Source organism: Heptranchias perlo, chromosome 14 (genome assembly GCF_035084215.1).
Source record: "Heptranchias perlo isolate sHepPer1 chromosome 14, sHepPer1.hap1, whole genome shotgun sequence".
In the NCBI taxonomy this organism is placed as follows: Eukaryota; Metazoa; Chordata; class Chondrichthyes; order Hexanchiformes; family Hexanchidae; genus Heptranchias; species Heptranchias perlo.
This window is the reverse complement of record NC_090338.1, coordinates 369,158-441,246: the sequence shown is the minus strand read 5'-3', so window position 1 is coordinate 441,246 and position 72,089 is coordinate 369,158.

Genomic DNA, 72,089 nt, shown 5'->3' with positions numbered 1-72,089 from the left:
ATCTGCCTCCACCACCCCCTCGGGCAGTGCATTCCAGATCCTAACCACTCGCTGTGTAAAAAAGTTTTTCCTCATGTCACCTTTGGTTCTTTTGCCAATCACCTTAAATAAGAACATAATAAATAGGAGCAGGAGTAGGCTAGCCAGCCCCTCGAGCCTGCTCCGCCATTTAATGAGATCATGGCTGATCTTCTACCTCAACCCCATTTTCCTGCACTATCCCCATATCCCTTGATGCCTTTAATATCTAGAAATCTATCGATCTCTGTTTTGAATGTACTCAATGACTGAGCCTCCACAGCGCAGTGTGGTCGAGAATTCCAAAGGTTCACCAACCTCTGAGTGAAGAAATTTCTCCTCATCTCCGTCGTAAATGGCCGACCCCTTATTCTGAGACTATGACCTCTGGTTCTAGACTCCCCAGCCAGGGGAAACATCCTCCCTGCATCTGTCCTGTCGAGCCCTGTAAGAATTTTGTATGTTTCAATGAGATCACCTCTCATTCTTCTAAACTCTAGAGAATACAGGCCTAGTCTACTCAATCTCTCCTCATATGACAATCCCGCCATCCCAGGAATCAGTCTGGTGAACCTTCGTTGCACTCACTCAATGGCAAGTATATCCTTTCTTAGGTAAGTTTAAGGAGTTCTTTCTTAGGCAGATTTTAAGGAGTTAGGAAAGAGATTAACAAGCAGGGCCTCAAGGGTAGTAATCTCCAGATTACCCACAGTGCCACGCACTAGTGAGTATAGAAATAGGAGGATAGAGCAGATGAATGCGTGGCTGGAGAGATGGTGCAGGAGGGAGGGCTTCAGCTTCCTGGGGCATTGGGACCGGTTCCGGGGGAGGTGGGACCTGTACAAGCCAGACCATTTGAATCTCAACAGGGCCCGGGACCAATATCCTTGCAGGGAAGTTTGCTAGTGCTGTTGGGGAGGGTTTAAACTAACTTGGCAGGGGGATGGGAACCTGAGAGGAGATTCAGAAGGGAGAGTAACAAAGCTGGAAATGGAAGGCAGAAAAGTAGTAAGTGAAATTGGAAGGCAGCGGAAACAAAGGCCAGCAGCAAATAAGGTCAAAATAGGAAAAAATGTTAAAAGGCAAAATTAAAGGCACTTTATCTGAATGCACGCAGCATTCGCAACAAGGTCGATGAATTAACGGCACAAATAGCAGTAAATGGGTCTGATCTAATTGCCATTACAGAGACGTGGCTGCAGGGTGTCCAAGGCTGCGAACTGAATATTCAAGGATATTCGACATTTAGGAAGGACAGGCAAAAAGGAAAAGGAGGTGGGGTGGTGCTGTTAATAAAGGATGAGATCAGTACAATAGTGAGAAAGGATCTTGGCTCAAAAGATCAAGATGTAGAATCAGTTTGGGTGGAGCTAAGAAACAGCAAGGGGCGGAAAACATTGGTGGGAGTTGTTTATAGGCCACCAAACAGCAGTGGTAATGTAGGGCACGGTATAAAGCAGGAAATTAGAAGTACATGGAACAAGGGCAATACAGTAATCATGGGGGACTTTAATCTACATATAGATTGGGCAAACCAAATTAGCACTAATACTGTGGAGGACGAATTCCTGGAATGTAGACGAGATGGTTTTCTAGATCAGTATGTTGAGGAACCAACTAGGGAACAGGCTATTTTAGATCTAATATTGTGCAATGAGAAAGGGTTAATTAATAATCTTTTGTAAAGGAGCCCTTTGGGAAGAGTGACCATAATATGATAGAATTCTTCATTAAGTTTGAAAGTGATGTAGTTCAATACGAAACTAGAGTCTTAAATCTAAACAAATGAAACTACGAAGGTACGAGGCGCAAATTGGCTGTGGTTGATTGGGGAACTACATTAAAAGGTATGACGGTAGACAGGCAATGGCTGGCATTTAAAGAATTAATACATAATTTGCAACAAATATATATTCCTTTAAGGCACAAAAACCCAATATGAAAAGTGGTCCAACCGTGGCTAACAAGAGAAATTAAAGATAGTATTAAATCAAAGGAAGAGGCAGATAAAGTTGCCAGAAAAAGCAGTAAGCCTGAGGATTGGGAGCATTTTAGAATTCAGCAAAGGAGGACCAAGAAATTGTTAAAGAGGGAAAATAGAATGAGAGTAAACTAGCGGGAAACATAAAAACGGACTGTAAAAGCTTCTATAGGAAAAGGAAAAGACTGGTGAAGGCAAATGTGGGTCCCTTATAGACAGAGACAGGAGAATTTATAATGGAGAATAAGGAAATGGCAGAGAAATTAAACAAATACTTTGGGCCCGATTTTAGCAGGGCTGCGGGTTCTCGGCGGATGGGCTAGCGGGCGCGTGGGTAACGCGCCCGGTGAAATTAGTGGGTTTCGCGGGCGATCGTAGCAGGCAAACCGCTAATTGGATCCACTTACCTGCTCCTCCAGGTTCCCCGCTGCTGATCTGTGCACCGGGCGGGCTGCACATGCGCAGTAAGGTCTGTCAGCTGGAGGCGCTTTATTTAAAGGGGCAGTCCTCCACTGACAGATGCTGCAACCAATAGCAAAGATGGCTGCATGGAGCAGCCCAGGGGGAAGGCTGCTCCCAGTTTAATGATGCCTCACCCCAGGTATCAATACATGGGGTGAGGAGGAGGGGCGGGAGGAAGCGGCCTGCCTCTGCCACCAGGAAGGCCTGGCTCGAGGTGGCAGAGGGGGTCACCTGTGCCACCAACATATCGCCCACCTGCACACAGTGCAGGAGGCGCTCCAATGACCTCAGTCGGTCAGCCACAGTGAGTACACGTAGTCTTTCCCCTACACTCCGTCTGCCACATCACTGCCCCCACCCCACATCTCCTTCAGCACTGCCAACACTACTCTGTCACATCACCCCTCACACCCACTCAAACCACATCCTCATCTTACCTGCACCTACTCACCTCGCCAGTACTCATCCCACCACTACCACTCAACCCAATCCTCATACAATCTCATGGCTCTATCCCATACTCACCCTCTCGTGCATCTCTCTCACGGCCAGCCTCACTCAACCTGCCACCACCTGTGCTGCAGCCACAGGGCATGCATCACATATGTGCAGTAGGCAGCGTAAGGCAAACGTGTCGTGAGCATGAAGGGGATGCACAAGGGTGTTTGAGGGTTTGTCATGGTTGTTACTTATATTGAATTTCAGAACAACTCACATCACACATTATATTGGCACCACTACTGCCATGTCTTCGCGAATCCTGTCCGGTTTGTGCAATAATGCCCGCTCCTGGGTATCACTATGAGGACCCACCACTGATGCCACCCATTGTGTCACTGCAGAGTGGGTGTAGGTGTATTTGCAGGGCTCTTCTGCGCAGACGACTGAGAGACATCGGCGATGTCCCCGGTTGCACCCTGGAAGGCTGCGGAGGAGAGGTTCGGGAGGGCAGTGGTGACTTTGACAGCGACAGGTGGGAAGATGGTGCTCGGGCCAGCCAGGAGCAGCTCAGCATGAAAGAGGCTGCAGATGTCCACGGCTACATGTCGAGTGACTCTGAGCCTCCGTGTGCACTGCTGCTCAGAGAGGTCCAGGAGGCTGAGCCTCGGTCTGTGGACCCTGTGGCGAGGGTAGTGCCCTCTGCGACGCATCTCTCTCTGCGGTAGCCCTCCCTCCTGCTGTACAGGTAGATGTGTCACAGCACTCTGTTGTGGAGCTCCACGTGTCAGAGGTGGACGGCGTGGATGGCGAGGCTGGTGAGGCTGGTGATGCTGTTCGCCCTCCGAGGAGGTCATGACTGCAGCTACGGCGGCCCCCATCCGCAAGATGTACATCTGAGGGGGTCCGCAAGGTAGGTACATGTCTCCGGACCCCGGGGTAAGTGTGCAGGTTGGTGACTTTGACCGTCAGGAGGAGGGTGGTGGAGGCCAAACTTTGTCCCAAGTGACAGAGTGGCCTCCTGCAATGGGTGAGGGTCTCCCACCCACACCTGTCAAATGGACCTTTGCAGCTGCCACAAGCTGACAGCTGCAACACGTCCATTCGAGCTGGGAGTGTTTCCCCCAGTGTGGGAAACAGTCCCATGTTGTTCCAAAATCCCACACAGTCCCTTAATCAGGTCAGTTAATGACCTGAAATACCTAACTCAATATTGTCAAGTGGCATCCCGCTGGCTTTAATTGCCTGCGGGATTCCCACCAGCGGGGGCTGCGCGCGCACGCCGGCGCGTCAGCGGGGAACCTGGAAGTGGGCGGGATCGAGGCGAGATCCGGTCCCGCTCCTGGATTTCCCGATTTTCGGGGCCCCCCCGCCGAGAACGCACCCGATAGCGGGTAGTAAAATCGAGCCCTTTGTATCTGTCTTCACGGAAGAAGACACAAAAAAACCTTCCAGAAATACTAGAGAACCAAAGGTCTGGTGAGAATGAGAAACTGAAGGGTAAAAAATAGTATTAGAGAAATTAATGGGACTGAAAGTCGATAATTCCCAAGGACCTGATGATCTACATCCCAGGGTTTTGAAAGAGGTGGCTATAGAGATAGTGGATGCACTGGTTGTCATCTTCCAAAATACTATAGATTTGGGAATGGTTCCTGCAGATTGGAGGGTTACAAATGTAACCCCACTATTTAAGAAAGGAGGGAGAGAGAAAACAGGGAATTACAGACCTGTTAGCCTGACATCAGTAGTAGGGAAAATGCTAGAATCTATTATAAATGATGTGATAACAGAACACTTAGAAAATAATAATAGGATTTGGCAGAGTCAACATAGATTTATGAAAGGGAAATCATGTTTGACAAACCTATTGGAGTTCTTTGAAGATGTAACTGGTAGACTAGATAAGGGGGAACCAGTGATTGTGGTGTATTTGGATTTTCAGAAGGCTTTTGATAAGGTCCCACACAGGAGGTTGGTGAACAAAGTTGAGCACATGGGATTGGGGGTAATATACTGGCATGGATTGAGAATTGGTTAACAGACAGGAAACAGAGAGTAGGAATAAACGGGTCTTTTTCAGGTTGGCAGACTGTGACTGGTGGGGTACCGCAGGGATCAGTGCTTGGGCCCCAGCTATTCACAATATATATCAATGATTTGGATGAGGAGACCAAATGTAATATTTCCAAGTTTGCTGATGACACAAAACTAGGTGGGAATGTGAGTTGTGAGGAGGATGCAAAGAGGCTTCAAGGGGATATAGACAGGCTAAGTGAGTGGCCAAGAACATGGCAGATGGAATATAATGTGGAAAAATGTGAAGTTATCCACTCTGGTCGGAAAAACAGAAATGCAGATTATTTTTTAAATGGTGAGAGATTGGGAAATGTTAATGTTCAAAGGGACCTGGGTGTCCTTGTACATGACTCACTGAAAGCTAACATGCGGGTGCAGCAAGCAATTAGGAAGGCAAATGGTATGTTGGCCTTTATTTCAAGAAGATTTGAGTACAGGAGTAAAGTTGTCTTACTGAAATTATACATTCCAGGAATTCGTCCTCCACAGTATTAGTGCTAATTTGGTTTGCCCAATCTATATGTAGATTAAAGCCCCCCATGATTACTGTATTACCCTTGTTCCATGTACTTCCAATTTCCTGCTTTATACCGTGCCCTACATTACCATTACTGTTTGGTGGCCTATAAACAACTCCCACCAATGTTTTCCGCCCCTTGCTGTTTCTTAGCTCCACCCAAACTGATTCTACATCTTGATCTTTTGAGCCAAGATCCTTTCTCACTATTGTACTGATCTCATCCTTTATTAACAGCACCACCCCACCTCCTTTTCCTTTTTGCCTGTCCTTCCTAAATGTCGAATATCCTTGAATATTCAGTTCGCAGCCTTGGTCACCCTGCAGCCACGTCTCTGTAATGGCAATTAGATCAGACCCATTTACTGCTATTTGTGCCGTTAATTCATCTACCTTGTTGCGAATGCTGCGTGCATTCAGATAAAGTGAGATCCTAAATGAATATTTCACATCGGTATTTACGGTTGAGAAAGGCATGGATATTAGGGAACTTGGGGAAATAAATAGTGATGTCTTGAGGAGTGTACATATTACAGAGAGGGAGGTGCTGGAAGTCTTAACGCGCATCAAGGTAGATAAATCTCCGGGACCTGATGAAATGTATCCCAGGACATTATGGGAGGTTAGGGAGGAAATTGCAGGTCCCCTAGCAGAGATATTTGAATCATCCACCGCTACAGGTGAGGTGCCTGAAGATTGGAGGGTAGCAAATGTTGTGCCTTTGTTTCAGAAGGGCGGCAGGGAAAAGCCTGGGAACTACAGACCGGTGAGCCTGACATCTGTAGTGGGTAAGTTGTTAGAGGGTATTCTGAGGGACAGGATCTACAGGCATTTGGAGAGGCAGGGACTGATTAGGAACAGTCAGCATGGTTTTGTGAGAGGAAAATCATGTCTCACGAATTTGATTGAGTTTTTTGAAGGGTTAACCAAGAAGATAGATGAGGGCTGTGCAGTAGACGTGGTCTATATGGACTTTAGCAAAGCCTTTTACAAGGTACTGCATGGTAGGTTGTTACATAAGGTTAAATCTCACGGGATCCAAGGTGAGGTAGCCAATTGGATACAAAATTGGATTGACGACAGAAGACAGAGGGTGGTTGTAGAGGGTTGTTTTTCAAACTGGAGGCCTGTGTCCAGCGGTGTGCCTCAGGGATCGGTGCTGGGTCCGCTGTTATTTGTTATTTATATTAATGATTTGGATGAAAATTTAGGAGGCATGGTTAGTAAGTTTGCAGATGACACCAAGATTGGTGGCATTGTGGACAGTGAAGAAGGTTATCTAGGATTGCAACGGGATATTGATAAATTGGGCCAGTGGGCCGATGAATGGCAGATGGAGTTTAATTTAGATAAATGTGAGGTGATGCATTTTGGTAGATCGAATCGGGCCAGGACCTACTCCGTTAATGGTAGGGCGTTGGGGAGAGTTATAGAACAAAGAGATCTAGGAGTACATGTTCATAGCTCATTGAAAGTTGAGTCACAGGTGGATAGGGTGGTGAAGATGGCATTCAGCATGCTTGGTTTCATTGGTCAGAACATTGAATACAGGAGTTGGGATGTCTTGTTGAAGTTGTACAAGACATTAGTAAGGCCACACTTGGAATACTGTGTACAGTTCTGGTCACCCTATTATAGAAAGGATATTATTAAACTAGAAAGAGTGCAGAAAAGATTTAGAGTCATAGAGAGTTATACAGCACGGATAGAGGCCCTTCGGCCCATCGTGTCTGCGCCGGCCATCAAGCCCTGTCTAATCTAATCCCACAAATGGCAGGAGTGGGATTTACTAGGATGCTACCGGGACTTGATGGTTTGACTTATATGGAGAGGTTGGATAGACTGAGACTTTTTTCCCTGGAGAGTAGGAGGTTTAGGGGTGATCTTATAGAAGTCTATAAAATAATGAGGGGCATAGATAAGGTAGATGGTCAAAATCTTTTCCCAAATGTAGGGGAGTCTATAACGAGGGGGCATAGATTTAAGGTGAGAGGGGAGAGATACAAAAGGGTCCAGAGGGGCAATTTTTTCACTCAAAGGGTGGTGAGTGTCTGGAACGAGCTGCCAGAGGCAGTAGTAGAGGCGGGTACAATTTTGTCTTTTAAAAAGCATTTGGATAGTTACATGGGTAAGATGGGTATAGGCCAAGTGCAGGCAATTGGGACTAGCTTAGTGGTATAAACTGGGCGACATGGACATGTTGGGCCGAAGGGCCTGTTTCCATGTTGTAAACTTCTATGATTCTATAAAAAGCGGAGTGACATGTGCAATTTTCCAATCTAGTGTGACAGTTCCTGAATCTCGAGAACTTTGAAAGATTATAGTTAGGGCATCTGCAATGTGCTCACCTACTTCCTTTAAAACCCTGGGATGGAAATCATCTGGTCCTGGGGATTTGTCACTCTTTAGTGCTATTATTTTCTTCATTGCTGTTGCTTTACTTATGTTAATTTTATCGAGTCCCTGTCCCCGATTCAATATTAGTTTTCTTGGGATTTCCGGCATGCTATCCTCTTTTTCTACTGTAAATACTGACACGAAGTAATTATTCAACATGTCCGCCATTTCCCCATTGTCAATGATAGTATCCCCACTTTCAGTTTTTAAGGGGCCAACACTGCTCCTGACCACCCTCTTTTTCCTAATATAACTATAAAAGTTCTTCGTATTGGTTTTGATATCCCTTGCAAGTTTCTTTTCATACTCTCTTTTTGTGGCTCTTACTCTCTGTTTTGTGACCCTTTGTTGATCTTTGTATCTTTCCCATTTGCCAGGATCTGTGCCATTTTTTGCCTTTTTGTATGCCCTTTCCTTATGTCTTATACTGTCCCTTACCTCTTTAGTTGTCCATGGCTGTTTTTTTTGGCAAGTCGAGTTCTTGCCCCTCAGGGGTATAAACCGGTGCTGTATCACATTAAGTATTTCTTTAAACATTTCCCACTGATCATCAGTCGTTTTACCCATTAACAGATTTGCCCAGTTTACTGTGGACAGTCTCTGTCTCATCCCATTGAAGTCGGCCTTACCCAAGTCTAGAATCTTAGCAGCTGATTCACTTTTTTCTCTTTCAAACACTACATTGAACTCGATCATGTTATGATCACTATTTGATAGATGTTCACGCACAGTTAAGCTGTTAACTAAATCTGGTTCATTACTGAGAGGTGTAGAGGAACAGAGGGACCTTGGAGTGCATGTCCACAAATCCCTGAAGGTAGCAGGACAGGTACAGGACAGTGGTTAAAAAGGCATACGGGATAGTTTCCTTTATTAGCTGAGGCATAGAGTATAAGAGCAGAACTGTATAAAACATTAGTTCGGCCATAGCTTGAGTACTGTGTACAGTTCTGGTCACCAAATTATAGGAAAGATGTGATTGCACTGGAGAGGGTACAGAGGAGATTTACGAGGAGGTTGCCAGGGCCGGAGAATTTTAGCTATGAGAAAAAATTGGATAGGGTGGGGTAGTTTTCTTTGGAACAAAGGAGGCTGAGGGGAGATTTAATTGAGGTGTACAAAATTATGATAGGACTAGATAGAGTGGATAGGGAGGACCTATTTCCCTTAGCAGAGGGGTCAGTGACCAGGGGGCATAAAATCAAAAGTCAGTATCTGACTTTTGAAAGAGGTGGCTATAGAGATAGTGGATGCATTGGTCGTCATCTTCCAAAATTCTTTGATTTTGGAATGGTTCCTGCAGATTGGAGGGTAGCAAATGTAACCCCACTATTTAAGAAAGGAGGGAGAGAGAAAACAGGGAATTACAGACCGGTTCGCCTGACATCAGTAGTAGGGAAAATGCTAGAGTCTATTATAAAGGATGTGATAACAGGACACTTCGAAAATAATAATAGGATTTGGCAGAGTCAACATAGATTTATGAAAGAGAAATCATGTTTGACAAACCTATTGGAGTTCTTTGAGGATGTAACTAGTGGAATAGATAAGGGGGAACCAGTGGATGTGGTGTATTTGGATTTTCAGAAGGCTTTCGATAAGGTCCCACACATGAGGTTGGTGAACAAAGTTAGAGCACATGGAATTGGGGGTAATACACTGGCATGGATTGAGAATTGGTTAACAGACAGGAAACAGAGAGTAGGAGTAAACGGGTCTTTTTCAGGTTGACAGACTGTGACTAGTGGGGTACCACAGGGATCGGTGCTTGGGCCCCAGCTATTCACAATATATATCAATGATTTGGATGAGGAGACCAAATGTAATATTTCCAAGTTTGCTGATGACACAAAACTAGGTGGGAATGTGAGTTGTGAGGAGGATGCAAAGAGGCTTCAAGGGGATATGGACAGGCTAAGTGAGTGGGCAAGAACATGGCAGATGGAATATAATGTGGAAAAATGTGAAGTTATCCACTTTGGTAGGAAAAACAGAAATGCAGAGTATTTTTTAAATGGTGAGAGATTGGGAAATGTTAATGTTCAAAGGGACCTGGGTGTCCTTGTACATGAGTCACTGAAAGCTAACATGCAGGTGCAGCAAGCAATTAGGAAGGCAAATGGTATGTTGGCCTTTATTTCAAGAGGATTTGAGTACAGGAGTAAAGATGTCTTACTGCAATTATATAGGGCCTTGGTGAGACCGCACCTGGAGTATTGTGTACAGTTTTGGTCTCCTTACCTAAGAAAGGATATACTTGCCATGGAGGGAGTGCAACAAAGGTTCACCAGACTGATTCCTGGGATGGCGGGATTGTTGTATGAGGAGAGTTTGAGTAGACTAGGCCTGTATTCTCTAGAGTTTAGAAGAATGAGACGTGATCTTGTTGAAACATACAAAATTCTTACAGGGCTCGACAGGGTAGATGCAGGGAGGATGTTTCCCCTGGCTGGGGAGTCTAGAACCAGGGGTCACAGTCTCAGAATAAGGGGTCGGCCATTTAGGACTGAGATGAGGAGAAATTTCTTCACTCAGAGGATGGTGAATCTTTGGAATTCTGTACCCCAGGGCTGTGGAGGCTCAGTCATTGAGTACACTCAAAACAGAGATCGATAGACTTCTAGATATTAAAGGCATCAAGGGATATGGGGATAGTGCAGGAAAATGGGGTTGAGGTAGAAGATCAGCCATGATCTTGTTGAATGGCGGAGCAGGCTCGAGGGGTTTTGATGGCCTACTCCTGCTCCTATATCTTATGTTCCTATGTTCTTAAAGTAATTGGTAGAAGGATTAGATGAGAGATGGGGAGAATTTTTTTCACCAAGGTGGGGGTCTGGAACTCACTGCCTGAAAGGGTGGTAGAGGCAGAAACCCTCAACTCATTTAAAAAGTACTTGGATGTGCACTTGAAGTGCCGTAACCTACAGGGCTACGGACCAAGTGCTGGAAAGTGGGATTAAGCTGGATGACTCTTTTTTGGCCACCATCGACACGATGGGCCGAATGGCCTCCTTCTGTGCCATGAACTTCTATTATTCTATGATTCTATGATCAAATATGTCAATATAATAGTGATCACTGTATCTGACATCACTAGTTGACAGAGTATTAAATATCTTATTTTAACAGATATCACTGTATCTGACATCACAAGATAGTGTTTCAAATATCTCAATACAACAGATATCACTGTATGTGCCATCATAAGATAATGGAGTATCAATTATCTCAATATAAGAACATAAGAACACAAGAAATAGGAGCAGGACCCGGCCACTCAGCCCCTGGGCCCTCTCCGCCACCCACAGGGCCTTGACCGACCCGAACTCAGCTTCATGTCCAATTTCCTGCCCGCTCCCCGTAACCCCGAATTCCCTTTACTTCCAGGAAACTGTCTATTTCTGTTTTAAATTTATTTAATGATGTAGCTTCCACAGCTTCCTGGGGCAGCAAATTCCACAGACCTACTACCCTCTGAGTGAAGAAGTTTCTCCTCATCTCAGTTTTGAAAGAGCAGCCCCTTATTCTAAGATTATGCCCCCTAGTTCTAGTTTCACCCATCCTTGGGAACATCCTTACCGCATCCACCCGATCAAGCCCCTTCACAATCTTATATGTTTCAATAAGATCACCTCTCATTCTTCTGAACTCCAATGAGTAGAGTCCCAATCTACTCAACCTCTCCTCATATGTCCGCCCCCTCATCCCCGGGATTAACCGAGTGAACCTTCTTTGTACTGCCTCGAGAGCAAGTATGTCTTTTCTTAAGTATGGACACCAAAACTGTATGCAGTATTCCAGGTGAGGTCTCACCAATCTCATTGCCAAGAGCAGTCAGCCTAAGGATTGGGAGAGTTTTAGAAACCAGCAAAGGACGACCAAAAAATTGATAAAAAGGAAGAAAATAGAATATGAAAGTAAACTAGCAAGAAATATAAAAATGGATTACAAGTATGCAAAAAGGAAGAGTAGCAAAAGTAAACGCTGGTCCCCTAGTGGCTGAGACAGGAGAAATTATAATGGGGAATAAGGAAATGGCAGATGCGATAAAAAAATATTTTGTATCTGTCTTCACAGTAGAAGACACAAAAAGCATACCAGAAATAGTGGAGAATCAAGGGGCTAATGAGAGTGAGGAACTTAAAGTAATTAATATCAGTAGGGAAAAAGTACTTGAGAAACTAATGGGACTAAAAGCTGATAAATCCGCTGGACCTGATGGCCTTTATTGCAAGGGAGTTGGAGCACAAGAGTAAGGAAGTCTTACTACAATTGTACAGGGCTTTGGTGAGACCTCACCTGGAGTACTGCATGCAAGGAAACCTCCTGCTGATTACCACCTACCGTCCTCCCTCAGCTGATGAATCAGTCCTCCTCCATGTTGAGCACCACTTGGAGGAAGCAATGAGGGTAGCAAGGGCACAAAATGTACTCTGGGTGGGGGACTTCAATGTCCATCACCAAGAGTGGCTCGGTAGCACCACGACTGACCGAGCTGGCCGAGTCCTGAAGGACATAGCTGCTAGACTGGGCCTGCGGCAGGTGGTGAGCGAACCAACACGAGGGAAAAACTTACTTGACCTCGTCCTCACCAATCCACCTGAAGCAGATGCATCTGTCTATGACAGTATTGGTAGGAGTGACCACCGCACAGTCCTCGTGGAGATGAAGCCCCGTCTTCGCACTGAGGACACCATCCAACGTGTTGTGTGGCACTACCACCGTGCCAAATGGGATAGATTCAGAACAGATCTAGCAGCTCAAAACTGGGCATCCATGAGGCGCTGTGGGCCATCAGCAGCAGCAGAATTGTATTCCAGCACAATCTGTAACCTCATGGCCCGGCATATTCCTCACTCTACCATTACCAACAAGTTAGGGGATCAACCCTGGTTCAATGAGGAGTGTAGAAGAGCATGCCAGGAGCAGCACCAGGCGTACCTAAAAATGAGGTGCCAACCTGGTGAAGCTACAACTCAGGACTACATGCATGCTAAACAGCGGAAGCAACATGCTATAGACAGAGCTAAGCAATTCCACAACCAACGGATCAGATCAAAGCTCTGCAGTCCTGCCACATCCAGTCGCGAATGGTGGTGGACAATTAAACAACTAATGGGAGGAGGAGGCTCTGTAAACATCCCCATCCTCAATGATGGCGGAGTCCAGCACGTGAGTGCAAAAGACAAGGCTGAAGCGTTTGCAACCATCTTCAGCCAGAAGTGCCGAGTGGATGATCCATCTCAGCCTCCTCCCGATATCCCCACCATCACGGAAGCCAGTCTTCGGCCAATTCGATTCACTCCACGTGATATCAAGAAACTGCTGAGTGCACTGGATACAGCAAAGGCTATGGGCCCCGACAACATCCCAGCTGTAGTGCTGAAGACTTGTGCTCCAGAACTAGCTGCGCCTCTAGCCAAATTGTTCCAGTACAGCTACAACACTGGCATCTACCCGACAATGTGGAAAATTGCCCAGGTATGTCCCGTCCACAAAAAGCAGGACAAATCCAATCCGGCCAATTACCGCCCCATCAGTCTACTCTCAATCGTCAGCAAAGTGATGGAAGGTGTCGTCGACAGTGCTATCAAGCGGCACTTACTCACCAGTAACCTGCTCAGCGATGCTCAGTTTGGGTTCCGCCAGGACCACTCGGCTCCAGACCTCATTACGGCCTTGGTCCAAACATGGACAAAAGAGCTGAATTCCAGAGGTGAGGTGAGAGTGACTGCCCTTGACATCAAGGCAGCATTTGACCGAGTGTGGCACCAAGGAGCCCGAGTAAAATTGAAGTCAATGGGAATCAGGGGGAAAACTCTCCAGTGGCTGGAGTCATACCTAGCACAAAGGAAGATGGTAGTGGTTGTTGGAGGCCAATCATCTCAGCCCCAGGACATTGCTGCAGGAGTTCCTCAGGGCAGTGTCCTAGGCCCAACCATCTTCAGCTGCTTCATCAATGACCTTCCCTCCATCATAAGGTCAGAAATGGGGATGTTCGCTGATGACTGCACAGTGTTCAGTTCCATTCGCAACCTCTCAAATAATGAAGCAGTCCGAGCCCGCATGCAGCAAGGCCTGGACAACATCCAGGCTTGGGCTCCTAAGTGGCAAGTAACATTCACGCCAGATAAGTGCCAGGCAATGACCATATCCAACAAGAGAGAGTCTAACCACCTCCCCTTGACATTCAACGGCATTACCATCGCAGAATCCCCCACCATCAACATCCTGGGGGTCACCATTGACTAGAAACTTAACTGGACCAGCCGTAGAAATACTGTGGCTACGAGAGCAGGTCAGAGGCTGGGTATTCTGCGGCGAGTGACTCACCTCCTGACTCCACAAAGACTTTCCACCATCTACAAGGCACAAGTCAGGAGTGTGATGGAATATTCTCCACTTGCCTGGATGAGTGCAGCTCCAACAACACTCAAGAAACTCGACACCATCCAGGACAAAGCAGCCCGCTTGATTCGCACCCCATCCACCACCCTAAACATTCACTCCCTTCACCACCGGCGGACAGTGGCTGCAGTGTGTACCATCCACAGGATGCACTGCAGCAACTCGCCAAGGCTTCTTCGACAGCACCTCCCAAACCCGCGACCTCTACCACCTAGAAGGACAAGAGCAGCAGGCGCATGGGAACAACACCACCTGCACGTTCCCCTCCAAGTCACACACCATCCCGACTTGGAAATATATCGCCGTTCCTTCATTGTTGCTGGGTCAAAATCCTGGAACTCCCTCCCTAACAGCACTGTGGGAGAACCGTCACCACACGGACTGCAGCGGTTCAAGAAGGCGGCTCACCACCACCTTCTCGAGGGCAATTAGGGATGGGCAATAAATGCTGGCCTTGCCAGCGACGCCCACATCCCGTGAACGAATAAAAAAAAAATGTTTTGGTCTCCTTATCTGAAGAAGGATATACCTGCCTTAGAGGTGGTGCAACGAAAGTTCACTCGATTAATTCCTGAATGAGAGGGTTGTCCTATGATGAGAGATTGAGTAGAATGGGCCTATACTCTCTGGAGTTTAGAAGAATGAGAGGTGATCTCATTAAGATTCTGAGGGGTCTTGACAGGATAGATGCAGAGGGGTTGTTTCCCCTGGCTGGAGAGTCTAGAACTAGAGGGCATAGTCTCAGGATAAGGGGTCGGCCATTTAGACTGGGATGAGGGGGAATTTCTTCACTCAGAGGGTTGTGAATCTTTGGAATTCTCTACCCCAGAGGCTGTGGATGCTGAGTCATTGAGTATATTCAAGGCTGAGATCGATCGATTTTTGGACTGTCGGGGAATCAAGGGATATGGGGATCGGGCAGGAAAGTGGAGTTGAGGTCGAAGATCAGCCATGATCTGATTGAATGGCGGAGCAGGCTCGAGGGGCCATATGGCCTACTCCTGCTCCTATTTCTTATGTTCTTATTATAACACATTTCACTGTATCTGACATCAGAAGTTAGCAGAATATCAAATATCTCATTATTATAGATATCTCTATATCTGACATCACAAGATAGTGTATAAAGTATCTCAATATAAAAGATTTCACATTGTGTACCAACACAAGATAAAGGAGTATGAAATATCTCAATAGAACAGATGTCTTTGTATCTGACGTCACAAGATAGTGTTTCAAATATAGGAACATAGGAACAGGAGTAGGCCATTCAGCCCCTCGTGCCTGCTCTGCCATTTGATAAGATCACGGCTGATCTGTGATCTAACTCCATATACCTGCCTTTGGCCCATATCCCTTAATACCTTTGGTTGCCAAAAAGCTATCTATCTCAGATTTAAATTTAGCAATTGAGCTAGTATCAATTGCCGTTTGCGGAAGAGAGTTCCAAACTTCTACCACCCTTTGTGTGTAGAAATGTTTTCTAATCTCACTCCTGAAAGGTCTGGCTCTAATTTTTAGACTGTGCCCCCTACTCCTAGAATCCCCAACCAGCGGAAATAGTTTCTCTCTATCCACCCTATCTGTTCCCCTTAATATCTTATAAACTTCGATCAGATCACCCCTTAACCTTCGAAACTCCAGAGAATACAACCCCAATTTGTGTAATCTCTCCTCGTAACTTAACCCTTGAAGTCCGAGTATCATTCTAGTAAACCTACGCTGCACTCCCTCCAAGGCCAATATGTCCTTCCGAAGGTGCGGTGCCCAGAACTGCTCACAGTACTCCAGGTGCGGTCTAACCAGGGTTTTGTATAGTTGCAGCATAACTTCTGCCCCCTTGTACTCTAGTCCTCTAGATATAATGGATAGATAGCTTTTTGGCAACCAAAGGTATTAAGGGATATGGGCCAAAGGCAGGTATATGGCGTTAGATCACAGATCAGCCACGATCTTATCAAATGGCAGAGCAGGCACGAGGGGCTGAAAGGCCTACTCCTGTTCCTATGTTCCTATGTCTCCACCACCCCCTCAGGCAGTGCATTCCAGATCATAACCACTTGCTGCGTAAAAAAGTTTTTTCTCATGTCGCCTTTGGTTCTTTTGCCAATCATCTTAAATCTTTGTCCTCTGGTTCTTGACCCTTCTGCCAAACGGAGCAGTTTCTCTCTATCTACTTGTGTAGAACCCTCTATCATAACAGATATCACTGTATCTGACATCAAAAGATAACCATGTATCAAACATCTCAATATAACAGATATCACTGTATCTGACATCACAAACTAACAGTGTGTCAAATATCTCAATATATCAAATATCACTATATCTGATGTCACAGATAACAGAGCATCAAACATCTCAATATAACAGATTTCACTGTATTTGACATCACTAGAAAGTGTATCAAATTTTACTGTTATTTAAAAAGGGAGAAAAGGGATAGACCGAGTAATTATAGGCCAGTCAGCCTAACCTCGGTGGTGGGAAAATTATTGGAATCAATTCTGAGGGACAGCATAAATCATCATTTAGAAAGGCACGGATTAATCAAGGACAGTCAGCATGGATTTGTTCAGGGAAGGTCATGTCTGATTAACTTGATTGAATTTTTTGAGGAGCTAACAAGTGGGGTAGATGAGGGTAATGCATTCGATGTAGTCTACATGGATTTTAGCAAGGCTTTTAACAAGGTTCCCCCATGGCAGACTGGTCAAAAAAGTAAAAACTCATGGGATCCAAGGGAAAGTGGCTAGTTGGATCCAAAATTGGCTCAGTGGCAGGAAGCAAAGAGTAATGGTCGACGGGTGTTTTTGTGACTGGAAGGCTGTTTCCAGTGGGGTTCTGCAGGGATCGGTACTTGGTCTCTTGCTTTTTGTCGTATTTATTAATGATTTGGACTTGAATGCAGGGGGCATTATTAAGAAGTTTGCAGATGATACAAAAGTTGGCCGCGTGGTTGATAATGAGCAGGAAAGCTGTAGACTGCAGGAAGATATCAATGGGCTGGTCAGGTGAGCAGAAAAGTGGCAAATGGATTTCAATCCAGAGAAATGTGAGGTGATGCATTTGGGGAGGGCAAACAAGGCAAGAGCATAAACAATAAATGGGAGGATACTGAGAGATTTTGAGGATCAGAGGGACCTTGGAGTGCATGTCCACAGATCCCTGAAGGTAGCAGGACAAGTAGATAAGGTGGTTAAAAAGGCACACGGGATACTTTCCTTTATTAGCCGAGGCATAGAATGTAAGAGCAGGGAGGTTATGTTAGGAACATCTAAAACACTAGTTAGGCCACAGCTTGAGTACTGTGTACAGTTCTGGTCACCACATTACAGGAAAGATGTGATTGCACTAGAGAGGGTACAGAGGAGATTTATGAGGATGTTGCCAGGGCTGGAGAATTTTACCTATGAGAAAAGATTGGATAGGTTTGGGTTGTTTTCTTTGAAACAAAGGAGGCTAAGGGGAGATTTAATTGAGGTGTATCAAATTGTCAGGGGCCTAGATTGTCAGGAGATGGTCTTTGTCAGGCAATGACCATCTCCAACAAGAGAGAGTCTAACCACCTCCCCTTGACATTCAACGGCATTACCATCGCCGAATCCCCCACTATCAACATCCTGGGGGTCACCATTGACCAGAAACTTAACTGGACCAGCCATATAAATACTGTGGCTACAAAAGCAGGTCAGAGACTGGGTATTCTGCGGTGAGTGACTCACCTCCTGACTCCCCAAAGCCTTTCCACCATCTACAAGACACAAGTCTCCACTTGCCTGGATGAGTGCAGCTCCAACAACACTCAAGAAGCTCGACACCATCCAGAACAAAGCAGCCCGCTTGATTGGCACCCCATCCACCACCCTAAACATTCACTCTCTTCACCACCGGTGCACCGTGGCTGCAGTGTGTACCATCTACAGGATGCACTGCAGCAACTCGCCAAGGCTTCTTCGACAGCACCTCCCAAACCCGCGACCTCTACCACCTAGAAGGACAAGGGCAGCAGGCACATGGGAACAACACCACCTGCACGTTCCCCTCCAAGTCACACACCATCCCGACTTGGAAATATATCGCCGTTCCTTCATCGTCGCTGGGTCAAAATCCTGGAACTCCCTTCCTAACAGCACTGTGGGAGAACCTTCACCACATGGACTGCAGCGGTTCAAGAAGGCGGCTCATCACCACCTTCTCAAGGGCAATTAGCGATGGGCAATAAATGCCGGCCTCGCCAGCGACGCCCACATCCCATGAACGAATTTTTAAAAACTGTATGTGCCATCACAAGGTATCAAATGTCTCAAATAACAGATTTCACTATATATGACATCACAAACTAATCATGTGTCCAATATCTCAAAATAACAGATCGCACTGTGTCTCACATCACAAGGTAACAGACTATCCAGTATCTCAATATAACAGGTATCATGGTATCTGACATCACAATGTAATAGTTTGTGAAACATCCTGGGGCTACCAGGCAAATTGTATTTAATGATCAGTGGCTATAATACTGGATAGATGGAGCTTTCTGTCTGTCCTATCCTACTACAATTAAAAAACTTACAAATATGTGGTAAAATATAGAAAGAGTAGAAGAATTATTGTTAAAATTAACAGAGGCCACACAAAGCAAGTTCCTACAATCCCAGTGATCAGTATCTTGGGGAGCATTTGTTCAGTCGAAGGCGCCACTCATGCCACTTTCTTCCCACTTCTGGAGATTTGAAAGTGAATTTATTGGCGAGTGCTGGAAGCCTGAACTACAGGCCTCTCAGCCATCATTTCCCAACGTGGGGCCATTAATCCCTCTGCAATCCGCTGGGTGACAGCGTTTCCACATCTGCCTCTTACGCAGGACTGGCTGCTGATTTAGTAGAGTTTCCAGGCCTGGTATGTAAACCATTTTCCCCAGGAATGCATAAGCAAGACATAAAAAAGGGATTTTGCCAAGTCACGGGACAGCCTGTTATAAACCTTAGGCCTGATCTCCAAGTCTCGGAGATGCTGGAGGATGCCAGAGTGATTGAGGGCGGGCATTTTTACAAACTATAATCTGCAGCCATAGATCTGAAGTGGCATGTTTGAAGTTGGAAAATGGTTTATTTATATTATAATATATTACAGATCGAAAGGACGTTTGGCAAGTAACTGCGAAATACAAACGGGAGATTATATATGGGGACTCTAAGTGGCAATAACTTGAAATCCTTTAACTTGTATGTATTGCTGTAGAGGGATTGTTATGGAAAGGACTTAATGTATCAAAGCCAATAGATCAACAAATAGTTTAAATTAGGAAGGACAAAGCCCAGGAACAGGTGCCACGTTAAGACTGAAAATAAACTGCTTAAAACAGAGATGTCTCAAACTTACAATTTCCATAATTTGCAACAATTTTATGTCCTCACATCTTTGCTGGAGTGATATGAAGTTGAAATTACGGAGAATGTTGCGATGATGTCCAGCATTGAAGATCTAATAGGTCAAGCCAAGAGAGTGATCGGAGAGGAATCAGGTCCAAGAACTCCCTGTGGGTTTTTGTTTTATTCATTCTCAGGATGTGAATATCACTGGCAAGAACATAAGAACGTAAGAACATTTTCCTGCACCATCCCCATATCCCTTGATACCTTTAATATCTAGAAATCTATCGATCTCTGTTTTGAATGTACTCAATGACTGAGCCTCTACAGCCCTCTGGAGCAGAGAATCCCAAAGATTCACCACCCTCTGAGTGAAGAAATTTCTCCTCATCTCAGTCCTAAATGGCTTACCCCGTATTCTGAGACTATGACCTCTGGTTCTAGACTCCCCAGCCAGGGGAAACATCCTCCCTGCATCTACCCTGTCGAGCCCTGTAAGAATTTTGTATTTTTCAATGAGATCACCTCTCATTCTTCTAAACTCCAGGCCTAGTCTACTCAATCTCTCCTCATACGACAATCCCGCCATCCCAGGAATCAGTCCGATGAACCTTCGTTGCACTCCCTCTTTGGCAAGTATATCCTTTCTTAGGTAAGGAGACCAAAAGTGTACACAATACTCCAGGTGTGGTCTCACCAAGGCCCTATATAATTGTAGTAAGACATCTTTACTCCTGTACTCAAATCCTCTTGTAATAAAGGCCAACATACCATTTGCCTTCCTAATTGCTTGCTGCACCTGCATGTTAGCTTTCAGTAACTCATGTACAAGGACACCCAGATCCCTTTGAACATCAACATTTCCCAATCTCTATCTAAAAAACTCTGCATTTCTGTTTTTCCCACCAAAGTGGATAACTTTACATTTTTTCACATTATATTCCATGCCATGTTCTTGCCCATTCACTTAGCCTGTCTATATCCCCAGGATATATGCAATGCCGGCATTTATTGCCCATCCCTAATTGCCCTTGAGAAGGTGGTGATGGGCCGTCTTCTTGAACCGCTGCAGTCCATGTGGTGAAGGTTCTCCCACAGAGCTGTTGGGTAGGGAGTTCTAGGATTTTGACCCAGCGACAGTGGAAGGTGTATTTATTTATTCATTGAATTTCTGATCAATTGACAATGAAGATTGATTTTATTGCCCATCCCTAGTTGCCTTGAAGGCATTGAGTAAACGGCATGGATTCAGACTGGAGTCACATGTAGGCCCAGACTGGGTAAGGACGTCAGGTTCCCTTCCCTACATGACGTTAGTGCCTCAGTTTTATGACAATCCAACAGCTTCATGGTCACTTTCTGGCACCAGCCCAGATCACCAGGTTTATTGAATTCATTTTCATAACTTGCCCTGATGGGAACTCAGCCCATGACCTCTGGGTTGCTAGTCCAGGATCAGAACAACTGGATGCGTTAGACAGATCTCAACATTGCCATCAATCAAATAACATATCAACAGAAAATGGAAGAGCAAATAGGGTGATAGAGAGAGCTCTCAGATATTTCCTAATGATGGATCATACATTAGCTTTGGCAAAGAAATTAACTCATGGGGGTACAAGTTCTTTGCCCAACTGGCCACAGTTTGCCAGGAGGTTACTCATCCATGAAGAAGGGGCACCATGAGCGAGCCAGATCCTTTCGTCAGAACCATAGAGTCATCGAATGATAAGGCACAGAAGGAGGACATTCAGCCTGTGCGGGCTCTTTGAAAAAACTATCCAATTAGCCCACACTCCCCTGCCCCTTCTGCAAAACCCTGCAATTTTTTCCTTTAAGTATTTATCCAGTTCCCTTTTGAAAGTTATTATGGAATCTGCTTCCACCGCCCTTTCAGGCAGCGCATTCCAGATCATAACAACTCGTGCAGAAACATTTTTTTCCTCATATCGCCTCTGGTCCTTTTGTTAATTACCTTAAATCTGTGTCCGCTGGTTACTGACCCTTCTGCCACTTGAAATAATTTCTCATGATTTTGAACACCTCTATCAAATTTCCCCTTAACTTTCTCCACTCTAAGGAGAACAATCCCAGCTTCTCCAGTCTATCCACATAACTGAAGTCCCTTATCCCTGGTACCATTCTAGTAAATCTCCTCTGCACCCTCTCTAAGGCCTTCACATCCTTCTTAAAGTGCGGTGCCCAGAATTGGACACAATACTCCAGCTGAGGCCTAACCAGTGTTTTATAAAGGTTCAGCATCACTCCCTTGCTTTTGTACTCTGTGCCTCTATTAATAAAGCCCAGGATCCCATTTGCTTTTTTAGCAACCTTCTCAACTTGTCCTGCCACCTTCAAAGATACCCCCAGGTCGCTCTGTTCCTGCACCCCCTTTAAAATTGTACTATTTAGTTTATATTCCCTCTCCTCATACTTCCTAGCACTTTTCTGCATTAATAAGGACATAAGAAATAAGAGCAGGAGTAGGCCATATGGTCCCTCGAGCCTGCTCCGCCATTCAATCAGATCATGGTTGATCTTCGACCTCAACTCCATTTTCTTGCCTGATCCCCATATCCCTTGATTTCCTTAGAGTCCAAAACTCCATCTATCCCAGCCTTCAACATATTCAATCACTCAGCATCCACAGCCTCTGGGGTAGAGAATTCCAAAGATTCACAACCCTCTGAGTGAAGAGATTCCTCCTCATCTCAGTCCTAAATGGCCGACCCCTTATCCTGCGACTATGCCCTCTAGTTCTAGACTCTCCAGCCAAAGGAAACAATCTCTCAGCATCTACCCTGTCAAGCCCCCTCAGAATCTTATATGTTTCAACGAGATCACCTCTCATTTTACTAAACTCCAGAGAGTATAGGCCCATTCTACTCAATCTCTCCTCATAGGACAACCCTCTCATCCCAGGAATTAATCTAGTGAACGTTCGCTGCATCGTCTCTAAGGCAAGTATATCCTTCCTTAGATAAGGAGACAAAAACAATACGCAGTAGTCCAGGTGAGGTCTCACCAAAGCCCTGTACAATTGTAGTAAGACTTCCTTACTCTTGTACTCCAGCCCCCTTGCAATAAAGGCCAACATGCCATTTGCCTTCATAGAATCATAGAAAATTTATGACACAGAAGCAAGCCCTTTGGCCCATCGTGTCCGTGCCGGCCGAAAGTGAGCCCCCCAGCCTAATCCCACTTTCCAGCACTTGGTCCGTAGCCCTGTAGGTTACGGCACTTCAGATGCACATCCAGGTACTTTTTAAATAGGTTGAGGGTTTCTGCCTCTCCCACCCTCTCAGGCAGTGAGTTCCAGATCCCCACCACGCTCTGGGTGAAAAAAATTTTCCTCAGCTCCCCTCTAATCCTTCTGCCAATCACTTTAAATCTATGCCCCCTGGTTATTGACCTCTCTGCTAAGGGAAATAGGTCCTTCCTATCCACTCTATCTGGGTCCCTCATAATTTTGTACACCTCAATTAAATCTCCCCTCAGTCTCCCCTGTTCCAAGGAAAACAACCCCAGCCTATCCAATCTTTCCTCATAGCTAAAATTCTCCAGTCTTGGCAACATCCTCGTAAATCTCCTTTGAACCCTCTCTAGTGCAATTGTTTTTTTACTCGTTCATGGGATGTGGGCGGTGCTGGCCAGGCCAGTATTTATTGCCCATCCCTAATTGCCCTTAAATCTTTCTGTAATCCTTCCTGTAATGTGGTGACCAGAACTGTACACAGTACTCAAGCTGTAACCTAACTAGTGTTTTATACAGTTCCAGCATAACCTCCCTGCTCTTATATTCTGTGCCTCGGCTAAGAAAGGAAAGTATCCCATATGCCTTCTTAACCACCTTATCTACCTGTCCTGCTACCTTCAGGGATCTGTGGACATGCACTCCAAGGTCCCTCACTTCCTCTACACCTCTCAGTATCCTCCCATTTATTGTGTACTCCCTTGCCTTGTTTGCCCTCCCCAAATGCATTACCTCACATTTCTCTGGATTGAATTCCATTTGCCACTTTTTTACCCACCTGGCCAGTCCATTGATATCTTCCTGCAGTCTGCAGCTTTCCTCCTCACTATCAACTACACGGACAATTTTGGCTAATTGCTTGCTGTACCTGCGTGCTAACTTTTAGTGTTTCTTGTATGAGATTCTGAGGGGGCTTGACAGGATAGATGCTGAGAGGTTGTTTCCCCTGGCTTGAGAGTCTAGAACTAGAGGGCATGGTCTCAGGATAAGGGGTCGGACATTTAAGACTGGGATGAGGAGGAATTTCTTCACTCAGAGGGTTGTGAATCTTTGGAATTCTCTACCCCAGAGGCTGTGGATGCTGAGTCATTGAATATATTCAAGGTTAACTTTTTGTGTTTCTTCAACGAGGACAGCCAAATCTCTCTGGACACCAACATTTAATAGTTTCTCATCATTTAAAAAATATGCTGTTTTTCTATTCTTCCTACCAAAGTGAATAACCTCACATTTCCCCACATTATACTCCATCTGTCACCTTCTTGCTGCCACACTGATCCTGTCAATATCCCTTTACAGATTCTTTGTGTCCTCCTCACAGCTTACTTTCCCACCTCGCTTTGTATCGAATGCCTTTTGAAAATCCAAATATATGATATCTACTGGTTCCCCTTTGTCTACCCCACTAGCTTTATCCTCAAAAATCTCTAATAAATTTTTCAAACACGATTTCCCTTACATAAAACCCTGCAGTCTCTGCCTAATCATATTATGATTTTCTAAGTGCTCTGTTACCACTTTGATAATAATGGATTCCAGCATTTTCCTGACGACTGATGTCAGGCTAACTGGCCTGTAATTCCCTGTTTTCTCTCTCCCTCCTTGAATAGTGGGGTCACATTTGCTACCTTCCAATCTGTTGGGACCGTTCTAGAATCTGGGGAATTTTGGACGATCATAACCAATGCATCCACGATCTCTGCAGTCACCTCTTTTAGAACCCGAGGATGTCGGCCATCAGGTCCAGGGGATTTATCGGCGTTTAGTCCCATTAATTTCTCAAGTACTTTTTCTCTACTGATATTAATTACTTTAAGTTCCTCACTCTCATTTACCCCTTGGTTCCCCAATATCTTTGGTATACATTTTGTGTCTTTTACTGTGAAGACAGGTACAAAGGGGGAAAAATTGGATAAGGGTCCGTTTCGGGCGGGGGTAGCACGATGCGCTAGTACCCTGCGTTCGATGGACCCTACGCAGGCAAGACGCAAGTTTGGATCCACTCGAGGACTTACCTGCAATCAGCATTCCTTTCCAGAACTTGCACATGGAATCAATGCAATGCACACTTTCCACCACCAGAGGGAGCGCAGTCTCTTAAAGGGAGGATGTTTCTTAGAAATCTCTTAAAGGTAGCTGGTACCTGTTATTCACTGAAAATAACTGTCTACTATCTGCATGGAGTCTGAACGGAGATCAGACATCACACATGTAAAACACAGATGCAGGTCCCATCCCTGTGTTTGGAACTCTCTTCCGCAAACAGCAATTGATACTAGCTCAATTGCTAAATTTAAATCTGAGATAGATAGCTTTTTGTCAACCAAAGATATTAAGGGATATGGGCCAAAGGCGGGTATATAGAGTTAGATCACAGATCAGCCATGATCTTATCAAATGGCAGAGCAGGCACGAGGGGCTGAATGGCCTACTCCTGTTCCTATGTTCCTATGTTCCTATATGTTAATACATTGAATAAAGGTTGCACACCACTAAATCCCACACCCTCCAATCTGCAACCAGAACTCACCAATCTGCCGATCTGAGTTGGTACCAGGCCTGCGGGAGTGCGTACACCAAGGTTCTCTGCTGATGCACTCGAGGCCTTGGGCGCATCGTGCTACCCCCGCCCGAAACGGACCCTTATCCAATTTTTCCCCCTTTGTACCTGTCTTCACAGTAAAAGACACAAAATGTATACCAAAGATATTGGGGAACCAAGGGGTAAATGAGTCGACAGAGGGAGGGACATCCTATATTGGCAGGGGAGGGGAGGGGGGTGCAAGAGGCCCTCCAGACATATACTCAAAAGGCAGTGGGAGGCAGCGGGGGATGAAGTCAATGCCAGGAGCACAGCATCATGAACATGGATGCAGTGCAGGAAGAAGTTCAATGCTTTGACATGAGTGGTCAAGGTGAGTGAGGTCAACTGTCGAGTGGCGTCTCCCACCAACTGCACCACGCACCACACCCCCATCATCCACATACCAACAAACTCTCTCCATCAGTACTCAACTCTTCCAATCAGATGCTTCCTCTCACCCTTACACATTACCACTGTTTCAAGCCACCCACCACAACTCACAGGCCACACACACTGGCAGCTATTCAACCATGACAGGAATATCACCCAGACACACGTCCTGCTTTTTTGCAGGGGAAGGTGGCGCATATCAAGAGGCAGCAAGTGGCCGTGGCATTTAGTCCCTCGAGCCTGTTCCATCCATTCAATGAGATCATCGTGGACCTGTGACCTAACTCCATATACCCGCCTTAGCCCCATATCCCTTAATACTCTTGGTTCACAGAAATCTGTCAATCTCAGATTTAACATTCACAAGTGAGCTAGCATCAACTGCCGTCTGTAGAAGAGCATTCCAAACGTCTCCCACCCTTTGCGTGTAGAAGCATTTCCTAACTTCACTCCTGCACGTCCTGGCTCTAAATGTTAGGCTATGTCCCCACGTCCTAATATTGAAGTCTAGGAGACCTCCAAAAACAGTTACAAATGTCCCGGCAGCCAGAAGCAATAATCCAGCCACTAACCTGTAAATCCTGCCTGGTCCCTTTAAATAGCGGCTGGTGGGGGGTCCTCCAGGCACTCTGAGGCACGTTCAGATGTTCGTGGTTAAAACTGTGCGTTGAGTTGAGCGTTAAGTCCCAAAATGGTGTCTATCACTTTAAATCAGCGTTGCACACTGATTGAAGCCATTTTCTCCCGACTTTACATGATTCCAGCGTTCGTTATCTGCGCCTGCGCTAACTCCAAGATGGCGTCTGGCGCACGTCACGCAGTAAACGTTCATGCGCAACCAAGACGCCATCTTGGATGTTGGAGAGGCCGTGTAGCGCCGAAACAATGGGCACAACACGGCCCAATTTAGCGCCCAAAATATTTGTTTAACATTCTGCCATTTTCTTATTCTCCATTATAATTTCTCCTGACTGCCTCCAAGGGACCCACATTTACTTTTGTTCCTCTCTTCCTTTTTACATACTTGTAGAAGCTCTTACAATCCGTTTTTATATTTCCTGCTAGTTTACTTTCATATTCTATTTTTTCCCTTTTTATCAATTTTTTTGTCATCCTTTTCTGGTTTCTAAAACTCTTCCAACCCTCAGGCTGACTGCTCCTCCCGACAAGATTATAGGCCTTTTCTTTTAATCTAATACTCTCTCTAACTTCTTTAGTTAGCCACAGATGGATCACTTTTCCCATGGACGTTCCATTTCTCAATGGAATGTATATGCATTGAGAATATTGAAATATTTCTTGAAATGTTCTTTTAAATTTCATCTGCCATGTGTCTCTGTCCTCCTGAAGTCTGTTACTATCCTCCACATTGTTTACTACATTTCCGAGTTTGGTCTCTTCTGCAAATTTTGAAATTATACTCTCTATACCCAAGTCCAGGTCATTAATATATATCGAAAAGAGCAGTGGTCCTAATACTGACCCCTGGGGAACACCACTGTAAACTTCCCTCCAGTCTGAAAAACAACCGTTCACCACTACTCTCTGTTTCCTGTCCTTTAGCCAATTTTGTATCCACACTGTCACTGTCCCTTTAGTCCCATGGGCTTTAATTTTGCTAACGAGTCTCTTATGTGGCACTTTATCAAATGCCTTTTGAAAGTCCATATACACAACATCAACCGCACTCCCCTCATCAACCCTCTCCGTTTCGTTGTCAAATGTCTCATTGGCAGAGTTGGCCTCCTGCTGTGGGTTCCTGGGCACTCCGGCATTTTTCAGTCATTTTCTGGTGCTAGCCACAAATCCCTCCCCCTCTGCTCCCCCCTCACATCCTCACCCCCTCCACTCCCTCCCCTCCGCTCCCTCCTCGCTTCCCCACCGCCCTCCTCTCTCTCCTTGCTCCCTCACCCCTCCCCTCCTCTCCCTCCCCTCCGCTACCTCCCTCACCCTTCCCCCTCCACGTCCTCCCCACTCCCTCCCCTCCGCTACCTCCCTCACCCTTCCCCCTCCACGTCCTCCCCACTCCCTCCCGCTCCGCGCCTTCACCACTCCCTCTTCCACTCCCTCCCCGCTCCCTTCCAAATTCCTCCCCCTCCACTCCCTCCTCGCTCCCTCACCCCTCCTTCCCCCGCTCTCTCCCTCGCTCCCGTCCCCTCCCTCCCTCCCTTCCATAGAAACATAGAAACATAGAAAATAGGACCAGGAGTAGGCCATTTAGCCCTTCGAGCCTGCTCCACCATTCAATATGATCATGGCTGAACCTCTATCTCAATACCATATTCCTGCTCTCTCCCCATACCCCTTGATGCCTTTTAAGACCATAAGTCCATAAGAGATAGGAGCTGGAGTAGGCCATTCGGCCCCTTGAGCCCGCTCTGCCATTTAATGAGATCATGGCTGATCTGATTTTTACCTCAACTCCACTTTCCCGCCCTTTCCCCATATCCTTTGACTCCCTTGCTGATCAAAAATTTGTCTAACTCAGCCTTGAATGTATTCAATGACTCAGCCTCCACAGCTTTTTGGGGTAAAGAAGTCTAGAAATCTATCTCGCTCCATCTTAAATATATTCAGTGACTTGGCCTCCACAACCTCCTGTGGTAGAGAATTTCACAGGTTCACCACCCTCTGAGTGAAGAAATTTCTCCTCATCTCAGTCCTAAACATCCTGAGACTGTGACCCCTCGTTCTGGACCCCCCCCCCAAGCCAGGGGAAACATCCTCCCTGCATCCAGTCTGTCTAACCCTGTCAGAATTTTATATGTTTCAATGAGATCCCCTCCCTGATCCCGCTCCCTCCCCCCACTCCCCCCTCACTCCCTCCCCCCACTCCCCCCTCACTCCCTCCCCCCGCTCCCTCCCCCCACTCCCCCCCCGCTCCCTCCCTCCCCCCACTCCCCCCACTCCCCCCTCACTCCCTCCCCCCTCACTCTCTCCCCCACTCCCTCCCCCCGCTCCCTCCCCCCACTCCCCCCTCACTCCCTCCCCCCACTCCCCCCTCACTCCCTCCCTCCCCCTCACTCTCTCCCCCACTCCCTCCCCCCGCTCCCTCCCCCCACTCCCCCCTCACTCCCTCCCCCCTCACTCCCTCCCCCCACTCCCCCCCCCTCCCCCCACTCCCCCCTCACTCCCTCCCCCCACTCCCCCCTCACTCCCTCCCCCCTCACTCCCTACCCCCCGCCTTCCTGTAAATATTGGGGCCTTGGTTTCTGACTAAGCTGAGACATCAGGGACTGAATCTGCTGGAGTTTCACTGGGTGGCAGGGTGTAAAATGGGGAGAATAAACAATGTGGAGGATAGTAACAGACTTCAGGAGGACAGAGACAGACTGGTGAAATGGGCAGACACATGACAGATGAAATTTAACACAGAGAAATGTGAAGTGATACATTTTGGTAGGAAGAATGAGGAGAGGCAAAATAAACTAAATGGTACAATTTTAAAGGTAGTGCAGGAACAGAGAGACCTGGGGGTGAATGTACACAAATCTTTGAAGGTGGCAGGACAAGTTGAGAAGGTTGTTAAAAGGGCTAAGGCCTCGATATTAACCCGCGCCCCTCCCCCACCCCCCCAACGACAGGTGGGAGGGTCGGGGGGAGCGATTAAAAATGAAAAATCGTGGAACGCGTCCCCAACCGCTGCAAACACGCCCGTTGCCATTTTTACGGCAGTGTGCGTGGGTTCTGTCTTGGAGAGTTGGACACTTCATTAACATATTTAAAACAGGTTCCCAAAGTGCAGTTTGGAGCCTGATTTAAATTTAACAGCTGGTGGGCCGGCTTTTCCAGGGCTCAGGAAACCTGTAAACAATTTTACAACACCAAGTTATAGTCCAGCAATTTTATTTTAAATTCACAAGCTTTCGGAGATTTTCTCCTTCCTCAGGCAAATGTTTCATTTACCTGAGGAAGGAGAAAATCTCCGAAAGCTTGTGAATTTAAAATAAAATTGCTGGACTATAACTTGGTGTTGTAAAATTGTTTACAATTGTCAACCCCAGTCCATCACCGGCATCTCCACATCAGGAAACCTGGCAGTGAAATGGAGACAGAGACTGCCAGCTCCAGCAGGTCGGTGCTTTCTACAGCAATTCTTGTGAGCCAGGAGGAGCAGGAGTGTCCTCAACCCCCAGCCCCTCAAACAAACCTTCCGGCTCCCCTCGCTGCCGGTCTGGGCCTCCCCTCGCTGCCGGTCTGGGCCTCCCCTCGCTGCCGGTCTGGGCCTCCCCTCGCTGCCGGTCTGGGCCTCCCCTCGCTGCCGGTCGGGGCCTCCCCTCGCTGCCGGTCTGGGCCTCCCCTCGCTGCCGGTCGGGGTCTTTCCTCACTGCCGATCGACCAATCCCCCGTCTACCTTCCAATCTTTCCTTCCCTCCCTCCCTCCCATGCTCCAACCCCCCACCCCAATATTTCCCGATTGTCAGGCCCGTCCCTGAGGTCCTCCTGCCATTGGTTTCCTTGCCTCTCAATCTGACCGGCTGCTGGCCAGGAACAGCAATAATAGAATGATAATGAGGTCCTGCCGTTAAATTCGGCAGGACCTCCGCGTGCCCAGGATTTCTGGGTCTCCGCTCCCTCCCCGCCTCCCGGTAAATATTAGGGCCGTTATCTCACTGTGTTTTTCCCTTTTATTGTTCCTTCACTGTCCTTATTCTTAGTCTCCCACCATCTGCTTCCAGGTAACTTTCTCTGTCCTACCTCTCAACTTTGCTGGTTTAAACTCACACTCCCATTTCTACCTATCTTTGATCTCAGAATATTGGTACCAGTGTGATTTCCCGGTGTAGCCAAGTCCTGTTCCAAAACTTGTCCTGATGCCCCACATTAAACCTTTGCTCTTCCAACACGCCTTCAGCTGCTGTGTGCAGTAGAATAAGATTCCCGACACCACTAGCCTTGAGGTCTGGTATTTTAGCTTCCTTATTAACGCCTTACATTCCCTGCAGAGCAAGCTTTCCACATTCCTATCAACAACCTCAGATTCCACACGAACTACACCACAGGCTATTCAACAATCTTCTCCCAAAACCCAGCCTGCATTCTCTGTTTGTTCCTTCACCCTGGCTCCAGAGCAGCAAAAGAATCTAGAAAAGAGCCAGGAATAGAGCGTCAGCATCACATGGCATGTCGCTCCTGAGCAGCAAAGGTTTGTTCTTTGCACTAACAATGCCTGAACGGATAAAATGGGGGATTTTGGGAGGATGAATAGACCAGGAGGAAGTTCCTATCATCAGGCATTACAACGTGAATCTTGTTATCGAGGCCCGTTTTAATTCCTATCACTGTATCGCAAAATGGAAATGATCTTTACCTCAGGTTACTGCTCTTTCTTCAGCAACACCTTGTTTTTACATTGCTAATGATTTATATTCCATTTTATGCGGATCAATCAATACATTTTCTTTGATATGTCTTCCTATTCTTCTGAAATGTTCAAATCTTCTAGTTATTGAGGCATCACAAAGGTCATGTCTCACTGGGCCTGCAGTTAGCAACAGAAAAACATCAGCCCACATCTGGTCTTTCTCACATCCAGAGTCTCGGAGTGAAAGAGACAGAGAGGCCCTGAGAATGGAGAGGAATGAGGAGACTGGCTGGCTGGTGGGCTGAGTCAGTGGCACCAGTTTGGCGATCGTGCTGGGCAGACTGATAATAATCTCCAGATCGGGCTCTTCAAAGCTTCATACTTTGCAGAAGTGTTAACACTGAGTTAGCCAGCAGTGTATTAAATGCGATTCTCTGTCACAGCCTCTGCTTGTGAATGTGGCAATAAGTTAGAAAAATTACAAAACCATCAGACATTTCCCAAATTACGATAAGCTGTAACCAAACTGGAAAATTCGAATGAATGAATGCAGTCCCATGGCTGAAGCTAAGTGTTACCGTCTTGTACAATAAATCTGCAGTAATGTGGACTGATGTGAATGGTGAAAATCAGAGCTGGCTGTGTTTACAGAATGGTTGTGGCATTGGGCTGTAAGGCTGCTCGGGACTTGCCAGTACACTGGGATTTTATAGCGAGGTTAAACCAGACAATAAATAAGGAAAAACTGTTTTAATATCATCTGTGGAGCAGAGAATCATCTTTCTGCTTGTACTGGACAGAAAACAACTTGGGATGACTCAAGAATGATTGATTCCTGCTCTTAGGAGACATTTTGTAACAGATGGAAGAACTGCAGTGCTATAATCGAGGTCTTGCTGTAAACTCAGCTAATTTGCAGAGAATAATCCCCCAAAACCACTCTAAACTTTGATATAAGTTGTATAAACTAATATTTTAAAAACACAAAAATACGTCTGCATTAATATTTTGAATACTTTCTCTCCTTTCTCCACTTTCTCTCCTTCACTCACTCCAACAGTTGATATTTTCACAATTCCTCAAAACTTGCTCATTTGCCCTTTGTGAAAACAACTTCATTATCTCAAAGTGGAAATACAAAAATCTCTGAAGGTGGCAGGACAAGTTGAGCAGGATCCTGGGCTTTATTAATACAGGCACAGAGTTCAAGGGAGTGATGCTGAACCTTTATAAAACACTGGTTAGGCCTCAGCTGGAGTATTGTGTCCAATTCTGGGCACTGCACTTTAGGAAGGATGTGAAGGCCTTAGAGAGGGTGCAGAGGAGATTTACTGGAATGGTCCCAGGGATGAGGGACTTCAGTTATGTGGAGAGACTGGAGAAGCTGGGATTGTTCTCCTTAGAACAGAGAAGGTTAAGGGGAGATTTAATGGAGGTGTTCAAAATCATGAAGGGTTTTGATAGAGTAAATAAGGAGAAACTGTTTCCAGTGGCAGGAGGGTCGGTAACCAGAGGACACAGATTTAAGGTGATCGGCAAAAGAACCAGAGGGGAGATGAGGAAAATTTTTTTACACTGCGAGTTATGGCCTGCAGTGCGCTGCCTGAAAGGACGGTGGAAACAGATTCAATAATAACTTTCAAAAGGGAATTGGATAAATACTTGAAAATGAAAAAAATACAGGGAAACAGCAGGGGAGTAGGACTAATTGGATAGCTCCTTCAAAGAGCCAGCACAGGCACGAGGGGCTGAATGGCCTCCTCCTGTATTGTAACCATTCTATGATTCTATAATTCTATATTCATGTGTATCTGTCACATACACCTGGATAAAGGGCGATACCTCTGAATATTTCTTCCCAAAAATGAAAATTAGATTCATATTTAAAAAGCGATCTCCGCTCCTCTCGTGGAGGTTCTGTCTATCGCTGAGAACAGGTTCATGAGTCCCAGGAGCTCTCAGTACCTCATATAAAAATGGAAGACAACACAGGCAAGCTCAAATCATCCCCACTGCCTACATGTGTGCACACACACACAATCACATCACACACACACACAATCACACCATGCACACACACTAACATGCCATGCACACACAATCACACCACACACACACAATCACACCACACACACACAATCACACCACGCCTACACACAAACACGCCACACACAAACATGTCACACACACACCACGCACACACACAATCACACCATGCACACAAATATAAACATGGCACACACACACAAACACGCCATACACACACAAACATGCCATGCACGCATAAACATGCCATGCACACACAATCACACCACACACACACAAACACACCACACACACGCAAATATAAACACAGCACACACACACAAACATGCCATGCACACACAAACATGCCACACAGACACAAACATGCCACACACACGCAAATATAAACACAGCACACACACACAAACATGCCATGCACACACAAACATGCCACACAGACACAAACATGCCACACACACACATTATCACAGAGGCACTATTATATATATATAAAAATTCATTAGAAAAGTGAAAGGCGTCAGAGGACTGGTGGACAGATACTGTGATTCCCATATTTAAAAAGGGAGATGGAAGCAGTCCAGGGAACTATTGACCAATTAGCTTAACGTCCGTGGAAGGAAAGATAATGGAATCTTGATTCAAAGATGTAAAAGAAAAATGTCTAGAAACCTAAAACATAATAAAGAATAGTCAGCATGGATTTCAAAAGGGAAGGTCAGGCTTGATCAAACCTTATTGAATTCTTTGAAGAAGTAACAGAAAGGATAGACAAGGGTAGTGTAGTAGATGTAATAAATTTGGATTTTCAGTAGGCCTTCGATAAGGTACCGCATTGTAGACTCATGAATAAGGTCAGAGCACGTGGAGTCAGGGGACAGGTAGCAGAATGGATAGCAAGCTGGCTACAAAACAGAAAGCAGAGAGTAGAGGTTAAGGTTAGTTACTCAGACTGGCAAAAGGTGGGAAGTGGTGTTCCACAGGGATCGGTGCTGGGACCACTGTTGTTCACAATTTACATCAACGATTTGGACTTGGGAATTGGAAGTATAATTTCAAAATTTGCGGACGACACCAAATTAGGGGGTGTGGTTAATACACAGGAAGAATGGGTCAAAATACAGGAGGACATTAATAAACTTGCAGATTGAGCCTCTAATTGGTCAATGAATTTCAATATAGATAAGTGTGAGGTGGTGCATTTTGGTGGGAAGAATAAGGAGGCCACACACTGCTTGGATAATAAGAGTCTAAATGGGGTAGAGGAGCAAAGGGATCTGGGGGAACAGATACACAAATCACTAAAAGTAGCGACACAGGTTAATAAGGCCATAAAAAAGGCAAATCAAGCACTGGGGTTCATTTCTAGAGGGATAGAATTGAAAAGCAAAGAAGTTATGTTAAACTTGTGTAGAACCCATGTCCACAGATCCCTGAAGGTAGCAGGACAGGTAGATAAGGTGATTAAAAAGGCACACGGGATACTTTCCTTTATTCGCCAAGGCATAGAATATAAGAGCAGGGGGGTTATGCTGGAACTGTATAAAACACTAGTTAGGCCACAGCTTGAGTACTGTGTACAGTTCTGGTCACCACATTTCAGGAAGGATGTTATTGCACTAGAGAGGGTACAGAGGAGATTTACGAGGATGTTGCCAGGGCTGGAGAATTTTAGCTATGAGAAAAGATTGGATAGGCTGGGGTTGTTTTCTTTGGAACAAAAGAGGCTGAGGGGAAATTTAATTGAGGTGTATAAAATTATGACAGGACTAGAAAGAATGGATAGGAAGGACCTATTTCACTCAGTAGAGGGGTCAGTGACCAGGGGGCATAGATTTATGACCAGCCCACTGATATCTTCCTGCAGTCTACAGCTTTCCTCCTCACTCTCAACCACACGGCCAACTTTTGTATCATCTGCAAACTTTTTGATCAAGCCCCCCACATTCAAGTCTAAATCATTAATATATACCTCAAAATGCAAGGGACCCAGTACTGAGCCTTGCGGAACCCCACTGAAAACAGCCTTCCCGTCACAAAAACACCCGTCGACCAGTAGCCTTTGCTTCCTGCCACTGAGCCAATTTTGGATCCAACTAGCCACTTACCCTTGGATCCCATGGGCTTTTACTTTTTTGACCAGATTGACATGTGGGACCTTGTCAAAGGCCTTGCTAAAATCCATGTAGACCACATCAAACACATTACCCTCATCGACCCTCCTTGTTACCACCTCAAAAAATTCAAACAAGTTATTCGGACACGACCTCCCCTTTACAAATCCGTGCTGACTGTCGTTGATTACTCCGTGCCTTTCTAAATGACGGTTTATCCTGTCTCTCAGAATTGATTCCAATAATTTGCCCACCACCGAGGTTAGACTGACTGGCCTGTAATTACTCGGTCTATCTTTTTCTCCTTTTTTAAACAATGGTACAACGTCAGCAGTCCTTCAATCCTCTGGCACCGTGCCTGTATCCAGGGAGGATTGGAAAATGATGGTCAGAGCCTCTGTTATTTCCTCCCTTGCTTCTCTTAGCCTGGGATACATTTCATCCAGGCCTGGCAATTTATCTACTTTTAAAGATGCTAAATCCCTTAATACTTCCTCTCTCACTATGTTTATCCCATCCAATATTTCACACTCCTCCTCATTAACTACAATCTCTGCACCGTCCCGCTCTTTTGTGAAGACAAACACAAAGTATTCATTAAGAACCATTCCCACATCTTCCGTCTCCACACATAGGTTACATTTTTGGTCTCTGACAGGCCCTACTCTTTCCTTAGTTATCCTAGAATCATAGAATCATAGAAAGGTCACAGCACGGAAGGAGGCCATTTGGCCCATCGAGTCCACGCTGGCTCTATGCAAGAGCAATCCAGCTAGTCCCACTCCCCCGCCCCCTCCCGGAGCCCTGCAAATTTTTTCCTTTCAAGTATTTATCCAGTTCCCTTTTGAAGGCCATGATTGAATCTGCCTCCACCACCCCCTCAGGCAGTGCATTCCAGATCCTAACCACTCGCTGTGTAAAAAAGTTTTTCCTCATGTCACCTTTGTTTCTTTTGCCAATCACTTTAAATCTATGTCCTCTGGTCCTTGACCCTTCTGCCAATGGGAACAGTTTCTCTCTATCTACTCTGACTAGACCCTTCATGATTGTGAATACCTCGATCAAATCTCCTCCTGGGATACCGCAGGGATCAGTGCTTGGGCCCCAGCTATTTACAATCTATATCAATGATTTGGATGAGGGGACCAAATGTAACATTTCCACGTTTGCTGATGACACAAAACTAGGTGGGAATGTGAGTTGTGAGGAGGATGCAAAGAGGCTTCAAGTGGACATACACAAGCTAAGTGAGAGGGCAAGAACATGGCAGACGGAATATAATGTGGAAAAATGTGAAGTTATCCACTTTGGTAGGAAAATGGTGTTGAGGTAGAAGATCAGCCATGATCTTGTTGAATGGCAGGGCAGGCTCGAGGGGCCGGATGGCCTACTCCTGCTCCTATTTCTTATGTTCTTATGTTCTTATGTTCCCCTCATGACTGTCTCTGTTCCAAGGAGAACAACCCCAGCTTCTCCAGTCTATCCATGTAACTAAAGTCCCTCATTCCCGGAATCATTCTAGTAAATCTCTTCTGCACCCTTTCTAAGGCCTTCACATCTTTCCTGAAGTGCAGTGTCCAGAACACAATACTCCAGTTGTGTTTGAACCAGTGTTTTATAAAGGTTTATCATGACTTCCATACTTTTGTACTCTATGCCTCTATTTATAAAGCCCAGGATCCCATTTGCTTTTTTAACCACATTCTCAACCTGCCCTGCCACTTTCATCAATTTGTGCACATATACCCCCAGATCTCTCTGTTCCTGTACCCCTTTTAGAGTTGTGCCCTCTAGTTTATATTGTCTCCTCCTTGTTTTTCCGACCAAAATATATCACTTCGCATTTTCTGCGTTAAATTTCATCTGCCACGTGTCTGCCCATTCCACCAGCCTGTCTATATCCTCTTGAAGTCTATCACTATCCTCCTCACTGTTCACTACACTTCCAAGTTTTGTGTCATCTGCAAATTTGGAAATTGTGCCCTGTACACCCAAGTCCAAGTCATTAATATATATCAAGAAAAGCAGTGGTCCCAGCACCGACCCCTGGGGAACACCACTGTACACCTCCCTACAGTCTGAAAAATAACCGTTCACCACTACTCTCTGTTTCCTGTCCTTCAGCCAATTCTGTATCCATCTTGCTACTGCTCCCTTTATTTCATAGGCCACAATCTTTATGATAAGCCTATTATGCAGCACTTTTTCAAACACCTTTTGAAAGTCCATATACACCACATCAACTGCATTGCCCTCATCGACCCTCTCTGTTACCTCATCAAAAAACTCTATCAGGTTAGTTAAACACGATTTGCCTTTAACAAATCTGTGCTGGCTTTCCCTAATCAATCCACACTCGTCCAAGTGCCTGTTAATTCTGTCCCGGATTATCGTTTCTAAAAGTTTCCCCACCACTGAGGTTAAACTGACTGGCCTGTAGTTGCTGGGTTTATCCTTACACCTTTTTTTGAACAAGGGTGGGAATTCAGGGCTCCTTCCTGTATCCCTGATTCCTTCACCTGCGGGAAGTGTGTCCAGCTGCAGCTATTGTTTGACCGCTTGACGGCTCTGGAGCTGCGGATGGACTCACTTTGGAGCATCCGCGATGCTGAGAAAGTCGTGGATAGCACGTTCAGTGAGTTGGTCACACCGCAGATAAAAATTACTGAGGGAGATAGTGAATGGGTGACCAACAGACAGAGGAAGAGTAGGAAGGCAGTGCAGGGGTCCCCTGCGGTCATCTCCCTCCAAAACAGGTATACCGTTTTGGATACTGTTGGCGGAGATGGCTCACCAGGGGAAGGTGGCAGTGGCCAGGTTCATGGCACCGTGGCTGGCTCTGCTGCACAGGAGGGCAGGAAAAAGAGTGGCAGAGCAATAGTGATAGGGGACTCGATTGTAAGGGGAATAGACAGGCGTTTCTGCGGACGCAACCGAGACTCCAGGATGGTATGTTGCCTCCCTGGTGCAAGGGTCAAGGATGTCTCGGAGCGGCTGCAGGACATTCTGGAGGGGGAGGGTGAACAGCCAGTTGTCGTGGTGCATATAGGCACCAACGATATAGGTAAAAAACAGGATGAGGTCCTACAAGCTGAATTTAGGGAGTTAGGAGTTAAACTAAAGAGTAGGACCTCAAAGGTAGTAATCTCAGGATTGCTACCAGTGCCACGGGCTAGTCAGAGTAGGAATGACAGGATAGCTAAGATGAATACGTGGCTTGAGAGATGGTGCAAGAGGGAGGGATTCAAATTCCTGGGCCATTGGAACCGGTTCTGGGGGAGGTGGGACCAGTACAAATTGGACGGTCTGCATCTGGGCAGGACTGGAACCAATGTCCTAGGGGGAGTGTTTGCTAGTGCTGTTGGGGAGGGTTTAAACTAATGTGGCAGGGGGATGGGAACCGATGCAGGAAGTCAGTGGGAAATAAAGTGGTGACAGAAACAAAAGGCAGTAAGGGAGAGTGTACAGAACATGACCGGACAGATGGTCTGAGAAAGCAGGGCAAAGACCAAGGGAAGACTAGATTAAACTGCATTTATTTCAATGCAAGAAGTCTGATGGGCAAGGCAGATGAACTCAGGGCATGGATGGGTACATGGGACTGGGATGTTATAGCTATTACTGAAACATGGCTAAGGGAGGGGCAGGACTGGCAGCTCAATGTTCCAGGGTACAGATGCTATAGGAAAGATAGAGCAGGAGGTAAGAGAGGAGGGGGAGTTGCGTTCTTGATTAGGGAGAACATCACGGCAGTAGTGAGAGGGGATATATCCGAGGGTTCGCCCACTGAGTCCATATGGGTAGAACTGAAAAATAAGAAGGGAGAGATCACTTTGATAGGATTGTACTACAGACCCCCAAATAGTCAACGGGAAATTGAGGAGCAAATATGTAAGGAGATTACAGACAGCTGCAAGAAAAATAGGGTGGTAATAGTAGGGGACTTTAACTTTCCCAACATTGACTGGGACAGCCATAGCATTAGGGGCTTGGATGGAGAGAAATTTGTTGAGTGTATTCAGGAGGAATTTCTCATTCAGTATGTGGATGGCCCGACTAGAGAGGGGGCAAAACTTGACCTCCTCTTGGGAAATAAGGAAGGGCAGGTGACAGAAGTGTTAGTGAGGGATCACTTTGGGACCAGTGATCATAATTCCATTAGTTTTAAGATAGCTATGGAGAAGGATAGGTCTGGCCCAAAAGTTAAAATTCTAAATTGGGGAAAGGCCAATTTTGATGGTATTAGACAGGAACTTTCAGAAGTTGATTGGGAGAGTCTGTTGGCAGGCAAAGGGACGTCTGGTAAGTGGGAGGCTTTCAAAAGTGTGTTAACCAGGGTTCAGTGTAAGCACATTCCTTATAAAGTGAAGGGCAAGGCTGGTAGAAGTAGGGAACCTTGGATGACTCGGGAGATTGAGGCACTAGTCAAAAATAAGAAGGAGGCATATGACATGCATAGGCAGCTGGGATCAAGTGGATCCCTTGAAGAGTATAGAGATTGCCGGAGTAGAGTTAAGAGAGAAATCAGGAGGGCAAAAAGGGGATATGAGATTGCTTTGGCAGATCAGGCAAAGGTGAATCCAAAGAGCTTCTACAAATACATAAAGGGCAAAAGGGTAACTAGGGAGAGAGTAGGGCCTCTTAAGGATCAACAAGGTCATCTATGTGCGGAACCACAAGAGATGGGTGAGATCCTGAATGAATATTTCACATCGGTATTTACGGTTGAGAAAGGCATGGATGTTAGGGAACTTGGGGAAATAAATAGTGATGTCTTGAGGAGTGTACATATTACAGAGAGGGAGGTGCTGGAAGTCTTAACGCGCATCAAGGTAGATAAATCTCCGGGACCTGATGAAATGTATCCCAGGACGTTATGGGAGGTTAGGGAGGAAATTGCGGGTCCCCTAGCAGAGATATTTGAATCATCCACCGCTACAGGTGAGGTGCCTGAAGATTGGAGGGTAGCAAATGTTGTGCCTTTGTTTAAGAAGGGCGGCAGGGAAAAGCCTGGGAACTACAGACCAGTGAGCCTGACATCTGTAGTGGGTAAGTTGTTAGAGGGTATTCTGAGGGACAGAATCTACAGGCATTTGGAGAGGCAGGGACTAATTAGGAACAGTCAGCATGGTTTTGTGAGAGGAAAATCATGTCTCACGAATTTGATTGAGTTTTTTGAAGGGGTAACCAAGAAGATAGATGAGGGCTGTGCAGTAGACGTGGTCTACATGGACTTCAGCAAAGCATTTGACAAGGTACCGCATGGTAGGTTGTTACATAAGGTTAAATCTCATGGGATCCAAGGTGAGGTAGCCAATTGGATACAAAATTGGCTTGACGACAGAAGACAGAGGGTGGTTGTCGAGGGTTGTTTTTCAAACTGGATGTCTGTGTCCAGCGGTGTGCCTCAGGGATCGGTGCTGGGTCCGCTGTTATTTGTTATTTATATTAATGATTTGGATGAGAATTTAGGAGGCATGGTTAGTAAGTTTGCAGATGACACCAAGATTGGTGGCATTGTGGACAGTGAAGAAGGTTATCTAGGATTGCAACGGGATCTTGATAAATTGGGCCAGTGGGCCGATGAATGGCAGATGGAGTTTAATTTAGATAAATGTGAGGTGATGCATTTTGGTAGATCGAATCGGGCCAGGACCTACTCCGTTAATGGTAGGGCGTTGGGGAGAGTTATAGAACAAAGAGATCTAGGAGTACAGATTCATAGCTCCTTGAAAGTGGAGTCACAGGTGGATAGGGTGGTGAAGAAGGCATTCAGCATGCTTGGTTTCATTGGTCAGAACATTGAATGCAGGAGTTGGGATGTCTTGTTGAAGTTGTACAGGGCATTGGTGAGGCCACACTTGGAGTACTGTGTACAGTTCTGGTCACCCTATTATAGAAAGGATATTATTAAACTAGAAAGAGTGCAGAAAAGATTTACTAGGATGCTACCGGGACTTGATGGTTTGACTTACAGGGAGAGGTTAGACAGACTGGGACTTTTTTCACTGGAGAGTAGGAGGTTAAGGGGTGATCTTATAGAAGTCTATAAAATAATGAGGGGCATAGATAAGGTCGATAGTCAAAATCTTTTCCCAAAGGTAGGGGAGTCTATAACGAGGGGGCACAGATTTAAGGTGAGAGGGGAGAGATACAAAAGGATCCAGAGGGGCAATTTTTTCACTCAAAGGGTGGTGAGTGTCTGGAACGAGCTGCCAGAGGCAGTAGTAGAGGCGGGTACAATTTTGTCTTTTAAAAAGCATTTGGACAGTTACATGGGGAAGATGGGTATCGAGGGATATGGGCCAAGTGCAGGCAATTGGGACTAGCTTAGTGGTATAAACTGGGCGACATGGACATGTTGGGCCGAAGGGCCTGTTTCCATGTTGTAACTTCTATGATTCTATGATTCTATGATTTGCAATTCTCCAGTCCTCTGGCACCACCCCTGTATCTAAGGATGTTTGGAAGATTATGGCCAGTACCTCCGCAATTTCCACCCTTACTTCCCTCAGCAACCTAGGATGCATCCCATCCGGACCGGGTGACTTATCTACTTTAAGTACAGCCAGCCTTTCAAGTACCTCTTCTTTATCAATTCTTAGCCCATCCAGTATCTCAACTATATCTTCCTTTACTGAGACTCTGGCAACATCTTCTTCATTGGTAAAGACAGATGCAAAGTATTCATTTAGTACCTCGGCCATGCCCTCTGCCTCCATGAGTAGATCTCCTTTATGGTCCCTGATCGGCCCCAGCCCCCCGCTTACTACCCATTTACTGTTTCCATGCCTGTAGAAGATTTTTGGGATTCCCTTTTATGTTGGCCACCAGTTTACACTATTTTTTTTATTAATCGTTCATGTTGTGCCTTTGTTTAAGAAGGGCGGCAGGGAAAAGCCTGGGAACTACAGACCGGTGAGCCTGACATCTGTAGTGGGTAAGTTGTTCGAGGGTATTCTGAGGGACAGGATCTACAGGCATTTGGAGAGGCAGGGACTGATTAGGAACAGTCAGCATGGTTTTGTGAGAGGAAAATCATGTCTCACGAATTTGATTGAGTTTTTTGAAGGGGTAACCAAGAAGATAGATGAGGGCTGTGCAGTAGACGTGGTCTACATGGACTTCAGCAAAGCATTTGACAAGGTACCGCATGGTAGGTTGTTACATAAGGTTAAATCTCACGGGATCCAAGGTGAGGTAGCCAATTGGATACAAAATTGGCTTGACGACAGAAGACAGAGGGTGGTTGTAGAGGGTTGTTTTTCAAACTGGAGGTCTGTGACCAGCGGTGTGCCTCAGGGATCGGTGCTGGGTCCGCTGTTATTTGTTATTTATATTAATGATTTGGATGAGAATTTAGGAGGCATGGTTAGTAAGTTTGCAGATGACACCAAGATTGGTGGCATTGTGGACAGTGAAGAAGGTTATCTAGGATTGCAACGGGATCTTGATAAATTGGGCCAGTGGGCCGATGAATGGCAGATGGAGTTTAATTTAGATAAATGTGAGGTGATGCATTTTGGTCGATCGAATCGGGCCAGGACCTACTCCGTTAATGGTAGGGCGTTGGGGAGAGTTATAGAACAAAGAGATCTAGGAGTACAGGTTCATAGCTCCTTGAAAGTGGAGTCACAGGTGGATAGGGTGGTGAAGAAGGCATTCGGCATGCTTGGTTTCATTGGTCAGAACATTGAATGCAGGAGTTGGGATGTCCTGTTGAAGTTGTACAAGACATTAGTAAGGCCACACTTGGAGTACTGTGTACAGTTCTGGTCACCCTATTATAGAAAGGATATTATTAAACTAGAAAGAGTGCAGAAAAGATTTACTAGGATGCTACCGGGACTTGATGGTTTGACTTATAGGGAGAGGTTAGACAGACTGGGACTTTTTTCCCTGGAGAGTAGGAGGTTAAGGGGTGATCTTATAGAAGTCTATAAAATAATGAGGGGCATAGATAAGGTAGATAGTCAAAATCTTTTCCCAAAGGTAGGGGAGTCTATAACGAGGGGGCATAGATTTAAGGTGAGAGGGGAGAGATACAAAAGGGTCCAGAGGGGCAATTTTTTCACTCAAAGGGTGGTGAGTGTCTGGAACGAGCTGCCAGAGGCAGTAGTAGAGGCGGGTACAATTTTGTCTTTTAAAAAGCATTTGGACAGTTACATGGGTAAGATGGGTATAGAGGGATATGGGCCAAGTGCAGGCAATTGGGACTAGCTTAGTGGTATAAACTGGGCGACATGGACATGTTGGGCCGAAGGGCCTGTTTCCATGTTGTAAACTTCTATGATTCTCTGATTCTACGTGGGCATAGAAACGTAGAAAATTGGCGCAAGGGACGGCCATTCGGCCCTTTGGGCCTGCTCCACCATTCAAAATGAACATGGCCGCTTTTTCCCCATATCCCTTGATCCCTTTAGAGTTAAGAAATATATCTATCTCCTTCTTGAATATATTTAATGACTTGGCCTCCACTGCCTTCTGTGGTAGAGAATTCCACAGGTTCACCACCCTCTGAGTGAAGAAATTTCTCCTCATCTCGGTTCAAAATGGCATACCCCGTATCCTGAGACTGTGACCCCTGGTTCTGGACTCCCCAGCCATCGGGAACATCCTCCCTGCATCTAATCTGTCTCGTCCTGTTAGAATTTCATATGTTTCGATGAGATTACCTCTCATTCTTCTAAACTCTAGTGAATATAGGCCTAGTCGACCCAATCTCTCCTCATACGTCAGTCCTGCCATCCCAGGAATCAGTCTGCTAAACCTTCGTTGCACTCCCTCCATGGCAAGGACATTCTTCCTCAGATAAGGAGACCAAAACTACACACAATACTCCAGATGTGGTCTCACCAAGGCCCTGTATAACTCCAGTAAGACATCCCTGCTCCTGTACTCAAATCCTCTTGCAATGAATGCAACCAACAGAGTACCCTTTGTCGTCCAGTACTTCCCCGGAGCGGAGAAACTACGCCATGTTCTCCGCAGCCTTCAACATGTCATCAATGAGGACAAACACCTCGCTATGGCCATCCCCACACCTCCACTACTCGCCTTTAAACAGCCACCCAACCTCAAACAGACCATCGTTCGCAGCAAATTACCCAGCTTTCAAGAGAACAGCGTCCACGACACCACACAACCCTGCCACGGTAACCTCTGCAAGACATGCCAGATCATCGACACAGATACCACCATCACACGAGAGGACACCACCCACCAGGTGCATGGTTCATACTCCTGTGACTCGGCCAACGTTGTCTACCTCATACGTTGCAGGAAAGGATGCCCCAGAGCATGGTACATTGGCGAGACCATGCAGACGCTGCGACAACGGATGAACGGACACCGCGCAACAATCGCCAAACAGGAGGGTTCCCTCCCAGTCGGGGAACACTTCAGCAGTCATGGACATTCATCCACCGACCTTCGGGTAAGCGTACTCCAAGGCGGCCTTCGAGACACACGACAACGCAAAATCGTCGAGCAGAAATTGATAGCCAAGTTCCGCACCCATGAGGACGGCCTCAACCGGGATCTTGGGTTCATGTCACGCTACACGTTACCCCACCAGCGAACAAATGTTATCTGTTTTTAATATAATGGGTCATTTGCTGGCTTTCTCTGCCTTCCGGATGTCTCTGCCTCTCTCTGTTTTTTTTTCCTGTTTGTTTTTTTGTTGAATGTGTATTCGGGGGTTCTGCAGGTGACACCTCTCTGTCTGAACACGGTGATTGCCTTGGCAACGGGCAGTTGCAGGGGCAGTCTGTAAACACCATGTATTGTTCTATATGTATAAATGCGTAGGCTTCAAGGAGCTCCTGAACATTTACCTGACGAAGGAGGAAGCCTCCGAAAGCTTGTGAATTTAAAATAAAATTACTGGACTATAACTTGGTGTTGTAAAATTGTTTACAATCTTGCAATGAAGGCCAACATACCATTCGCCTTCCTAACTGCTTGCTGCACCTGAATGCTCGCTTTCAGTGACTGGTGTACAAGGACACCCAGGTCTCGTTGCACCTCCCCTTTTCCCAATCTATCACCATTCAGACAATAATCTGTCTTTCTGTTTTTACAACCAAAGTGGCTCACATTTATCCACATTATACTGCATCTGCCATGTTCTTGCCCACTCACCCAACTTGTCTAAATCACATTGGAGCCTCTTTGCATCCTCCTCACAGCTCACATTCCACCCCAGCTTTGTGTCGTCTGCAAACTTGGAAATGTTACATTTAGTTCCCTCATCCAAATCATTGATATATATTGTGAATCGCTGGGGCCCAAGCACTGATCCCTGCGGTACCCCACTAGTCACTGCCTGCCACCCGGAAAAAGACCCGTTTATTCCTATTCCCTGTTTCCTGTCTGTCAACCAATTCTCAATCCATGCCAGTATATTGCCCCCAATCCCATGTGCTTTAATTTTGCACACTAACCTCTTGTGTGGGACCTTATCAAAAGCCTTCTGAAATTCCAAATACACCACATCCACTGGTTCTCCCCTATCTATTCTACTAGTTACAGCCTCAAAAAACTCCAGTAGATTTGTTAAGCATGATTTCCCTTTCATAAACCCATGCTGACTTTGTCCAATCCGTTAATGCCCTCCAAGTGTTCTGTTATCACATCTTTTATAATAGACTCTAGCATTTTCCCCACTATTGATGTTAGGCTAACTGGTCTGTAATTCCCTGTTTTTTCTCTCCCTCCTTTTTTAAATAGTGGGGTTACATTTGCCACCCTCCAATCTGTAGGAACTGTTCCAGAGTCTACAGAATTTTGCATCCATTATTTCCAGGACCACTTCCTTTCGTACTCTGGGATGTAGATTATCAGGCCCTGGGGATTTGTCAGCCTTTAGCCCCATTAATTTCCCTCGCACTATTTTTTTTACTAATACTGGTTTCCTTCAGTTCCTCCCTCTCACTAGACCCTTGGTTCCCGAACATTTCTGGCAGGTTATTTGTGTCCTTCTTTGTGAAGACAGAACCAAAGTATGTGTTTAATTGTTCTGCCATTTCTTTGTTCCCCATTATAATTTCCCCCATTTCTGACTGTAAGCGACTTACATTTGTCTTCAATAATCTTTTTCTCTTGACATATTTATAGAAGCTTTTACAGTCAGTTTTTATGTTCCCTGCTAGTTTACTCTCATACTCTATTTTTCCCCTCTTAATCAGTCTCTTTGACCTCCTTTGCTGAATTCTGAACTGCTCCCAATCCTCAGGTTTGCCGCTTTTTCTGGCAATTTTATATGTCTCCTCTTTGGATCGAATACTATCCCTAATTTCTTTTGTAAGCCATGGTTGAGCCACCTTTCCTGTTTTATTTTTGTGCCAGACAGGAATGAATAATTGTTGTAATTCCTGCACACGTTCTTTAAATATTAGCCATTGCCTGTCAACCATCATCCCTTTTAGTAAAGTTCCCCAATCTATCATCACCAACTCACACCTCATACTTTCATAATTTCCTTTATTTAGATTCAGGACCCTAGTTTCGGATTCAACTACTTCACTCTCCATCTGAATGAGGAATTCTATCATGTTATGGTCGCTCTTCCCTAAGGGACCCCGCACACCAAGATTGTTAATTAATCCTTTCTCATTGCACAATACCCAGTCTAGGATCGCCTGTTCTCTAGTTGGTTCCTCAACGTATTGGTCTTGAAAACCATCACGTACACACTCCAGGAATTCCTCCCCCACAGTATTATTGCTAATTTGGTTTAACCAATCTATATGTAGATTAAAGTCACCCATGATTATAGTTGTACCCTTCTTGCATGTGTCTCTAATTTCCTGTTTAATGCCCTCCCCTACATCTCCACTACTGTTTGGGGGCCGATAGACAACCCCCACCAACGTTTTCTGCCCCTTGGTGTTTCTTAGCTCCACCCATACAGATTCCACATCGTGATTTTCCGAGCCAGTATCCTTCCTCACTATTGCATTGATTTCCTCCTTTACTAACGACGCTACCCCACCTCCTTTCCCTTTTTGCCTGTCCTTCCTAAATATTGAATACCCCTGGATGTTCGGTTCCCATCCTTGGTCACCCTGCAGCCATGTCTCCGTAATCGCAATTATATCATAACTGTTAATATCTATCTGTGCTGTTAATTCATCTCGCTTATTGCGAATGCTCCGCGCATTAAGACACAATGCCTTTAGACTTGTCTTTTTAAGATTGCTAGTCATCTTAGTTTTATTTTGCTCTATGGCCCTATTTGTTTTTCGCCCTTGTTTTTTCTGCCTTCCACTATTGCTTCTTCCCTTTCTGTCTTTTGTTTCTATCCTTGTTTCCCCCTCCTCTGTCTCCCTGCTCAGGTTCCCATCCCCCTGCCATCCCATTGACATGCGAGGCCAGCATTTATTGCCCATCCCTAATTGCCCTGGAGAAGATGGTGGTGAGCCGCCTTCTTGAACCACTGCAGTCTGTGTGGTGAAGGTTCTCCCACAGTGCTGTTAGGAAGGGAGTTCCAGGATTTTGACCCAGTGACGATGAAGTAACGGCGATATATTTCCAAGTCAGGATGGTGTGTGACTTGGAGGGGAACGTGCAGGTGGTGTTGTTCCCACGTGTCTGCTGCTCTTGTCCTTCTAGGTGGTAAAGGTCGCGGGTTTGGGAGGTGCTGTCGAAGAAGCCTTGGCGAGTTGCTGCAGTGCATCCTGTGGATGGTGCACACTGCAGCCACGGTGCGCCGGTGGTGAAGGGAGTGAATGTTTAGGGTGGTGGATGGGGTGCCAATCAAGCGGGCTGCTTTGTCCTGGATGGTGTCAAGATTCTTGAGTGTAATTGGAGCTGCACTCATCCAGGCAAGTGGAGAGTATTCCATCACACTCCTGACTTGTGCCTTGTAGATGGTGGAAAGGCTTTGGGGAGTCAGGAGGTGAGTCACTCGCCACAGAATACCCAGCCTCTGACCTGCTCTTGCAGTCACAGTATTTATCTGGCTCATCTAGTTAAGTTTCTGGTCAATGGTGACCCCCAGGATGTTGATGGTGGGGGATTCGGCGATGGTATTGCCGTTGAATGTCAAGGGGAGGTGGTTAGACTCTCTCTTGTTGGAGATGGTCATTGCCTGGCACTTGTCTGGCGCAAATGTTACTTGCCACTTATCAGCCCAAGCCTGGATGTTGTCCAGGTCTTGCTGCATGCGGGCACGGACTGCTTCATTATCTGAGGGGTTGCGAATGGAACTGAACACTGTGCAATCATCAGCCAACATCCCCATTTCTGACCTTATGATGGAGGGAAGGTTTTTGATGATGCGGCTGAAGATGGTTGGGCCTAGGACACTGCCCTGAGGAACTCCTGCAGCAATGTCCTGGGGCTGAGATGATTGGCCTCCAACAACCACTACCATCTTCCTTTGTGCTAGGTATGACTCCAGCCACTGGAGATTTTCCCCCTGATTCCCATTGACTTCAATTTTACTGGGGCTCCTTGGTGCCACACTCGGTCAAATGCTGCCTTGATGTCAAGGGCATATTCTCTCTTAGCCCCTCTTATTTCCTTTTTCACTTCCCCTCTGAACTTTCTATATTCTGTCTGGTTCTCACTTGCATTATCAACCTGACATCTGTCATACGCCCCTTTTTTCCATTTCATCTTACTCACTATCACTTTTGTCATCCAGGGAGCTCTGGCTTTAGCTGTCCTACCTTTCTGCCTCGTGGGAATGTACCGAGACTGTACCTGAACCATCTCCTCTTTAATGACAACCCACTGTTCAATTACAGTTTTTTCTGCCAATCTTTGATTCCAATTTACCCGGGTCAGATCAGTTCACATCCCATTGAAATTGGCTCTCTTCCAATTGACTATTTTTACTTTAGAGTGCTCCGTGTCCTTTTCCATAGCTATTCTAAACCTTATGATACTATGATCGCTGTTACCTAAATGCTCCCCCACTGACACTTGCTCCACTTGGCCCACCTCATTCCACAGAATCAAGTCCAGCAATGCCTCCTTCCTCATTGGGCCGGAAACGTACTGGTTCAGAAAATTATCCTGAACACATTTCAAAAATTCCTCTGCCTCTGCGCCCCTTATATTATTATTGTTAGTCTCTTGCTCGTTATGTATTCATAAAACATTTTGGGGTTTTCCTTAATTTTACTTGCCAGTATTTTTTCATGCCCTCTCTTTGCTTCCCTATTTACTTTTTAATTTCACCCCTGCACTTTCTAAACTCTAGGCTTTCTGCAGTGTTGAGCTTTTGGTGTCTGACATAAACTTCCCTTTTTTGCCTTATCTTGCCCTGTATGCTCCTTGTCATCCAGGGGGCTCTAGATTTGGCAGCCCCTCCCTTGTTCTTTGTGGGAACATGTTTACTCTGAACCCCTTGAATCTCCCCCTTGAATGCCTCCCACTGCTCTGACACTGATTTACCTTCAAGCAGCTGTTTCCAGTCCACTTTTGCTAAATCACTTCTCAGCTTTGTAAAATTGGCCTTTCCCCAATTGAAAACTTTTACTCCTGTTCTATCTCTGTCCTTTTGCATAACTATACTAAATCTTAGTGGTTAAGGTGAATCGTGTAGATGCATTTAAGGGGAAGTTAGATAAACACATGAGGGAGAAAGGAACAGAAGGATATGCTGATTGGGTGAGATGATGTAAGGAGGGAGGAGGCTCGTGTGGAGCATAAACACCGGCATGGACCAGTTGGGCCGAATGGCCTGTTTCTGTGCTGTAGACTTGATGTAATACACATAAGGCCATGGATGGACCTGAGCTTTTACCGGTCGATGTGGGGCTCACTACCACACTGGGTGAGATCAGCTAACTCAGCACAAAACAAACACACACACACACCACACACACAGACACGGACACAAACAGACCACACACACAAACACAAACACAGCACACACACAATACACAAACACAAACATGCTGCACACACACACACATAACCATAGAACCATAGACCCGTAGAAAAGATACAGCACAGAAGGGGGCCATTCGGCCCATCGTGTCCATGCTGGCTCGAAGAACAACCAGGTGCCCATTCTAATCCCACCTTCCAGCACCCGGTCTGTAGCCCTGCAGCTTACAGCACTTTAGGTGCAGGTCCAGGTACTTTTTAAAAGAGTTGAGGGTCTCTGCCTCTACCACCAATTCGGGCAGCGAATTCCATACACCCACCACCCTCTGGGTAAAAAGGTTTTTCCTCATGTCCCCTCTAATCCTTCCGCCAATCAGCTTAAATCTCTGTCCTCTAGTTCTTGAACTCTCCGCTAGGGGAAACAGGTACTTCCTGTCTACTCTATCTGGGCCCCTCATAATTTTGTGCACCTCAATCAAGTCTCCCCTCACCCTCCTCTGCTCCAAGGAAAACAACCCCAGCCTATCTAATCTCTCCTCGTAGTTGCAATTTTCAAGCCCTGGCAACATTCTTGTAAATCTTCTCTGCACTCTCTCCAGAGCAATTACATCCTTCCTGTAATGTGGTGACCAGAACTGCGCACAATACTCCAGCTGTGGCCTTACCAGCGTTTTATACAGTTCCATCATTACATCCCTGCTTTTGTATTCTGTACCTCGGCTAATAACGGAGAGCATTCTGTATGCCTTCTTCACAACCTTATCTACCTGTACTGCCACCTTCAGGGACCTGTGCACATGCACTCCAAGGTCTCTCACTTCCTCTACCCCTCTCAATATATTCCCGTTTACTGCGTATTCCCTTTTACTGTTTGCCCTCCCTAAGTGCATTACCTCACACTTCTCCGGGTTGGACTCCATTTGCCACTTTTCTGCCCACTCCACCAACCCATTGATATCTTCTTGGAGTCTACAGCTATCCTCTTCACTATCAACTACACGGCCAATTTTTGTGTCGTCTGCAAATTTGCCAATCATGCCCCCTACATTCAAGTCCAAATCATTAATATATACCACAAACAGCAAGGGACCCAACACTGAGCCCTGTGGCACTCCACTGGAAACGGATTTCCATACAAACATAAACACACCACACACAAACACATAAATGTGTGTGTGGTTATGTTACTGGACTAGTAATCCAGAGACCTGGACTTATAATCCGGAGTCATGAGTTCAAATCCCGCCATGGCAGCTGGGGAATTTAAATTCAATTAATTAAATAAAATCTGGAATTAAAAAACTAGTATCAGTAATGGTGGCCATGAAACGACCGGATTGTCGTAAAAACCCATCTGGTTCACTAATGTCCTTTCGGGAAGGAAACCTGCCGTCCTTACCCGGTCTGGCCAATATGTGACTCCAGACCCACAGCAATGTGGTTGATTCATAATTGCCCTCTGAAATGGCCCAGCAAGACACTCAGTTGTACAATCGCACTAAAAAAAGTCATAATAAGAATAAAACCGGACGGACCACCCGGCATCGGACCACTAGGCACCGGACACGACAACGGCAAAACACCAAGCCCAGTCGACCCTGCAAGGTCCTCCTTACTAACATCTGGGGACGTGTGCCAAAATTGGGAGAGCTGTCCCACAGACTAGTCAAGCAACAGCCTGACATAGCCATACTCACAGAATCATACCTTTCAGCCAACGTCCCAGACTCTTCCATCACCATCCCTGGGTATGTCCTGTCCCACCGGCAGGACAGACCCACCAGAGGTGGCGGTACAGTGATATACAGTCAGGAGGGAGTGGCCCTGGGAGTCCTCAACATTGACTCCGGACCCCATGAAATCTCATAACATCAGGTCAAACATGGGCAAGGAAACCTCCTGCTGATTACCACCTACCGCCCTCCCTCAGCTGATGAATCAGTCCTCCTCCATGTTGAGCATCATTTGGAGGAAGCACTGAGGGTAGCAAGGGCACAGAATGTACTCTGGGTGGGGGACTTCAATGTCCATCAACAAGAGTGGCTTGGTAGCACCACTACTGACCGAGCTGGCCGAGTCCTGAGGGACATAGCTGCCAGACTGGGCCCGTGGCAGGTGGTGAGTGAACCAACACAAGGGAAAAACCTACTTGATCTCGTCCTCACCCATCCATCTGTCGCAAATGCATCTGTCCATGACAGTATTGGTAGCAGTGACCACCGCACAGTCCTCATGGAGACTAAGTCCCGTCTTCGCACTGAGGACACCATCCAACGTGTTGTGTGGCACTACCACCGTGCTAAATGGGATAGATTCAGAACAGATCTAGCAGATCAAAACTGGGCATCCATGAGGTGCTGTGGGCCATCAGCAGCAGCAGAATTGTATTCCAGCACAATCTGTAACCTCATGGCCCGGCATATTCCTCACTCTACCATTACCAACAAGTTAGGGGATCAACCCTGGTTCAATGAGGAGTGTAGAAGAGCATGCCAGGAGCAGCACCAGGCGTACCTAAAAATGAGGTGCCAACCTGGTGAAGCTACAACACAGGACTACATGCATGCTAAACAGTGGAAGCAACATGCTATAGACAGAGCTAAGTGATTCCACAACCAACAGATCAGATCAAAGCTCTGCAATCCTGTCACATCCAGTCGTGAATGGTGGTGGACAATTAAACAACTAACGGGAGGAGGAGGCTCTGCAAACATTCCCATCCTCAATGATGGCGGAGTCCAGCACATGAGTGCAAAAGACAAGGCTGAAGCGTTTGCAACCATCTTCAGCCAGAAGTGCCGAGTGGATGATCCATCTCGGCCTCCTCCCGATATCTCCACCATCACAGAAGCCAGTCTTCAGCCAATTCGATTCACTCCACGTGATATCAAGAAACGGCTGAGTGCACTGGATACAGCAAAGGCTATGGGCCCCGACAACATCCCGGCTGTAGTGCTGAAGACTTGTGCTCCAGAACTAGCTGCGCCTCTAGCCAAGCTGTTCCAGTACAGCTACAACACTGGCATCTACCCGACAATGTGGAAAATTGCCCAGGTATGTCCTGTCCACAAAAAGTAGGACAAATCCAATCCGGCCAATTACCGCCCCATCAGTCTACTCTCAATCATCAGCAAAGTGATGGAAGGTGTCGTCGACAGTGCTATCAAGCGGCACTTACTCACCAATAACCTGCTCACCGATGCTCAGTTTGGGTTCTGCCAGGACCACTCGGCTCCAGACCTTATTACAGCCTTGGTCCAAACATGGACAAAATAGCTGAATTCCAGAGTGACTGCCCTTGATATCAAGGCAGCATTTGACCGAGTGTGGCACCAAGGAGCCCTGGTGAAATTGAAGTCAATGGGAATTAGGGGGAAAACTATCCAGTAGCTGAAGTCATACCTCGCACAAAGGAAGATGGTAGTGGTTGTTGGAGGCCAATCATCTCAGCCCCAGGGCATTGCTGCAGGAGTTCCTCAGGGCAGTGTCCTAGGCCCAACCATCTTCAGCTGCTTCATCAATGACCTTCCCTCCATCATAAGGTCAGAAATGGAGATGTTGGCTGATGATTGCACAGTGTTCAGTTCCATTCGCAACCCCTCAGATAATGAAGCAGTCCATGCCCGCACGCAGCAAAACATGGTCAACATCCATGCTTGGGCTGATAAGTGGCAAGTAACATTCGCGCCAGATAAGTGCCAGGCAATGACCAACTCCAACAAGAGAGAGTCTAACCACCTCCCCTTGACATTCAAAGGCATTACCATCGCCGAATCCCCCACCATCAACATCCTGGGGGTCACCATTGACCAGAAACAGAACTGGACCAGCCATATAAATACTGTGGCTACAAGAGTAGGTCAGAGGCTGGGTATTCTGCGGCGAGTCACTCACCTCCTGACTCCCCAAAGCCTTTCCACCATCTACAAGGCACAAGTCAGGAGTGTGATGGAATACTCTCCACTTACCTGGATGAGTGCAGCTCCAACAACACTCAAGAAGCTCGACACCATCCAGGACAAAGCAGCCCACTTGATTGGCACCCCATCCACCACCCTAAACATTCACTCCCTTCACCACCGGCGCACTGTGGCTGCAGTGTGTACCATCCACAGGATGCACTGCAGCAACTCGCCAAGGCTTCTTCAACAGCACCTCCCAAACCCGCGACCTTTACCACCTAGAAGGACAAGGGCAGCAGGCACATGGGAACAACACCACCTGCACGTTCCCCTCCAAGTCACACACCATCCTGACTTGGAAATATATCGCCGTTCCTTCATCGGCGCTGGGTCAAAATCCTGGAACTCCCTTCCTAACAGCACTGTGGGACAACCTTCACCACACGGACAGCAGCGGTTCAAGAAGGCGGCTCACCACCACCTTCTCAAGGACAATTAGGGATGGGCAATAAATTCCGGCCTCGCCAGCGACGCCCACATCCCATGAACGAATAATAAAAAATACAAACACAAGCACACCCCACACACGCATACAAACTTAAAGACACCACACACACATCCAGCATGGCTTTACGAAGGGGAAGTCATGCCTGACAAATTTGCTTGAGTTCTTTGAGGATATAACGTACAGGGTGGATAAAGGGGAACCAGTGGACGTAGTGTATTTAGACTTCCAGAAGGCATTCGACAAGGTGCCACATAAAAGATTATTGCTCAAGATAAAGAATCACTGGATTGGGGGTAATATTCTGGCATGGGTGGAGGATTGGTTATCTAACAGGAAGCAGACAGTTGGGATAAATGGTTCATTCTCGGACTGGCAACCTGTAGCCAGTGGTGTTCCGCAGGGGTCGGTGCTGGGTCCCCAACTCTTTACAATCTATATTAACGATTTGGAGGAGGGGACCAAATGTAACATATCAAATTTGCAGATGATACAAAGATGGGAGGGAAAGTAGAGAGTGAGGAAGACATAAAAAACCTACAGGGGGATATAGACAGGCTGGGTGAGTGGGCGGAGATTTGGCAGATGCAATACAATATTGGAAAATGTGAGGTTATGCACTTTGGCAGGAAAAATCAGAGAGCAAGTTATTATCTTAAAGGCGAGAAACTGGAAAGTACTGCAGTACAAAGGGATCTGGGGGTCCTAGTGCAAGAAAATCAAAAAGTTAGTATGCAGGTGCAGCAGGTGATCAAGAAGGCAAACGGAATGTTGGCTTTTATTGCTCGGGGGATAGAATATAAAAACAGGGAGGTATTGCTGCAGTTATATAAGGTATTGGTGAGACCGCACCTGGAATACTGCATACAGTTTTGGTCTCCATACTTAAGAAAAGACATACTTGCTCTGAGGCAGTACAAAGAAGGTTCACTCGGTTAATCCCGGGGATGAGGGGGCGGACATATGAGGAGAGGTTGAGTAGATTGGGACTCTACTCATTGGAGTTCAGAAGAATGAGAGGTGATCTTATTGAAACATATAAGATTGTGAAGGGGCTTGATCGGGTGGATGTGGTAAGGATGTTCCCAAGGATGGGTGAAACTAGAACTAGGGGGCATAATCTTAGAATAAGGGGCTGCTCTTTCAAAACTGAGATGAGGAGAAACTTCTTCACTCAGAGGGTGGTAGGTCTGTGGAATTTGCTGCCCCAGGAAGCTGTGGAAGCTACATCATTAAATAAATTTAAAACAGAAAGAGACAGTTTCCTAGAAGTAAAGGGAATTAGGGGTTACGGGGAGCGGGCAGGAAATTGGACATGAATTTAGATTTGAGGTTAGGATCAGATCAGCCATGATCTTATTGAATGGCGGAGCAGGCTTGAGGGGCCGATTGGCCTACTCCTGCTCCTATTTCTTATGTTCTTATAAACACACTACACACACATACAAACACAAACACAACAGTTTTTTGGGGGAGAGAGTTCCAGATTTCCACTCCCCTTTGTGTGAAGAAATGCTTCCTGACATCTCTTCTGAACGGCCTGGCTCTAATTTTAAGGTTCTGCCCCCTTGTTCCGGACTCTCCCCACCAGAGGAAATAGTTTCTCTCCATCGACCCTATCAAATCCTTTAATCATCTTAAACACTTCAATTAAATCACCCCTTAATCTTCGATACTCGAGGGAATCCAAGTCAAGTCTGTGCAACCTGGCCTCATAATTTAACCCTTTAAGCCCTGGTATCATTCTGGTGAATCTGCACTGCACCCCCTCCATTGTCAATATATCCTTCCTGAAGTTCAGTTCCCAGAACTGAACCCAGTCTCCAGGTGGGGCCTAACCAGAGCTTTATATAACTGGAACATAACTTCTGCCCCTTTGTATTCCAGCCTTTTTAATTACTTTTTATACCTGTTCGCTACCTTTCAGTGATTTCTGTACTTGGATCCCTAAATCTCTGCTCCTCCACAATTCCGAGCTTCTCACCATTTAGAAAATATTCTGATCTCTTTTCGGTTCAAAGTGGATGACCTCACACTTCCCCACATTGAGCTCCATCTGCCCCAGTTTTGCCCACTCACTAAATCTTTCAGTGTCCCTTTACAACTTTCTGCTCCCATCTACACTGTTTACTGTGCCACCTAACTTAGTGTCATCAGCAAACTGAGATATATGGCTCTCTATTCCTTCATCCAAGTCATTTATAAATATAGTGAAAAGCTGAGGCCCCAGTACTGATCCATGAGGGTCACCATTAGTCACATCCTGCCAATTGGAGTATGTACCCATTATCCCTACTCTCTGTCTCCTACCTCACAACCAGTTCCCTATCCAAGCCAATAAGTTGCCTCCAGATCCACACGCTTTAATTTTTATTAACAGTCTCTTGGGTGGAACCTTATCGAAAGCCTCTGGCAGTCCATATAAATAACATCCATGGACAGTCCCTTATCTACACGTTATTTACCTCAAAAATTTCAACTCGGTTCGTTAGACATGTCTTACCCTTTAAATCCATGTCGGTTCATATTTGTCCAAATGCAATTTTGATGGAGGGGTGGCCCTTCTGTTAATGAATGAAGTTGCATTGCACTGTGGGAGTGTCCTGTCACATGAATGAATGAAACTATTCACTGGGAAATGGTTCAGTCACTTGCTTGTTGAGGATGTGCATCAAATGTTGGAAGGTGTGACAGAAATCTCCTGCCCTGTAAAAGTTGAACACAGCCATAAGATTGGCATCCCTGTGCAGGAGTTCGAACAGGATGTACACTTCTGTTAAAATGTCCTTGCTGAATCTTAGTGTAAACAGGTAGATGTCTGAACTTGTCAGATATTAGAGCCTAGCCTTGCACATGAGTGTCAGCATAAGGACAGGTTTAATCATACAATCATAAAATGATACAGCACTGAAAGAGGCCATTCGGCCCATCGTGCCTGTGCCGGCTCTTTGAAAGAGCTATCCAATTAGACCCACTCCCCCTGCTCTTTCCCCATAGCCCTGTAAGTTTTTCCCCTTCAACTATTCATCCAATTAGCTTTTGAAAGTTATTACTGAATTTGCTTCCACCGCCCTTTCAGGCAGCGCATTCCAGATCATCACAACTCGCTGTGTAAAAAATGTTTCCTCATCTCCCCTCTGGCTCTGTTGCCAATCACCTTAAATCTGTGTCCTCTGGTTAAAGACCTGCCACTGGAAACAGTTTCTCCTTATTTACTCTATCAAAACCCTTCATGATTTTGAACACCTCGATTAAATCTCCCCTTAACCTTCTCTGCTCTAAGGAGAACAATCCCAGCTTCTCCAGTATCTCCACATAACTGAAGTCCCTCATCCCTGGAACCATTCTAGTAAATCTCCTCTGCACCCTCTCTAAGGCCTTCACATCCTTCCTAAAGTGCGGTGCCCAGAATTAGCCACAATAGTCCAGTTGTGGCCTAACCATTGGGGCTGAAGCACAGAGCAGGCATCGCAAAGAGAGGAGACCGTGAACCGAGTGGGAACTTGAGAATTTGGTGAGAGTGGGACTCTGTAGTAAAGTAGTGGGGTGCATTGAAATTAAAATTTAGTTTAAAATTTAACTTAGAATTTAAAAACTTTAAAAGAAACTGCAAGTTAGTTAACATAGAAACATAGAAAATAGGAGCAAGAGTAGGCCATTCGGCCCTTCGGGCCTGCTCCGCCTTTCAAAATGATCATGGCTGATCGTCGAACTCAGTACCCTGTTCCTGCATTTTCCGCATTATCCCTTGATCCCTTTAGCATTAAGAAATATATCTATCTCCTTCTTGAATATATTTAATGACTTGGCCTCCACTGCCTTCTGTGGTAGAGAATTCCACAGGTTCACCACCCTCTGAGTGAAGAAATTTCTCCTCATCTCGGTTCTAAATGGCATACCCCGTATCCTGAGACTGTGACCCCTGGTTCTGGACTCCCCAGCCATCGGGAACATCCTCCCTGCATCTAGTCTGTCTAGTCCTGTTAGAATTTTATATGTTTCGATGAGATCACCTCTCATTCTTCTAAACTCGAGTGAATATAGGCCTAGTCGACCCAATCTCTCCTCATACGTCAGTCCTGCCATCCCAGGAATCAGTCTGGTAAACCTTCGTTGCACTCCCTCCATGCCAAGCACATTCTTCCTCAGAAAAAGAGACCAAAACTGCACACAATACTCCAGATGTGGTCTCACCAAGGTCCTGTATAACTGCAGTAAGACATCCCTGCTCCTGTACTCAAATCCTCTTGCAATGAAGGCCAACATACCATTCGCCTTCCTAACTGCTTGCTGGACCTGAATGCTCACTTTCAGCGACTGGTGTACAAGGACACCCAGGTCTCGTTGCACCTCCCCTTTTCCCAATCTATCACCATTCAGATAATAATCTGTCTTTCTGTTTTTACAACCAAAGTGGATAACCTCACATTTATCCACATTATACTGCATCTGCCATGTTCTTGCCCACTCACCCAATGTCTAAATCACATTGGAGCCTCTTTGCATCCTCCTCACAGCTCACATTCCACCCCAGCTTTGTGTCGTCTGCAAACTTGGAAATGTTACATTTAGTTCCCTCATCCAAATCATTGATCTATATTGTGAATAGCTGGGGCCCAAGCACTGATCCCTGCGGTACCCCATTAGTCACTGCCTGCCACCCGGAAAAAGACCCGTTTATTCCTACTCTCTGTTTCCTGTCTGTCAACCAATTCTCAATCCATGCCAGTATATTCCCCCCAATCCCATGTGCTTTAATTTTGCACACTAACCTCTTGTGTGGGACCTTATCAAAAGCCTTCTGAAAATCCAAATACACCACATCCACTGGTTCTCCCCTATCTATTCTACTAGTTACATCTTCAAAAAACTCCAGTCGATTTGTTAAGCATGATTTCTCTTTCATAAACCCATGCTGACTTTGTCCAATCCCGTTAATGACTTCCAAGTGTTCTGTTATCACATCCTTTATAATAGACTCGAGCATTTTCCCCACTACTGATGTTAGGCTAACTGGTCTGTAATTCCCTGTTTTTTCTCTCCCTCCTTTTTTAAATAGTGGGGTTACATTTGCCACCCTCCAATCTGTAGGAACTGTTCCAGAGTCTATCGAATTTTGGAAGGTTTACAGAAACTGCGGACGCTAAATTGGGTTGTGTAGCGCCCATTGTTTCAGCGCTACATGGCCTGTCTGACATCCAAGATGGCATCTTGGATGCACACGCCCGTTTCCAGCGTGACGTGCGCCAGACGCCATCTTGGTATAGGAGTTAGCTGGAATCATGTAAAGTAGGGAGAAGATGGATACAATCAGTGTGCAACGCTGATTTAAAGTTATAGATTCCATTTTGGGCCTTAATGTTCAACTCAACGCACAGTGTCTCAGAGTGCCTGGAGGACCCCCCACCGCCGCTGTTTAAAGGGACCAAGCAAGATTCACAGGTTAGTGGCTGGATTATTGCTTCTGGCTGCCGAGATATTTGTAACTGTTTTTGGAGGGTCGCCTAGACTTGAATGCTAGGATGCGGGGACATAGCCCAACATTTAGAGTCAGGACGTGCAGGAGTGAAGTTAGGAAATGCTTCTACAGGCAAAGGATGGGAGACGTTTGGAATGCTCTTCTGCAGACGGCAGTTGTTAAGAACAAAAGAACATAAGAAATAGGAGCAGGAGTAGGCCAATCGGCCCCTCGAGCCTGCTCCGTCATTCAATAAGATCATGGCTGATCTGATCCTAACCTCAAATCTAAATTCATGTCCAATTTCCTGCCCGCTCCCCGTAACCCCTAATTCCCTTTACTTCTAGGAAACTGTCTCTTTCTGTTTTAAATTTATTTAATGATGTAGCTTCCACAGCTTCCTGGGGCAGCAAATTCCACAGACCTACCACCCTCTGAGTGAAGAAGTTTCTCCTCATCTCAGTTTTGAACGAGCAGCCCCTTATTCTAAGATTATGCCCCCTAGTTCTAGTTTCACCCATCCTTGGGAACATCCTTACCGCATCCACCCAATCAAGCCCCTTCACAATCTTATATGTTTCAATAAGATCGCCTCTCATTCTTCTGAACTCCAATGAGTAGAGTCCCAATCTACTCAACCTCTCCTCATATGTCCACCCCCTCATCCCCGGGACTAACCGAGTGAACCTTCTTTGTACTGCCTCGAGAGCAAGTATGTCTTTTCTTAAGTATGGAGACCAAAACTGTATGCAGTATTCCAGGTGCGGTCTCACCAATACCTTATATAACTGCAGCAATATCTCCCTGTTTTTATATTCTATCCCCCTAGCAATAAAAGCCAACATTCCGTTGGCCTTCTTGATCACCTGCTGCACCTGCATACTAACCTTTTGATTTTCTTGCACTACGACCCCCAGATCCCTTTGTACTGCAGTACTTTCCAGTTTCTCGCCATTAAGATAATAACTTGCTCTCTGATTTTTCCTGCCAAAGTGCATAACCTCACATTTTCCAATATTGCATTGCATCAGCCATATCTCCGCCCACTCACCCAGCCTGTCTATATCCCCTTGTAGGTTTTTTATGTCCTCCTCACTCTCCACTTTCCCTCCCATCTTTGTATCATCTGCAAACTTTGATATGTTACACTCGGTCCCCTCCTCCAAATCGTTAATATAGATTGTAAAGAGTTGGGGACCCAGCACCGACCCCTGCGGAACACCACTGGCTACTGGTTGCCAGTCCGAGAATGAACCATTTATCCCAACTCTCTGCTTCCTGTTAGATGACCAATCCTCCACCCATGCCAGAATAGCTCACTTGTGAATGTTAAATCTGAGATTGATAGATTTCTGTGAACGAAGGGTATTAAGGGATATGGGGCTAAGACGGGTATATGGAGTTAGGTCACAGGTCCACCAAGATCTCACTGAATGGCGGAACAGGCTCGAGGGGCTAAATGCCACGGCCACTTGCTGCCTCCTGATATGCGCCACCTTCTCCTGCAAGAAAGCAGGACGTGTGTCTGGGTGATGTGCCTGTCATGGTTGAATAGCTGCCAATGTGTGTGGCCTGTGAGTTGTGGTGGGTGGCTTGAAACAGTGGTAATGTGTAAGGGTGAGAGGAAGCATCTGATTGGAAGAGTTAAGTACTGATGGAGAGAGTTTGTTGGTATGTGGGTGATGGGGGTGTAGTCCGTGGAGCAGTTGGTCGGAGACGCCACTCGACAGTTGACCTCACTCACCTTGACCACTCATGTCAAAGCATTGAACTTCTTCCTGCACTGCATCCATGTTCATGATGCTGTGCTCCTGGCATTGACTTCGTCCCCCGCTGCCTCCCGCTGCCTTTTGAGTATATGTCTGGAGGGCCTCTTGCCCCCCCACCCCCCCGCGGATATAGGATGTCCCTCCTTCTGTCCACCTCTTGCACCAAGGCCTCTAGTGCATCAGCAGAGAACCTTGGTGCATGCACTCCCGCAGGCCTGGTACCAACTCAGATCGGCAGATTGGTGAGGTTTGGTGTGCAGATTGGAGGATGTGGGATTTAATAGTGCGCAACCTTTATTCAATGTTTTAACATAACTCATCAGTGTGTAAACATAGGGATGGGACCCGCATCTGTGTTTTACGTGTGCGATGTCTGATCTCCGTTCAGACAGTAGGCTGTTATTTTCAGCAAATAACAGGTACCAGCTCCCTTTAAGAGATTTCTAAGAAATATCCTCCCGTTAAGAGATTGGGCTCCCCTGCTGGTGGACAGTGTGAATTACATTGATTCCGCGTGTAAGGCCCGGAATGGAACACTGATTGCAGGTGAGTCCTCGGGCCGGCCGAAACTCTTGTCCTGCCTGCGCAGTGGTTATTGGGCGTGGGATACCAGCGCATCACGCTACCCACGCCCAAAAAACGGCCCTTATCCAATTATTTTTCCCCCTGCAAGTCAGTGGCAGTTAACAGTCAATCAGCTATAAGTGTTTTTTTATGAGGTAACAGAGAAGGTCAATGAGGGCAATGCGGTTGATGTTGTGTCCATGAACTTTCAAAAGGCGTTTGATAAAGTGCTACAGAATAGGCTTATCAGCAAAATTGAAGCCCATGGAATAAAAGGGGCAGTGGCAGCATGGATACAGAATTGGCTCAGTGACAGGAAACAAAGAGTAGTGGTGAACGGTTGTTTTTCGGACTGGAGGGAGGTGTACAGTGGTGTTCCCCAGGGGTCAGTGCTGGGACCACTGCTTTTCTTGATATATATTAATGACTTGGACTTGGGTGTACAGGGCACAATTTCAAAATTTGCAGATGACACAAAACTTGGAAGGGTAGTAAACAGTGAGGAGGATAGTGATAGACTTCAAGGGGATATAGACAGGCTGGTGATTAGAAGGCAAAAGGGCGTTGGTGAGACCACATCTGGAATACTGTGTGCAGTTTTGGTCTCCTATTTAAGAAAGGACATAATTGCTTTGGAGGCGGTTCAGAGAAGGTTCACTCGACTGATTCCTGGGATGAGGGGGTTTTCTTATGAGGAAAGGTTGGACAAGTTGGGCCTGTATACACTGGAGTTTAGAAGAATGAGAGGTGATCTTACTGAAACATATAAGATCCTGAGGGGACTTGAAGGGGTAGATGCTGAGGGGATGTTTCCCCTTGTGGGAGAGATTAGAACTAGGGGCCACAGTTTAAAAATAAGGGGTCTCCCATTTAAGACGGAGATGAGGAGAAATTTTTTCTCTCTGAGGGTCGTGAGTCTGTGGAACTCCCTTCCCCAGAGAGCGGTGGGGGCAGGGTCACTGAATATTTTTAAGGCTGAGTTAGATCGATTCCTGATTAACAAGGGAGACAAAGGTTATAGTAGGTAGACGGGAAAGTAGGGTTGAGGTCACAATCAGATCAGCCATGATCTTATCAAATGGCAGAGCAGGCTCGAGGGGCCGAATGGCCTACTCCTGCTCTTAATTTGTATGTTTGTATGGTGGACACATGGCAGATGAAATTTAATACAGAGAAGTATGAAATAATACATTTTGGCAGGAAGAATGAGAAGAGGCAATATAAACTAGATGGTACAATTCTAAAGTGGGTGCAGGAACAGGGAGATCTGGGGGTATATGTGCACAAATCTTTGAAGGACACAGGGCAGATTGAGAAAGTGGTTAAAAAAGCATACGGGATCCTGGGCTTTATAAATAGAGGCACAGAGTACAAAAGCAAGCAAGTTATATTGAACCTTTATAAAACACTGGTTCAGCCACAACTGAAGTACTGTATCCAATTCTGGGCACCGCACTTTAGGAAGGATGTCAAAGCCTTAGAGAGGGTGCAGAGGAGATTTACTAGAATGGTTCCAGGGATGAGGGACTTCAGTTATGTGGAGAGACTGGAGAAGCTGGGATTGTTCTCCTTAGAGCTGAGAAGGTTAAGGGGAGATTTGATAGAAATGTTCAAAATCATGACAGGTTTAGATAAAGAAAATAAAGAGAAACTTGGAAGGGTCGAGAACCAGATCACACAGATTGGCAAAAGAACCAAAGGCAACACGAGGATAAACTTTTTTACGCCACGAGTAGTTGTGATGTGAAATGCACTGCCCGAGGGGGTGGTGGAAGCAGATTCAATTGTGGCTTTCAAGAAGGAATTGGATAAGTATTCGAAGGGAAAAAATTGCAGGGTCATGGGGAAAGAGCGGGGGAATGGGACTTACTGGATTGCTCTTACAAAGAGCCGGCACGGGCTCGATGGGCTGAATGGCCTCCTTCTGTGCTGTAACGATTCTATGATTCTAAGTGATTGCCTGAATAGAGGGTAATTACTGTGGGCTGGAACTGATTGAGCAGTTGTAACTGCTGTTCTCAAAAGGTGTATAAAGTAGAAGGTTGTCTGCTGAAGTACAGAGCGCATTGTGGAGAGAGTGGGAACTCGAGAATTGGAGAGAGTGGGAACTCGAGAATTGGAGAGAGTGGGAACTCGAGAATTGGAGAGCGTGGGAACTCGAGAATTGGAGAGCGTGGGAACTCGAGAATTGGAGAGAGTGGGAACTCGAGAATTGAAGAGAGTGGGAACTCGAGAATTGGAGAGAGTGGGAATTAGGTGTAGACGGGGAAGGAGGTGCTAAATTTTTTTTAAAAAATATAACCAAAACAGACATTTTTTAATTATTCGTTCATGGGATGTGGGCGTCGCTGGCGAGGCCGGCATTTATTGCCCATCCCTAATTGCCCTTGAGAAGGTGGTGATGAGCCGCCTTCTTGAACCGCTGCAGTCCGTGTGGTGACGGTTCTCCCACAGTGCTGTTAGGAAGGGAGTTCCAGGATTTTGACCCAGCGACGATGAAGGAACGGCGATATATTTCCAAGTCGGGATGGTGTATGACTTGGAGGGGAACGTGCAGGTGGTGTTGTTCCCATGTGCCTGCTGCCCTTGTCCTTCTAGGTGGTAGAGGTCGCGGGTTTGGGAGGTGCTGTCGAAGAAGCCTTGGCGAGTTGCTGCAGTGCATCCTGTGGATGGTACACACTGCAGCCACTGTGCGTCGGTGGTGAAGGGAGTGAATGTTTAGGGTGGTGGATGGGGTGCCAATCAAGCGGGCTGCTTTGTCCTGGATGGTGTCGAGCTTCTTGAGTGTTGTTGGAGCTGCACTCATCCAGGCAAGTGGAGAGTATTCCATCACACTCCGGACTTGTGCCTTGTAGATGGTGGAAAGGCTGCATTAGGAGTCAGGAGGTGAGTCACTCGCCGCAGAATACCCAGCCTCTGACCTGCTCTCGTAGTGTGTGAGAGGTTGTGGATAGTGAGAATGTCCCGAGCGAACACATCAGCAGATGAAATGCAGTAGGCACAGGGGATTCGCTGGTCGGGGGGACAGACAGGCATATCTGTGACCATCGACCTGAGTCCCGCACGGTGCGTTGCCTCCCTGGTGCCGGGGTAAAGGACATCACGGAGAGGGGGCAGAACAGTCTGCGGGGGGAAGGGGAACAGCCAGAAGTCGTGGTCCATGTGGGAACCAATGACATAGCAAAGGAAAGGGATGAGATCCTGCAGTCAGAGTTTCAGGAGCGAGGGATGAAGTTAAAAAGCAGGAGCTCAAAGGTAACAATCTCTGGATTACTCCCAGTGCCACTCGCTAGTGAGTACAGAAATAGGAAGATAAGACAGTTTAATGCGTGGCTAGAGACATGGTGCAAGAGGGAGGGCTTCAGATTCCTGGGGCATTTGGAACCAGTTCTGGAGCAGGAGGGAACTGTTCAACTCAGACGGGTTGCACTTCAACAGAGCTGGGACCAATGTCCTCGCGGGGAGGTTCACTGGTGCTGTGGGGGAGGGGCTTTAAACTAATTAAACATTCAGAACTTTTTCCAGTTCTGATGAAAGATCGTCGACCTTAAACGTTATCTCTGTCTCTTTCTCCACAGATGCTGCCTGACTTGCTGAGCTTCTCCAGCATTTTTTGCTTTTTTTCAGATTTCCAGCATCCTCAGCATATTGCTTTTGAATTAGAAAGGAGAAACAAGGATTGAGAGAGACAGATAGCACTGGAGTAAAAATTAGTACAGTCTGAGGTGAGATCAGACTAAGAGAGAGTACAAGAAAGTCTAAGATTGGTTTGCAGTGTGTGTGTGTAAACGCACAAAGTGTGGTAAACAAGGTCGGTGAGCTACAGGTGCAAATAGTCACATGGGAATATGATGTCATGGCGATAATGGAGATCTGGCTCAAAAAGGGCAGGATTGGGTCCTAAATATTCCTGGATACAAGGGGCTCGATTTTCAAAGTAAAAAACGGGTGGGTAGGGGGTGGGAGGACATTGAAAATTGCCACCATTTCAGACCCACCCCCAACCTGCCTCCAACCCGCCCATTTCCGGTTTTCACAGAGGCGGGACGAGGGGCGGGCGACCAACCTGCTCCCAAAAGGCGGGTCGGGCCTTAAAGCCTTTCAAGGAGGCTTCAGGCCTCCATTTTTCACTAATTCCCAATTTCAGCCCCGGGGGCCGGGATTTCTGGGCCTTCTATCTTCTATCTCATGAAAGGAGGCGAGAAGGCCCGAGACTAACAGGTAGGTGCCCAGAAAGGCACAGCTTGTGGGCCCGGAGGAGCAGGAGTGATTCCCCCAGGCCCAACAAGCCTACCTGCACCAACCACCACCCCCCTAATCGTGGACCCCCCCACCGATCGCAGACCCCCCCAATCGCGGATCCCCTACCCTGATCCTCCCCCCTCTAACCTCCGATCCCCCGACTTCCAATCCTCCCCAACCCAGATCCTCTAACCCCGATGCCCCCCCTCCGACCCTGATCCTCCCCCCTCTAACCTCCGACCCCGATCCTCCTCCTCAATGATAGGGACCCCAATGATGAATCCCGATCCCAGCCCCCCCTCCCCGTGACTGACTCCCAATCCCATCCACCATGACCCTCAACACCTGTGCCCACCTATGCCCACCTGTGCTCACCTATGTCCACCCGTGCCCACCTATGCCCACCCATGCTCACCTATGTCCACCTATGCCCACCTCTGCCCACCTGTGCCCACCCATGCTCACCTCTGCCCACCTGTGCCCACCCATACTCACCTGTGCCCACTTGTACCCACCCCTGCCCCTTGCCACCCATGCCCCCGTGTCCACCCATGCCCCCCACCCCATTACCTGCAGACTTACCTGAAGACGTCCTCTCCCTGGCTGCTCTCCCGTCCGACTGAGACCAGCCTGTCAATCAGTCGGTCAGTCGGACGGGAAACCGACAAAAAAAATACGTCCTTACGTCAAAATCGTAAGGACGTCCGGGAAACATGTCCTTAAATTGACCCCCCGCCCCTTTCCCGGCTCCGTTTTAAAATCACCCCCAAGGTGTTCAGGAAAGATGGTGAAGGAAAGAAAGGAGGGGAGGGGTGGTGGCAGTATTGATTAAAGAGAATATTGCAGTGCTGGAGAGAGAGGATGTCCTGGAGGGGTCAAGGACAGAATCTGTTTGGTTCGAGTTAAGAAATAAAAGAGGTGCCATTACACTACTGGATGTATTCTATTGGTCACCAACTAGTGGGAAGGAGATAGAGGAGCAAATTTGCAAGGAAATTACAGAGAGGTGCAAGAACTATAGAGTAGTGATAATGGGGGACTTCAACTATCCGAATATAATCTGGGATAGTAATAGTGTAAAGGGCAGAGAGGGGGAGGAATTTCTGAAGTGTGTTCAGGAGAACTTTCTTGATCAGTATGTTTCCGGCCAACGAGGAAGGAGGCATTGCTGGACTTGGTTCTGGGGAATGAGGTGGGTCAATTGGAGTCAGTGGGGGAACATTTAGGGAATAGTGATCATAATATCATAAGGTTTAGATTAGCAATGGAAAAGGACAAGCAGCAATCTAGAGTAAAAATACTTAATTGGAGGAGGCCCAATTTCAGTGGGTTGAGAACGGACCTGGCCCGAGTAAATTGGAATCAAAGATCGGCAGGCAAAACTGTAATTGGACAGTGGGCAGCCTTTAAAGAGGAGATGGTTCGGGTACAGTCTAGGGACATTCCCACGAGGGGGAAAGGAGGGCAACCAAAGCCAGAGCTCCCTGGATTACGAAAGAGATAGTGAGTAAGATGAAGCAGAAAAAGGGGGCGTATGACAGATGTCAGGTTGATAATATGAGTGAAAACCAGACTGAATGTAGAAAGTTCAGAGGGGAAGTGAAAAAGGAAATAAGAGGGGCAAAGAGAGAGTATGAGAATAGACTGGTGACCAACATAAAAGGGAATCCAAAAGTCTTCTACAGGCTGTAAACAGTAAACGGGTAGTAAGAGGAGGGGTGGGGCCGATTAAGGACCAAAAAGGAGATCTACACATGGAGGCAGAGGGGATGGCCGAGGTATTAAATGATCTAGACTGATTCCTGGGATGACAGGACTGTTGTATGAGGAGAGATTGGGTCGACTCGGCCTGTATTCACTCGAGTTTAGAAGAATGGGAGGGGATCTCATTGAAACATATAGAATTCTGACAGGGCGAGACAGACTGGATGCAGGGAGGATGTTTCCCCTGGCTGGGGGGTCAAGAACGAGGGGTCACAGTCTCAGGATACGGTGTAGGAGATTTAGGGCTGAGATGAGGAGAAATTTCTTCACTCAGAGGGTGGTGAACCTGTGGAATTCTCTACCACAGAAGGCAGTGGAGGCCAAGTCACTGAGTATTTTTAAGAAGGAGACAGATAGATTTCTAGAAACAGAAGGCATCAAGAGGTATGGGGAGAGAGCGGGAATATGGTATTCAGATAGAGGATCAGCCATGATCATATTGAATGGTGGAGCAGGCTCGAAGGGCCGAACGGCCTACTCCTGCTCCTAGTTTCTATGTTCTATGTTTCTGTGAGGCGATAGACAAATTAAACATTCAGGAAAAGAGACACATTAGACATTCGGGACGATAGACGGATTAAACATTGGGGGCGACAGACGGATTAAACATTCGGGGCGAGAGACGGATTAAACATTCGAGGCAACAGACGGATTAAACATTCGGGGCGATAGACGGATTAAACATTCGGGGCGATAGACGGATTAAACATTCGGGGCGATAGACGGATTAAACATTGGGGGCGATAGACGGATTAAACATTCGGGGCGAGAGACGGATTAAACATTCGGGGCGAGAGACGGATTAAACATTCGGGGCGATAGACGGATTAAACATTCGGGGCGATAGACGGATTAAACATTCGAGGCGATAGACGGATTAAACATTGGGGGCGATAGACGGATTAAACATTCGAGGCGATAGACGGATTAAACATTGGGGGCGATAGACGGATTAAACATTCGGGGCGAGAGACGGATTAAACATTCGGGGCGATAGACGGATTAAACATTCGAGGCGATAGACGGATTAAACATTCGGGGCGATAGACGGATTAAACATTCGGGGCGATAGACGGATTAAACATTCGGGGCGATAGACGGATTAAACATTCGGGGCGATAGACGGATTAAACATTCGAGGCGATAGACGGATTAAACATTCGGGGCGATAGACGGATTAAACATTCGAGGCGATAGACGGATTAAACATTCGAGGCGATAGACGGATTAAACATTGGGGGCGATAGACGGATTAAACATTCGGGGCGAGAGACGGATTAAACATTCGGGGCGATAGACGGATTAAACATTCGAGGCGATAGACGGATTAAACATTCGGGGCGATAGACGGATTAAACATTCGGGGCGATAGACGGATTAAACATTCGGGGCGATAGACGGATTAAACATTCGGGGCGATAGACGGATTAAACATTCGAGGCGATAGACGGATTAAACATTCGGGGCGAGAGACGGATTAAACATTCGGGGCGATAGACGGATTAAACATTCGGGGCGAGAGACGGATTAAACATTCGGGGCGATAGACGGATTAAACATTCGGGGCGAGAGACGGATTAAACATTCGAGGCGATAGACGGATTAAACATTGGGGGCGATAGACGGATTAAACATTCGGGGCGATAGACGGATTAAACATTCGAGGCGATAGACGGATTAAACATTCGAAATGATAGACGGATTAAACATTCGAGGCGATAGACGGATTAAACATTCGGGGCGATAGACGGATTAAACATTCGGGGCGATAGACGGATTAAACATTCGGGGCGATAGACGGATTAAACATTCGGGGCGATAGACGGATTAAACATTCGAGGCGATAGACGGATTAAACATTCGGGGCGAGAGACGGATTAAACATTCGGGGCGATAGACGGATTAAACATTGGGGGCGATAGACGGATTAAACATTCGGGGCGATAGACGGATTAAACATTCGGGGCGAGAGACGGATTAAACATTCGGGGCGATAGACGGATTAAACATTCGGGGCGATAGACGGATTAAACATTCGGGGCGAGAGACGGATTAAACATTCGAGGCGATAGACGGATTAAACATTGGGGGCGATAGACGGATTAAACATTCGGGGCGAGAGACGGATTAAACATTCGAGGCGATAGACGGATTAAACATTGGGGGCGATAGACGGATTAAACATTCGAGGCGATAGACGGATTAAACATTCGGGGCGAGAGACGGATTAAACATTCGGGGCGATAGACGGATTAAACATTGGGGGCGATAGACGGATTAAACATTCGAGGCGATAGACGGATTAAACATTCGAGGCGATAGACGGATTAAACATTCGGGGCGAGAGACGGATTAAACATTCGAGGCGATAGACGGATTAAACATTGGGGGCGATAGACGGATTAAACATTCGGGGCGATAGACGGATTAAACATTCGGGGCGATAGACGGATTAAACATTCGGGGCGAGAGACGGATTAAACATTCGGGGCGATAGACGGATTAAACATTCGGGGCGAGAGACGGATTAAACATTCGAGGCGATAGACGGATTAAACATTGGGGGCGATAGACGGATTAAACATTCGGGGCGAGAGACGGATTAAACATTCGGGGCGATAGACGGATTAAACATTGGGGGCGATAGACGGATTAAACATTGGGGGCGATAGACGGATTAAACATTGGGGGCGATAGACGGATTAAACATTCGAGGTGATAGACGGATTAAACATTGGGGGCGATAGACGGATTAAACATTCGGGGCGATAGACGGATTAAACATTCGGGGCGATAGACGGATTAAACATTCGGGGCGATAGACGGATTAAACATTCGGGGCGATAGACGGATTAAACATTCGGGGCGATAGACGGATTAAACATTCGGGGCGATAGACGGATTAAACATTCGGGGCGATAGACGGATTAAACATTCGAGGCGATAGACGGATTAAACATTCGGGGCGAGAGACGGATTAAACATTCGGGGCGATAGACGGATTAAACATTCGGGGCGATAGACGGATTAAACATTCGGGGCGATAGACGGATTAAACATTCGAGGCGATAGACGGATTAATCATTCGGGGCGATAGACGGATTAAACATTCAGGGCGATAGACGGATTAAACATTCGAGGCGATAGACGGATTAAACATTCGGGGCGATAGACGGATTAAACATTCGGGGCGATAGACGGATTAAACATTCGGGGCGATAGACGGATTAAACATTCGAGGCGATAGACGGATTAAACATTCGGGGCGATAGACGGATTAAACATTCGGGGCGATAGACGGATTAAACATTCGGGGCGAGAGACGGATTAAACATTCGAGGCGATAGACGGATTAAACATTCGAGGCGATAGACGGATTAAACATTCGGGGTGATAGACGGATTAAACATTCGGGGCGATAGACGGATTAAACATTCGGGGTGATAGACGGATTAAACATTCGAGGCGATAGACGGATTAAACATTCGGGGTGATAGACGGATTAAACATTCGAGGCGATAGACGGATTAAACATTCAGGGCGATAGACGGATTAAACATTCGAGGCGATAGACGGATTAAACATTCGGGGCGATAGACGGATTAAACATTCGAGGCGATAGACGGATTAAACATTCGGGGCGATAGACGGATTAAACATTCGAGGCGATAGACGGA